The sequence below is a fragment of the Pongo abelii genome, chromosome 7, assembly GCF_028885655.2.
Source record: "Pongo abelii isolate AG06213 chromosome 7, NHGRI_mPonAbe1-v2.0_pri, whole genome shotgun sequence".
NCBI lineage: Eukaryota > Metazoa > Chordata > Mammalia > Primates > Hominidae > Pongo > Pongo abelii.
The window spans coordinates 84,363,226-84,435,314 of NC_071992.2; positions in this window are offsets into that span (position 1 = coordinate 84,363,226).

Here is a 72,089-nt window from a genome sequence, read left to right on the forward strand (position 1 = left end):
CCAAGACTGGGTAATTTATAAAAAAAAAAAAGAGGTTTAATAAACTCACAGTGCCACATAGCTGGGGAGGCCTCTCAATTATGGTGGAAGGTGAAGGAGGAGCAAAGGCATATCTTACATGGCAACAAATAAGAGGGCATGTGCAGGAGAACTGCCCTTTATAAACCCATCAGATCTTGTGAGACTTATTCACTATCACAAGAACAGCAGGGGAAAAACCCATCCCCATGATTTGATTACCTCCCAGGGGTCCCTTTGATGACATGTGAGGATTATGGGAACTACAATTCAAGATGAGATTTGGGTGGGGACACAGCCAAACCATATCAGTTACTTTCCATGTATTTGTCTACTCATTTAAGATCCGACGTCTCTTTCCCTGTTAGAATGTAAACTCCACAGGACCTTGCTGAAAATTCATAACTGTAAGCCAGGAACCTGGAACAGTGCCTGTCACCTATTAGGCCTCAATGAATATTTATTGAATGAGTAAATAGTAAATTGTTTGAATTTGAATCTGTAGAAAATGATGTGTAAAATAAATTAAATAAGGAAATAATGTAAAGCAATGATACATTAAGGGGACTATTACTATGGTTTTAGCCAGAGAAAATGAAGGCCTGAATTCAGGTTATGCAAATGAAAATGGTGAGAAAAATATAAACATATAAAAGATCTAATCCTTGTTGAGATATACAGGATTTGACAGCTTAAATACAAATAGCAAGTGGAGAGAAGGTGTTGTCTTACTGCATTTCTACTGCTATAACAAAATACCTTAGGGTAATTTATAAATGACAGAAGTTTATTGCTTATAGTTCTGGAGGCTGGAAAGTCCCAGATCAAGGCCCCGGCAGATTCAGTGTCTGGTGAGAGCTTGCTTTCTTCTAAGATGGTGTCCCTTGCTGCATCTTTATATGGAGTAAGGCACGACTGTGTTCTCACATGACAGAGGGGAGAAGGGCAAAAATGGACAAACTCTCTCCCTCAGTCTTTATAAGAGCACCAGTCCCATCCCTGAGGTCTCTGCCCTCATGGCCTCATTGTCTCCTAGAGGCTCCACCTTTTAACACCATCACTTTGGAATTTAAGTTTCAACATATGAATCTCAGAGGAACACATACTGTTAAACCGTAGCAGGTGTCAAATGTAGTGGTAATACTGTAAGCCCGGACAATGAGAAGATGGTGCTACCATTAAAAGGAACAAAAATGTTTCTCTGAAGAAAATCCTGAGGTTAGGGTCTTAAACTGAATTGGAGATGGACTAAAATATTGCCTGTAAACATGTGAATCTGTTTTTTAGGAATTCCATTTTCCTGTTGATTATTTTTTACAATATTGGTATTATTTACTCCTATAAAATGCTCTGGCCTCTAATCTTAATAAAATCATATTATTAACAGAGCCAAAATTTTATTGGTATAGGGAAAGATTAATTTTCTGATATTATTGGTGACAGTTGGAATTAGAAAAAATATAACTATAAAGAAACCTTGTCCATTTTCATATTTGACCTAATTTCACTTCCTAAGAAAGTTTGCTAGTGTCAACTACAATAAGCAAAACTCTAGAATAGAATCGGTCTATTTGATCATCTGTTAAAGCAGGATAATGTACTATTCTCTCTGAGTGCTAAGTGTTAGGAATGTTTGTTCCTAACACTTGCTGTGTGACTTACTGGCTTTGCTAAATGAACAGCTACTGAAAGAAGGTCCAAGATTCAAAATGGAGCTCCACAGGAAATATGTTTAATGAAACACTCAGCTGGGGGACCTAAAATTTTGTAAGGTAGAATTTCAAATAACACTCTTTCAATCTGTTCTCTGGTTTAAAATGTATTATTATGCAATATGCTGACAGGTACTGTTTTTTCTCCTTTTCCTGGTTGAAACCTCATCCAACCTGCAATTGGAAAAAGGAGGCAACATATAAATGTAGAACAGATAATTCTGGTTCACGAAAGCCAAATTATCTATGACTAAGTTTATAAGAGATAAAAAGCATGAAATGGGGTTTCAACAGATTTTTGTGCAACTCATTTATGAAGGAAATGTGAAGGCCGCTTGCTGCATCTAACTCTTCTTGACCCCTAATCTCACCTGTACAGGCCTCACCTGTACTCTCATGAGTACATAGAGACTTTACAAAAGAGTAACTCAAACGTGTCTTTGCCTTACAGACACTACTTCTACGTCAGACCCTTCAAATGGAAGTGGCTCCTTTTCCCGTCATATCCCAAGCCTATGAGGCTACAGGCCAGCTGTTTACATATTCTCCTAGGCCTATCTTCCTCTCCAGGCCATGATGCTTCCACCAGGATAGCAGTCCCTCTTCCTCTGAGGTGCATTTCATCTGGATACAAAGAATCTACCAAACTGTCTCTCCCATCTCCACTCCTAATGAATGTAAGACTTTGGCACTCATCTTAACAATTTTCTACTCCAGCAAAGTCCAGTTTTCATTAGGAATGACCTGAGAATTCATATGTACAGCCCATCCAACTCTGGTTACAACATTTTTTGCTTTTCTTAAAGTCAATGAATTTCATCTTCATTCCACTTCAGCAATCAATTCCCACAAACTGGGATTTCAGCCAGAATTTCAGGTTCTCTAATCACAACTTTCATCCCTCTACCTTCTCACTCCTTAATTTACGATACAGGAATATTCACAAGACGTATAGCAAAGGATCAGTACCCCACAAATCAATAAGAAAATGTCAAACCACCACTAGGAGAAAATGGGCAATTTATTTGAACAGGCAATTTAGAGAAGGAGATCCCCCCAGTCACCCTTCAGGTTCTTGATTCTTTTTCTTCATATTCATTATCCTCACCCCATAATTTAAATCCTTCCCATTCTCTTAATTACATCCTCAAAACTCTCCCTTCCATCTGCTCTACAAGTCACCACATCTTCTATTAATCCATCTATCATTTTTCCCAGGTCACCCCTTCCTGCTGATGGCCACTGGGTACAATTAGACAACCTTGCAATTTGGTGCCCTACAAACTTAAGATTTTTGACCTCAGATGGAGTGTTGGGTCCCACAGAAGCCATCCTAAGCTCTTATCACTATACTAATGATATTTATTTGCAGTCAACAGATTATAAATTTCGTGTTGTCTCATAGGAAAAACAATGCAACTATCAGGTGGGACTGCTTTCCGTTTCCTTATCATAAATCGGTATTTCTATATCCATTCAACAACATGAACAAAGCACAGTTTTTCTTAAAGAAAACTTTAAACACATTTATATTTATATTTACATTTACATTTATATTTATATTTTATGCCTCAAAGAAAACTAATATTATTATTGTTAGCATCTTGATACCCTTTTCCATGAGTTTTCAAATATATATGAGATGAATTTTTCATGTTTCTATTTTTTGTAGTGTTCTGTAGCAACCACTCTTAAATTTCCTTGTTTTTACTGACAATCTGGTTAGAGATTTTGCCATTTCAGTGTTCTGTAGCTTCTGCTTTACATATCATTGTATAAATACATCACAGCTGATTTAGCCATTCTTCTAAATATGCTCCTATAGGTTGTTTCTAATATATTAATACTGCAAACAATGGTATCATGAATATCTTTTTATCTACTTCCCACTGCATGTGTGCAATTGTTTCTCAGAAATATCTAGACGTGAAAGTGTTAGGTATAGGTTGTGTACATTTTTAAAAAAATTTTTTGTTATTGTCGGTTGCCCTCTAAAATGCTGTATAATTTACAATTCTATAATCAATGAATGAGATTAACTGTTTTTCTGAACCTTCAGAAACACTTCATATGTGGTACTTTCTTGCTAGCCCAATAGGTAAAAGATGGCATTGCATTATGTTAATTTACATTTCTTGACTACTAGTATGATAACTTGAAGTGTTAATTGGACATTAATATTTTCTTTTCTGTGAAAAGCCAGTTACATCCATTGCCCATTTTTCTTTTGAAATGTTCTTTTTCCTATTGATTTGTTATAATTATGTAATAAATACATATACTTTGAGTATTTTAAATATTACATTTTTCTTACAGTTTGTCAATTTTCTTCCACTCAGTCCAGTGACAGACTTTTAACTTTTAATTATGTTGACGCTTGCGTGAAATTTAAGATTGTTAATTTTGACTTAGGCAACTATACCAATCTTTTGCTTTAGGGCTCTGTTTCCTGTTGAAGGAAAACTTTCTCTAGCTTAAAGTAAGACGCATAGACCTGTATATTTTCTTCTAATTCTCTATATAAGCACACAGACATGCAAACATACATATATGGGGACACATTTTGGTTAGGTCTTTAGCTCAGTTGGAATTTACTTACTTAGCTCTATGTGGCAGGTATATTACTTTATTTTTACTGAATTGTCACAAAACTATTTATTAAAGAATCTATCTGCTCCACAGTGAGTGTATCATATTCTAAGCTCTATTTATACAACAGTTTATTGCTAGTGTCTCTATGCTGTTCCACTGGTTTGTTGTTTTATTTTTATATGACTACCATAATATTTGACTTACTACATCTGTAATGCAAGTTTTGAAATGTTATATTTCAAATTTTTCTGAGATAATTTTGCTCATTTTTATTTCTTCAGATAAATTTTAAAGTTTCCTTACTGTATTGGTTTTAAAAATCTTGCTGATTTTTTATTTGGACTGGATTGAATTTATAGATTTTTCTAGTGAGTACTGAAATATTTATATATTGTGTCTTCTTATCCAGGAACAAGGTATCTTTCTCCATTAATTCAGATTTGTTTTTATTCCTCTATTTTATGTTTTTCTTGTGCATCTTTTTTTTTCAAGATATATTACAGTTTTACCGGTTTGTGAATGACTTTGCCAGTTATGGCAGGTTTATAAGAATACACTTCCAGGTGTTCCTAAGTGGAGATTTATCATTTTGCTGCATCTGTGCCCTGCCCTGGGCACAGCTGCTCCTCCAAAGCAGCTCCTCTTCCTCTGGGTATAGAGACCACGACATTCTGGCCTTTTAGGTGTGTGGCTGGGCTCAGGAGCCCTCCACACTCCCCTGCGAGCAATCTCAGAAATGCAATCTTATCATGGAACTCCCTTGTGGAAATCCTCCAGGACATCTCATCACCTGCATGATTATGTTAGAAATATTGGTAGGGTATGCAAAAACTTCCGCATTCTGGCTGCTGTTTTTCTCTCTATCATTATCTCAAGCTGTGTCCCTCAGTGTCAGGTTCATTGAAAGGCACTGGCCATACCAGTTTCCTCCCTTATTCCTGATGGTGCCATGCTTTTTTAGCCCTCTTTACCTTGGCACGTGTTATTCCTTTTCTTTGAAATGCTCTTGGTTTAGGCCACCTGGCTGACTCCTGCTTATCTAGAACGTGTCTCCTCTAAGAAGCTTCCCCTCAGATCCCAAGGATTACCCTGACTTCTGCCCACCCCTCTTGCCCCAGTGTACTGATATGTATTGCTATTTCAGCACCCGTCTGAATACTTGCTGACATCTGTAGACGTATCTCTCCCATACCAGACTGTGCCTCTGTGTCTGGCATTGTTCCTCACAAATAGAGAAAACATTATTTGTTGAAAGAAGGTGTTCTAAGTTTAGCCTTTTTATAATACATTATTGTTTACAAAATGCCCTCATATATAAAACTGGTATGGTACAAACTCTTTCTACAACTTAGTGAAAATGGATTACAGTTACAATTATGCTCCCTAAATTTTAGCATTTCAAAATCCCTCACTCTCAAGTTAACATTTTTCTTGAAATCTTTCTCTTTGGTCAGCCTGTCAGTCTAAGAATCTTCCAAGGGTTCCTGAGCCACATCAGATTGTATTTCTAGGGGAGGACCTTTCCTCTATTAGGTCTCTTGGCAAGATGGGGAGAGGAGAGACATTGTCTCATGTTACCAGATTCACTGTCTAAAGTTTCGAGATCTTTCTGCTGAGTAGACTGTGTTGTTCTGCACCACATGTAGGCCTGCATCCATTCTACTTTAGAAGGTTCACATCACCAAGCCCTGCTGCTCCTCTTCTCACTGGCCAAGAAAAGATTTCCATTTTGTGACCAGCTGTTTCCTAGAGAATGCTCTCAGCAGAATTCTTTAGACTATGAATGACTTTGTCCTCTTCTTTGTAGAATAGCAATTTTCTCCCAGATCATACATGGATTCTGGGGGAGTAATTGGGTGGGAAACAGAGAGGGATATAGGTGTTATGACTGAGTATGGATGTCTTCCCATACCTCACTGCTCAGGCCTAGAGTCTGGCCCACCCAACTACATCACTTCTTCATTTTGGTGATTTTCTCTTAGGGTCTTATTTTTCCTTCTAGAGTATCTTCTAGTCTGTTGAACAAACCTGCATATATTTGAATCACAGTAATGGACAAAGCTCAAAGTATTGTCACAGAACCCCTCGATCTCATGACAATATTTTTTTAAATGCTACTGGACTTTGTGAGCAGTTTTAACTTCCCTAAACACAGCATAGGAGGAGAATAATCTGTCCAGGCTATAGGGGACTTCTAAGGAAGAGTGTTCCCCATCTCCACAAAATCACCTAACTGATCCAATTAAAATACTCTGCTACAGACGGACTTTTAAATTTGGCTCTCACTACCACTGCAGCATGTGGATAGACCTTGTTATTATTCCCACTTTACAAATGAGATAACTGATATTCACAAAGTTTAAATAATTTGCTCCAAAATAGACAGTCAGTGAGCACCAAGGCAAGATTGAGGACCATGCAGTTAAGTATTACAAGTTAAATGTGTGGGTTTTGCAATCAGAAAGGCACAGCTTTGAGTTTCAGATATGCCACTTACTACCCAGGTAGACTGGAGCAAGTCTTATTTTCCTGTCCATCAAATGAGTTGACTTCTGCCTCTAGAGTGATTGTTTTCACAAAATATATATGCAGAGAACTGAGCCCAAAGCTTAACACAAAACATGTGTCCAAGAAATGTTAAGTGTTCATATCATTCATGTTTTAAAACTCATCCTTTGATTTTATAACATCATGATCTGCATTCCCTTAAATTTAAGGAGCCAAAGAACACGCATTGACAAATAGAATTTTTAATGAAATCATTTTCAAACATTTAGCATAACTTTAGGTTCTAAAGATAGGATCGCAGAAGCACATTTCCTATAGTCAAATGGTTTACCAGCTGAGGAGTGCATTGATAAGACTGGGTCACTCAATAAAGTTAAGTATCTGCTGTAACAAGACAGTCTAATATGTACCATTGCTCTTAAGAAGTTTTTCTTCAAAAGTTATACTTGAATTTTTATTTTTTTCCTCTAAACAAGGACAGCTTTGAGAAAAGGTGCTCCCGTTCTGAATTGGGCTTTGAAAACCCTTAATAATGTAATCTAATTATCTGAAAATATGGAAATGATCTATGTGTAAATGACTGACAGTGCAAGCAATAATCATTCATTCATTCATTCAAACTAGAATTTACCTGATGCTTAATGTCACAAAGCACATATCAGTTCTAATCTGATGAGAAATTAATTCATAGAAAAAAATGTTATCTTCTAGAATATCTACTTGAAGCTATGAGCTTTATAATTCTGAAAATAATAATTACATGTCAAATCCAATATTCTGGAATTTTTTCATTTATATGAACGAAGGTTGAGACATTCAGCTTTGAAATTGGAGTTCAAATTCTCCTGATAGTGTGTTGTGTGGTTTCAGAACACATTATTGATCTTTCTAAAACTTCATTGCATTTTCAAACCTATAACATGGAAAAAGCATTCTAGTGAGACTCAGTCTCATCAGATTAAGTGAAGCTCAAGTAAGATATTGTGTATACCATGGCTGGTTGATAGTAGATAATAAATATTAGTTCCCTTGTCTGTTCTTATAGCATTGCTGTCCATAGTGAGAAGAAAAATTGAAAACAGAATAGAACATCTTCTTGAGGTCCATTTTTTAAAGTATCTCTAATTATGTTCTGATAAATAATAAAATTCCAAATTCATTGTGTCCTGGACATATTTTCAAACAAGAGGTATGCTAGTATTCAGGAATAAACTATGGGTCAGATTTTATCTGTTGTCTCCATTCTTTGGAGAGTGTACATCCAGTGATCCCTCTGCATACACGAGCCTACAAATGCGACAGTTTCAGCCTCTTCATGAAGTATGATATTGAATTGGTCAAACCAAAACTAAAAATTAAGAAAAAATTTAGTTGTGAATATAAAAGCAATTCAGTGATTTCCAATAAATTTTAAAATAGAATCTTACTGGAATATGAGATGACTATTATAAAAATTGTGTTAATTAAAAGGAAAGTGACAAGCATTAATTTAGTTTCTACTTATGGCTGGCACTTCGTGTATGATATATCATTGGAGTTTTATAACTGTTCTATGGTTTATACAGAAGCAGTACATTGCACAACTCAAGGGCTGCCATTCACATCTTAGACCATGCGTGGACATCTATGGAATCACCTAGTATACAGTCTCCTGGACAAATAGAGTATCCCCAAGTTTATAAAAGAAGACTAGTCCTGAAATACTAGTGATAAATAATATTTCAGTCATCAGATCTAATTCTACTACTGTTTTATAAAATAAAAAACCTTTTCTGTAGAAAAGTTGCTAGTCCTAGGAAATAATGTCATACTTACAAAGACAACATTTTTAAAAAATTTTACCAAGCTAAATGGTGCACCCTTAATTAAAATTGCACATGATTTGTATGGTAAAGTGACCTAAGATCTTTGGATGTCAAAAACTTTGTCATTTCTCTGGGACAACTAAACATTTATTCTTTCTCTGGTTATGATGTAGAACTTTGCAAAAAGTCGTCGTTCCCACCCCAACAATGAGAAATCACGAGATGAACTAAAAAATAATTTTTACTAAATTCCAGAGAGAAGTGAGTCTTCCCTAGGTAGGAAAAACCCATTGCTAAGGGTGTTAACATAGTCTAGGAGACAGTCAAGAAGAGGTGTGAGCCTGGTAAATGTTCAGACTTTTGCTCTGACAAAGAGACACTAAAACTCTTAGTGCTTGCATGTGCTTGCAAGGTATACTGAAATATAAAGGAGCTCACAAACTTAATGCTCACTGTCATCTATAAATCACTCTTCCACGGGATTTTTTCTGACTAAGCAGGGTAGAGCTAAAAAGCAGGAAGAGATGAATAGTCTTGGGTGCTGAGACCCAAAACCTTGCTGGAAAGAGGAACCAATTCCACCCTCCAGATATTTAAGAGTAGAGGTAAACTGGAAGTAACAAAAGTGATAACTCAGCACTACAACAGCTCAATTCCTCATTAGATTGAAAGAAATTGTCCCTCACCCTAGCTTCCTGATGGACAAAAGAGCATTTTTTCCCTCAGATAAAATTTGTGTCTATTTCAGTTTTTACTGTTTTGTATGTAATATCTGGTACACAATAAAAAATGTGATAAAGCTAAAAAGTTGATCTCATAGAAGTAGAAAGTAGGATAGTAGTTAATAGAGGCTGGGAAGGAGAGAGGGGGATGAGTTGAAAAGATACAAAATAACAGCTAGATAAGAGGAATAAGTTCTAGTGTTCTATAGCACCATAGACTGACTACAGTTAATAATGTATTATATTGTCAAATAGCTTGAAGAGATTATTTTGAATGTTTCCAACATATAGAAATGATAAATGTTGCAGGTGATCAGCATCTTCAATCTAGTTATCATCAGCATGGCCTAAATCTTACTGAATGCAACCTGTTATGACAAAGAGGGCCAAGGTGAGAACTAGCTACTCAAGAAAGCAACATTCTGTAATTCTCTCTTGCCTTTTCACCTCATCAATTCTAATATGCCAAACATTTGGCCTGATGAGAATGACTGATGAACTTGCTGACGTGCATGTCGGGGAGGGTGGGGTAAGGGGTATATTATCTCCCAACTGGCCATTCAATTTTCAGGCTGTCATTCAAACTGGGTAAGAAAAAGTTGATGAGAAAGGAATGGAGACAGCAGGATCCCTGGACTCCCCGGCTCCCAAACTCCTTGACTATCACTTGTAATTGCACATAATTTTTGTGTTTCTTGCTCCATTTCCTCATGCTATCACCCTTAATCTAAAGTCCTTGTGGAAAGGGGAAAATCACTGAAGGTCACTGAACACCATTGTATAGTTTCTTCAACCGTCCCTGCCATGTTGTACATAGATAGGTAATGCCATGTTTTATCCACAGAAATGTATATATATAAAGAAAATGATAAATATTTGAGGTGATGAATATGCTAATTACCTTGGTTTGATCATTACGTGTTGTATACATCAAAACATCACTGTGTACCCGATAAATATGTACAATTATATGTCAATTTTTAAAAATTAAAAAATATAAAGAAGCAAAAAAAAACCATAACCAATGAAAAATAATCAATAAAAGCATATTTATGGACCATCTACATGTTCAAATGAGCACACAGAGGCTTTGAAATAATTACTATGACTACGAAAGTAGTTGAGAAGAAAAAAATAGACAAAATGATTTGTTTAATGGAGAATATTAGCTGAAAAAATAGCAACTCTAAAAAAAGATATTTAGAATACAAGAGTATAATATATGAAATAAAACCAATGAATAACTGAAGTCCAAGTTTAACACCAGACTAGACACCATGAGGAAAGGATTAGTGAAACTGAAGGGAAGTCAACAAAAATTATCCAAACTGAGCCACAAAGAACAAAAATAAGAAGAATCATTTTTTAAATCAGAAAAGCGTATTGGACAATTGTAAAACACTATCTACAAATATCTGTAAGTGGAATCTGAAAAAAGAAAAGTGAGAAAGAATGTAACAATGTTTGACGAGATAAAGACCAAGAATACCTACCTCAATCTGAGAAAGGTTATCAACTCACAGATCCAAAAATTTCAGCAAAATCCAAAGATTGAATTTAAAAATTAAAAAAGAAACGTAATCATCTCAAATTCAAACTTCTAAGAATCAAAGATGAAGGGAAAGTTTTAAAAGCATGCAGAAAAAAAGCACATATAACATTTAAGAAAACAATATTAATAATAATAATGGCTGGATTCTTTTCTTTTTCTTTTTTTTTTTTTTTTTTTTTGAGACAGAGTCTCACTCTGTCACCCAGCCTGGAGTGCAATGGCGTGGTCTCGGCTCACTGCAACCTCCACCTCCCGGGTTCAAGTGATTCTCCTGCCTCAGCCTTTTGAGTAGCTGGGAATACAGGTACACACCACCACACCTAGCTAATTTTTGTACTCCAGTAGAGACGGGATTTCACTATGTTGGCCAAGCTGGTCTCGAACTCCTGACCTCGTGATCCACCCAATAATGGCTGGATTCTTATGAAAATAATAAAAACCAAAAGACAATGGAAAGCATCTTTAACACGCTAAAAACAAAAAAATTTGTCAACGCAGAATTACATAGCCAATAAAAATATCTTTCACAGAAGAGTAGAAAGGGGACATCACAGACAAATAAAAGCTGTGCAACTTAGTCACCAGCTGATCTAAAGAATAAATGGGAAAAAAAAGAAACAGATAACAAGATTATACACTCAAACGTAACCATAACAATAATTATAGTAAATGTAAATGGATTAATCATTTTTTAAGGATTGGATTTAAAAAGAAGTCCCAATCGTACGATATTATGAGAAACACATTTTAAATATAAGGACTGAGAAAGATTAAAACTTAAAGGAGAAAGGGAAATAAAATAATCTGCCAAAACTAATCGTAAGAAAGCCAGTGTAGCTATATTAATATGAGAAAAAGTCAATTTTAAGAAAAGAGTATCATCAGAGATAAAGTGAGATATTTTATAATAAAAAAAGTTAATTCATCGGAAAGACAAAACAATCATAAATCGGTACCTAGTAAAATATTTACCTAGTAAAATAACTTCAAAATATATAAGGCAAGAATTGACAAACTAAGTGAAGAAATAAAAAAATCTGCAACTATAGATATTTTAATTTAACTCTTTTAGTAATTGATAGAAAATATACAGAAGTTCATCAGTAAGAACATAGAATGTTATACAGCACTGTTTAAACTAATCAACACTTGTAGTACACTTCATCTAACAACTGAATAAACCCATATTTTAAAACTGGACATGAAACATTAACTAAAATATACTGTATATTATGCCATGAAGCTATTCTTAATTAATATTTAAAAACTGAAATAATAGTATTTATCACTTCAATGAAATTAAGCTAGAAATAAATAACAAAAAGAAAATGAAAAAATTCCAATATTAGAAATAAAAAAACATTCTTCTAAATAATCTATATCTCAATGAGGAGCTAACAATGGAAATTAGAAAACGTTTTAAACTAAATAAAAATAAAAACACAATATATTCCCATTAATGGAATCAAGCCAAAACTGTGATCAGAGGGAAATGTATAAAGGCTTATCTTAAATAAAAAGAAAAGCTTAAAATCAATAATCAAAGTTTCATACTCAGAAAATTAGAAAAAGAAGAGGAAATGAAATACAAAGAAAATAGAAGTAAGGAAATAACAAAGAGTGGAAATCAATGATAGAGAAAACAAGAACAATGAAGAAATACCAACAAAGCCAAAATAAGATGTTTGAAAATGACACAATTTTTCAGTCTAGTGAGAGAGAGAGAAAGAGAAAGAGAGAGGATGTGAATTACCAACTATCAGGAATGAAAAGAGAGACATTACTACAGACATTAAGATGAGAACAAAAAGTATTATGCATAACTTTATCAACACATTTGGCAACTTAGAAATAAGGATAAATATATTGTAAACCATAAATTTTTAAACTGACATTAGAATAATTAGAAATTTTGACTAGTTCTATATCTATAATAGTAATTAGACTCATTACTCAAAAGATGCTACAAAGAAAACTCCAGGTCCACATGGTAGAAATGATATTAAACCTATTAAAGCATTAAAAAAATTTTAAAAATAAAAATACAACTCATTTAGGAAAACCTAATGAAAATAACCATCTCCTCTCCTCACTCCTAGGCCCTCAGCTCAAGAATCATCTGTACATTCTTCTTTCTACTTCTTTATTCCTTTTCATGATCAAAGTTATCTTTTACCATTTTATGTACTAGACTCTTATTTCATATACTTACCATCTTGTTTCAAATAATTCCATTTTTCCAAGTTATAATAATGTTAATGATTTATTTACTACTTACTATATCTTACTATATCCCAGCACTGTGTTAAGTGTAATATATATATATATATATATATACATATATGTATATATGTAAAATTTTATCCTCATAAATGTGTGTATATTTTTCTAGTTTTACAAACAAGGAAACTAAGACTCAGAGTTCACTAACCTTCCCAAAGTCCCCGAAAACTCAAACCCCTCTCTGATTCTAAAACCCACACTTTTTCCAACACATCATCCTGTCACTAACAGTCAATGACATTCTCAAACAGCCTATCAAGAAGAAGTGCCATATAAGTTTTGTATTTGGTAATGTTTTAATTGTTAATTGAGCCAGAAGAAATAAGAACTTCAGAAGGAATATTTATCCAGCTGCTTTTATTCTTGTGAGCCAATCTGCCATGCTTCAAACTACAGAATTTTTCAGAGGGTAAATAAACCTTACTTACTTTATCATTGGTAAACTTCTAAGGATTGCTGAGTGAGACTTTTCTAACCCCATATGTTTTTATGTAAAATATTGGAGTAATTTAAAACAGACAGAAATGAGAAAATCTGTCTCATAAAATGGTGTAATTTTGCTAACTGCCTACTCTAAATCATCTCCCACCACCACTCTGGGCTTCATATTTTTCCTTTTATCTCCTCCTTTACCTCATAGTTATACCTTTAGAAGTATTTATAACACTGATCAAAAGCAAAGTCACTGAATACAGAAACTGGATCTTGTTTACCACTATATACACTCAACGTGCCTAATGCCCAGCACATAGTAGGCACTCAATAACTATTAGCTATATGAATTAATGAATAAGATATTTTTGTCTCTAATTATATTATTAACATCTTGTTTTGCATCCCTGGCTTTAAAATTTCCGCTTTGTCAAATTTGCTTTTTAATGTTTACTATAACATAATTTTAAAATTCCAGGCCAGTTTGGTTTAGCTAACAAATATCTTTGGAGTATCTACAGTTTTCTGGATCATTAAGAAAAAAAAATTTCAATTAAAATTTATGAAGAACAGTACTGTTCAATGGAAATATAATTATATATGTAACAGGCCGGGCGCGATGGTTCATGCCTGCAATCCCAGCACTTTGGGAAGCCAGGATGGTCTTGATCACAAGGTCAAGCGATCAAGACCATCCTGGCCAACATGGTGAAACCCCGTCTCTACTAAAAATACAAAAGTTAGCTGGGCATGGTGGCACACGCCTGCAGTACCAGCTACTCAGGAGGCTGAGGCAGGAGAATCACTTGAACCCGGGAATAGGAAGTTGCAGTGAGCAGAGGTCGTGTGCACTCCAGCCTGGTGACAGAGTGAGACTCTGTCTCGGGAGAAAAAAAATAAGAAATATAATTATATATATATAACAATGTAATTGTGACACAAATGCGAGTCACATATGCAATTTTAAATTTTCTAGTTTCCCCATTAAAAGTGAAAAACAAATGAATTTAATTTTAATAATACATTTTATTTAACCCAATATATACAGGATATTATTATTTTAGCATGTAATCATTATAAAGTTATTGAGAAGTTTTACATGTTTTTGTTCATACTAAGTCTTAGAAGTATATTTTTACATTTATAGAACATTTTAATTCAAACTAGTCACTTTTCAATTGCTCAATAGCCCCACCATGGTAGCAACTACTGTATGAAACACCACAGTTAGAAACTTATTGATAAGACAATTTTATGTGGGCAGGAATGAGATTTCTTTGAACAAATAATGTGGACATTAAAAGAGCAGTGGAAATTACTTACTTCTGATTGGAAGAACACACTGATGGTGATTCACACTGGAAGAAAAACACAGAGCATGGCTTTTTTCTCTCTTCTATCTTTTGCCAGGTAGTGTGTCAGAAAAGACTTCTAAAGAGATTGGCACAGAAATATCTCTGAAGAATCAATTCCATAATTAAAAGAGATCTGACTCTATAATTTGAGTATAGTGTGTATTCTAAGTATCTTGACTTAATCAGTAATTACCAGGAAGAGAAAGGGAGAAACAGACTTCATGCCCTCAGAAAGATACGCAGACACAAGTGTCAGTACCCGTACCACTTACATGAAGTGGAAATCAACAAGACCCTTAGTTCACGGGATCACAGTTATGCAATTGAGACTGTGAATAAATCACAGTAACTTGATGATATTATTTGGTTCACTGTCCCCACCCAAATCTCATGTCGAATTGTAATACCCAGTGTTGGGGCAGGGACCCTGTGAGAGGTAATTGGATCATGGGGGTGGATTTCCCCCTTGCAGTTCTTGTGATAATGAGTTCTCACAAGATCTCATTGTTTAAAAGTGTGTGGCACTTCCCCCTTCTCTCTCTCTCTCCTGCTCCGCCATGGTCAGTTGTGCTTGCTTCTCCTTCACCTTCTGTCATGATTATAAGCTCCTGAAGCCTCCCAGCCATGCTTCCAGTACAGCCTGTGGAACTATGAGTCAATTAAACCTCTTTTGTTCATAAATTACCCAGTCTCAGGTAGTTCTTTATAGCAATGAGAGAACGGACTAATACAGTTGTGTTTTTCTGAATTCTAAAAACTAGATTGCAGATTGTTGGGAATTTACCACATGCATGCCATGAATAAAATTGATAAAATAAAAGATCTTATTTCCTTGGAAAATTATTAACCTTTAATCCATTAGTAGCTCTCTTTTCATTAAAATTTAACATATCCTGGCACCTCAAAGATTGTCTTATTTCCTAGCCCAGCTCTGACTTAATCATGAAATCACACCATGAAATCTAAATTACCACAGATAATTCTAGTTTGAGCAAATTACCCACAATTAAAGACAGGAGGCTTTATATGCCTGCAGTAAAAACAAAGGACTTACCCGTTCTGATCACACTTAAGAGAAGAGATCTGTCAGGATCATCATAGCAAAACTGGATTTCCCAGATTCAGACAAACCGTGATTAAGTGTCCTCTTGCCAGCTTCAGTCTAGTTCCAGGTCTACGATATCTAAAGTGGTGCCCATGATCCCAACCAAACCAATGAAAAAAGATTTCCAAGAACCTTCCTGTTCGGTCCCTGAATTCTTCTAAATGTCATTATTTACTCTTGTAAGTAAATGTGAGGCTGTAATGATCATTTGAGAACTACAGCCCCCCTTCTACTGAATTAATTATAACAAATTGCTATAGAAAGTTAATATTTAGGCAAGCAGTCCTCTTTACTCGGACTAGTAATAGTCAAACCTGACCAATTCCAATATGAAGTACACCTCTATGACAACCTACCTGGAATAATAGGTTGTCTGTCAAAATGAGACACAAATAACAGTAAGATACCAAACTCCTTGCGAGACCAAGGGCATGTAAGAGAAAGATGTTGCTATCTTTGAAATAACTAAGTATTGCCATGTGAAAACGCTTAAAAGTTAAGTTTGTCCAGTAAGTTTTTGAGGCATTTCAAGAACACCAATCATTATAAAATATGGCTCTAATTTAAAAGCCAGCACCAAATAAATTTATTAATTTTCTCGAAACAAGTTAATCTACACTGTTTTCACTGATATTCCTTAAACTGGTTTAAAAATTAAGAGAGACTTTTGCTTAGCTTAAGCACATGGGCTTCCAGAAATGTGATTTTTTTTTTTTAAATGTGGTTTCTCTTCCACAGTTGTTTCCACTGCTGTAAAGGTCAGTTTGTTAACTGTGGTGACAGGCTGGCCCTCATGGCACATGTTCAGCAAATGTCAGTAAGTGAACAAAGAGAAGAGATACTGGAACACTCTTAGCCTTAATAGACTGAAAAGGTAGTAGTAAACTGTCTTAAATTCATTCAGAATAAAAAGGGCTTTAGAGTCAGTTTTTCTGGCTGAGAGATCAGAGCAAATGAATCTAAAACCTAAAATAAAGGGTGTTTTATTCTCACGGGTTCTGACATTTTAGTGGTAAGCTGCAAGTTATAAAAACTGCTACTAAAATCCGAATTGCCAGCACCATATGGAAAAACATGGCTGCAACATGTCTTTTATCTCATATATATATATGTGTGTGTGTAGAAAGTCATTGTACTTGAATTATTGCAGAATTTTTTTTAAATAAGCACAATGGCAGGCAGATCAAAATATTGGGAGGTCACACGGACTGTGGCAAGTAAAGAGGTAGCCACAGACATCATGCCTGTGTAGAATGTTTAAGTAGGCTGCCTTCATCTGATATTGAGTGAAGCTGAGGAGTTTTAGAAGGAGACTTGCTACATCTGTTAGTCAAAAATCTCAGGGTCAACTTGGGACAGGTTTCTTAAAATTTAAGGAGTCTGAGCTTTTATTTCAACCATAATCAGCTGAAACTGCAATTAAATAAATGGCTTATACCCAGATGAGCTTAGTACTTTTTCAACAACTATAAGATGTTTTGAAAACAAAGTATATTTTCTCCTTGCCTTCTTTTAGTGATAAAATAAATAACAAGTAAAATTTTGAGACGCTGAGATGCAACTGCACTTTGAAATAATCGGGAAAATGAGGCATAGAGTAGAATTTCAGAAAGCAGGAATAAGTGTGTACATTCCAGATTCCTATTTGACGCTTCCTCTCCTTCAAAAGTAACAGCATCTCATTCGTGTTTAGATGTAGTGAGTAGGGTCTTAGATACTTTGAAGTATCCCTACCTTAATATATTCTTTGGGCCATATTCTAAGCTATCGTTACTTTTTATCGTAATATAGTTTATTAAGTTTTTGCAAGCAGTAGTAGGTGACTTTCAATTTCTCGTTGATTCTCACCGGTACCATTATGCAGTATTATCCTTATTTTGTTAAGAAAATAGGTTCAGAGTTTCCAGAGAACCCCTATGGAGAGCTTTTAAAAATACCAATGTCTGTGTCTCAACTCAGAACTAAATCAGAAACTCTGGGAGAACTCAGACAGCAGTATTTTTTTAACTCTCTCAAGGTAACTACAATTTGCAGCTTAGGCTGGGTTTGGTTAGCCCACCTAAACACACTGGGTTAAACCAAGTTCATCAAACTAGTAAGTAAGCCAGTAATAAAAGGTAGGTTTATATAAATGTAAAGCCCTAACTTTGCCCCAAGGACTTTCCACCAAACCTCCCTGGGTACCCTTAGGACTAAGGCCAACATCCCTAGCACACACAGAAGACCATTATGCATCAGTCAGCTGCTGGGCCTGGGGAAAATTAGAATGGCTTGTTGCACCTCCCTGAATTTCATAGTCCATAACACAGTAAGGCAATTTCTGGGTCAGAGGTGTTTTCATGCTATATTATGTCATTGGAAAATGCTCTGTACTAAGATTCTACCATCTGGTGCACTTGATTCTTTCCTACCAAAATTTTTAACATAGTGCAGATACCGCATAGTGCAGTGTTGCTATGTGCACTGCATAGCATAGTGCAGTGGCTAAGTGTTCTTCACTCAAAATGTTATCATTCAAGAGTGGCATGTACCTACCACAGGTGCCTTTGTGTAACTAACACAAAAGTTGGCATATGATAGAAATTCAAAATCAGGCAGCCAAATCACTAGCAGCTAAAAACAGTAAATCTAATTAACTTTATTTTCTTCAAAAAGAAACAAACTATATCACTTCTGGTGGTAGTTTGGTTTTGAAATACTTTAAAGATATATTATGGCTGAATTTACCCCCAAATTCTCAACATCTATAATTTTACTGGATATTAGCATAAAAATCAGCAGACATAGAATAGCTATTTTATTCACAACACTAATGAAGAACACAAAAAAAATAGGACAAAACCACTATTTTTAAGGTTTAGCATTTATACAAAAGAAATTATAAAATTTTTCCAGAAGATATATAAGTAAGGCTGGAAGTGAAGAGCCATACCTGGATAGAAAGAATAAATATTGAGAAAATGTGAATGCTTCTCAAAGTCATTTTTAAGTTTCACATAATTCTAATCAAAATTCCATTTTGCTATTTTTAAAACTATGGAAAATTTTTCTGAAGAAAGAACAGCTGAGTATTTGTAAGAAAACCTTCAAAAAGACTAAGAGAGGGCTATTTCAGGAAAAAACAAACATATTATAAGTGGTCATTCATGAGACAGTATTGTACTGAAATTAGAAAAAGCATCCAAATTAGAAAATGAAACAAAAAGCCCAGTAATTGACTCTAATTAGAATCTAACATTATTTATCATTTAAAGAACAAAAAATCAAGAGAGAAAGAATGTAATTATTTAGTTATGGACTGGAAAACCTAATTAACTAATTTTTAAAATCAGTTTAGAACCTTGCCTTGTGCCATATAAATGGGAAAAAAGTAAATATAAAAAATAAAATTATAGGCCCCTAAAAGAAAATGTAGGTTATTATTTATCTTACTTCTAGATGGGAAAAGACTCTCCAGGCATAAAAATAATGAGAGTTTCCAGAAGGAAAAAGAATAATAGATCTGATTGCCTACTCATTTTAAACGTGCATATCAAAAACTCGATAAACAAAATTAGAAAAAAACTGGGGGAAATATCTGCCAAAAATATGGCAAAGAGTTAGTGTATAAAAACTTAATCTCATCCATAGGAAAAACATTGCTATCATAGTAGATAAGTAGAAGAAAAGGACAAATAACTCACAGAAGAGGAAAATCAAGAGAATAATAAGCAAAAACAAAGAAGCACCGCCTCATAGTAATCTTAAAAGTGCAAATTATGAGAATAAGATGATTCTTTGGGTCTACCAACAAATCAGAATTTCAGAAAACATAATATTCAGTGGTGATTAAAGTACTCTGATATTACTGCTTCTCCAGACTACTACTTTAAAAGTCACTTATCTGGAAAGCAATTTAGCAACCAGAGGAAAATCAGAAGGATCAATGTTTATTAACCATGATATTAGTCATTATATACATATATATAAAATAAATAAGAAGCTTGTGAAATATTTAATGGTTGGAGAATAGATTTAAAATATACAACCAAATAATGAAATAAAGTATTACTAAAAATCATGTTTTTGAAAAAAAAGATAATTTATAAAAATATCAGGATATAAAGTGAAGTGAAAGAATCAGGATACAATGAAAGCAACATATATAAATCAGAGCCAAATGTTTAAAAAGTGTGTCAGGTCCTGCCATGTGCAGATGTTCATGAAATGTCTTGGAAAGGAAATAGGCTAAGAAGTAGTGTTCCCTGAGAGTTAGAACTGGAGACTTTTATTTTCTTCCTTACACTTTTCTACAGTTTATAAGTTTTGCTGTGACCATAATTAGGTTCATTATAAATTGTAATAAAATTTTTTTTTTGAGATGGAGTTTCACTCTTGTCGTCCAGACTGGAGTGCAGTGGCACCATCCCAGCTTACTGCAACCTCTGCCTCCTAAGTTCAAGTGACTCTCCTGCCTCAGCCTCGCGAGTAGCTGGGATTACAGGCATGTGCCACCATGCCTGGCTAATGTTTTGTATTTTCAGTAGAGACAGGGTTTTGCCATGTTGAGCAGGCTGGTCTCAAACTCCCGACCTCAGGTGATCCGCCCACCTCAGCCTCCCAAAGTGCTGGGATTACAGGTGTGAGCCGCCATGCCCAGCCAATAAAAGGTATTCTTAAGCCATAGATATCTCAACAGATTTTTGTCCTCATGTCAACCTATTTAAGTAGTCAGAATGGAAATGACCAATCACATATTTCACCATTAGTTAAATTATGTCTTAAGAGTAACCTTCCTTTGACCCTCACTTCATACCTGATACGAACCTAAAAGAAGCATTTCTTTTGTAAAAAGTCCAGAAACCTCCACGACTACACATACCTCTCACCACACTGTCAGAAAACTCAACCACTGAGACTTCTTCCAAATACAGCAACATAACTCAATTGTACACATGTGTATGTGGTAGATTCTCCAACAGAATATCTCCTCTGATGGTTGATACCACAAGGATAGCACAGGAGTCCCCAGTGTTCTCAGAGGGACCATGAGGCCAGCACCATCACAGATGCCAATGGCAGGGGTACAATCTGATCAGCTCTCCCACTAAACAAGAGCTCTCTGCATTTGTGAAGAATGGAGAATTACCCAGAGCCAACTTGTCTTGCTGTTTATTTTGAGAAATACACAGAGTGAAAGGTAAAAAACACACTTTTTTTCTGCTTTTCTTATGTCTTAGTTTACTGACTGATAGGTTGATTCATTGATGTACTTTTTGCATTGCAATAATTTTAACTCTATGCACTTCTAGGTTTTAGTAAATAATTTCTGAAAAGAAAACACTTTGGGATTTGCTTAATAACAGCTCAGGAATATGCAGTGTTTCAATCTTTTTCCGAGTGAATGCAAGGTAGTTCACCTTTTAAAGAACTATTTTCTTAATGCTTTTAAAGCATACACGGTGGTTGCCCCCAACCTTGAAACTTGTTGCCTCTCGTTATCCAGGTGTCCCAGTGTATCTATGCTAACTTCCTAAATAGATTTCAAACTTCTCAAAGGCAGTCAGGAATTCTTCAATGTTCATTCTCCTCCCACTTTACAGGGTTAGAGCCACAGCACAGTATTACATATCCCTAAATATTTTCCTCAGATGATTACCACCTGTTAGGAAATTTCCACTACTACTTATTTATTCATTAAGCCAGTCATTTATGAAATATTTATTAAACATCATGTATGTGTCAGGCACCATGCAAGGTATTGGTGATACTGAGATAAATAAAACATGATTAAGTCTTTGTCTTTGCTTTCATGGTGTTGATTAAGTCTTTGTCTTTGCCTTCATGGTGTTTACATATGACTCACTCCTGTTTGGCAGAACCAGAAGACAGTAACAAAATACATATTTTCATTCATTCAGCAAATGTGATCGAACACCTACAAAGAGCATAGTTCAGTGTAAACCCCTCTTACACTTGCCACTCCCCAGTTCCTTCCAATGGTGTTGAACACATATACATCAATGTTCACAGACCTTGCTCCCTCTTCCTGTAGCCAATCACAGAAAGTCCCAGTACTCCAGGTTTCTATGGAGATTTTTGGATGCGTCCCATTTTCCTTGGCTTAAGATCAGCATGAAACAGTTAAGAACATACTGCTGATAATGTGTAAAACTAGAATGCTGGGTATGGCTGTGAATGCTACCCTCCACCTTGTGAAGCTTTCAAACTACCCAGGCAACAATGAGCCACAGAAAAGCCCACCAAGCCAAGGGCACGTCAGCACATGGTCTGGTATCCCTGGCCAGTCTCACCTCTTTATCTGTGATGGTATAGAAAGAACCACAGAGAGATGTTTCACAAGCATCCAGCTATTTTTATGGACCCCAAGGGCTGCGAAGACAATCTTAAAACCACTGTACTAATTCATCAGCTACTGTTTTGGCCAAGTAAAAGCAAGATTTTTGAATGGGTGGATCACTGAACTTCTTTTGCAGTGGATAGTTGACATAGTTGACCCAAAAGTGTACATACCTCCAAATTTTCTCTTGAGCTTGAATTATAAAAAATTTTTACAGAATTTGGAAAGCACGTTTTCCTAAACATGTACAATTGAATATGTCTGGTTAAATAAGAATATTTGGCCCTTTATTTTAAAAAATACTAAAATACACAGACACACACACACATACTCACGTGTCTTAAGATTTAGTTGCATGAAAATGTAATAAAGTCCTTAACTAGCTACTGTTCATCTATGCTTAAAAATATCAAAACATCACAGCTATGCTGACAGTTTTATTCTAAACCTAATTTGTTGTTAATTCACTGAAAACCGTTATCATTTTTACATATGTTTCTGATGTTGTCCCTCAATATCTGCTCTTCATTTTTTTCCATGGTTGTAATAGTAATAATACAGCTAGCACTAATGTGATACTTACTATATGCCAGGCTCTGTTCTGAGAACAGAGGCAGAATCTTGACATATGAAAAATAGACCAAATCTAAAGTGAATTTTAATCTGTAAAGGTAAATGTCCATGTTTGAAACTAAAACATAAACTCAGGGTTTTTCAACTTCAGCACCATTGACATTTGGGACCAGATAATTCTTTGTTGTTGAGGCAGTCCAGTGGATTGTAGGATGTTCAGAAGCATCCTTGGCCTCTACCCACTGGATGCCAGTATCACTCCCTCTGCCATATTAATTTGAGAACCAAAAATGTCTTCAGACATTGCCAAATGTCCCCGGGGAGGAAGGGGGTACAAAAATGTCTCTGGTTGAAAACTACTACAATAACTACAGAGTAAGGGCATATACAAGAGAAGATTTTAGGATTGCAGCTAACAGCAGCCTTGACAACATTATGCAACATCCAAAAAAGGTAGTGTGATCTTAGGCTGTATTAAAAGTACAATATGTGTTATAATAGGTGAGACTACTGCTCCCTATTGGTGAAATAATGGGCAGGCTATTATGTAAAGTAGTAGATACTACCTTTGAGAGGCTTAATGGTCATTCAATGTGCTTCAGAGAATTATTGAAATGGTAAGGGATCTAAAACCCTCAGGAAGAGAGTTGAAACAAGACAAGACTAAGAGAAATACGCAAAACCTCTCTGAAGGTAAAAATCGGATTTTTTTCTGCAGCGTCAAGAGGTAGAAAGAAAATCAATGAATGAGAACTTACAGTCAGATATGTTTATAACAGGTGTCCAAGGAGACAATGGAATTCTTCAGAGATGTAGTTCCTCATTACCCAGTTGAAATTATCATACAGCAAGAATCATGAGGAAGGGAAACGATTTTTTTAAGCAGCTGTTCTCTTTTCTATGAATCATGACTAAAAACCAGGTCCTCTACCCATAGTTATTTCCACTACTACACTAAGAGTGAAAACAATGCCTCTGCTTGTTTGGTGCTAACACATCCAATCATGGATCACAGAACAGATCATTTTGTTAAAAAGCGGATATAACAGCATAAGCAAAAGATGTCAATTTGCTTATTGATGAACATCCTCTGGCAAAAATAGTTTAACTATAATCTTCACAGGTGATGGAGGCCCATCAGTGTTTTCAGGGGTATGGCAATTTTCTCCTACAAAAGGAATTTCAAAATGACTTAAATGCTCAATAAGAAGAAATGTATTGATTTCAGCCAATGACTTAATGAATTGTTCCAGGCACTATTTTCAGCACTGAAAGTAGAGTGGTAAGCAGAGCAGGAACAAGACCTAGACTATAAAATCTGAGAGGGAAGGCAAGCATTAAACAAATAATCATACATATATATAAAAATATATAAAAATATATAAATATATGTATAAATATATATGAATATATAAATATATATATAAATATATAAATATATATGAATATATATGAATATATAAATATATATGAATATATATGAATATATAAATATATATGAATATATATGAATATATAAATATAAATATATATAAATATATATGAATATATAAATATAAATATATATAAATATATATGAATATATAAATATAAATATATATAAATATATATGAATATATAAATATAAATATATAAATATATAAATATATAAATATATAAATATATATAAATATATAAATATATAAATATATAAATATATATAAATATATAAATATATAAATATATAAATATATATAAATATATAGAAATATATAAATATATAAATATATAGAAATATATAGAAATATATAAATATATAAATATATAGAAATATATAGAAATATATATAAATATATAAATATATATAAATATATAAATATATAAATATATAAATATATATAAATATATAAATATATAAAAATATATATAAATATATAAATATATAAATATATAAATATATATAAATATATATAAATATATAAATATATATAAATATATATAAATATATATAAATATATAGAAATACATATAAATATATATAAATATATTTAAAATATATAAATATACATAAATATATTTAAAATATATAAATATATATAAATATATTTAAAATATATAAATATATATATTCATAACTCATGTGAAATGATAAAACAGGACATCTAGAGGAACTGGAAAAGTGTGAATACAAGAACCTAATTCAAATGGGAGGTAATCAGGGAAGACCACTCTGAGAAAGTGAGGCAAACAGACATCAAGAAGCGAAGAGTAAGGGGAGTAATCCCCAAGTAGTGGGAGAGCCTCGTGTTAGGAAGAATGAACACAGAGCTATTCATGTTTTAGGCGTGGGATGAGGATTGGTTATCCTACCCTAAGTACAATGGCCAGTCACCAAAGAGTGCATGATCTCACTTATATTTTTAAAATATCAGTAGGACTAATTGAATTATTCTGCCTCCATTTATTTGATCGCAGGCATTCATTCACTTACTGGATAAATACTTATCCTGCATCTACTCTGAGAATGCCAGGCTCTGCTCTAGGTGCTAAGGTACAACTGTTAACGAAGCATACAAAACTTCTTGCCCTTCTAGAGTTTACATTCTTGCATAGCAAGCAGAAAATCTAAAAAATAAAATAATTTTATAATATAGTGTCAAATGAGGAAGAAAAGCAAGTGCTGGTGTCAGACAAGAAGGGAAATGAAGGACATGGGGGTTATGAGATAAGTTGGAATTGCAATTTTTAGTAGGTGAGAGAAGGCCTGAGGAGGGTGACAATATCAGAGGAAAGACCTGAAGGAGAAAGGAGAGAGGCAGGAAAGTCTGGGGGGAAGAGAGTTTCCGGCGGGGGAAACAGCAAATGCAAAGGAACTTAGTTAGGAACAGCAAGGCATAATGTCAACAAGTGGGAGACTACGAGATGAAGTCAGAGATCTGTATTCTTCCCTTTTTAATTATGTATAGGGTAGAATGTCATCAGAAGGTTTTAGCAGGTAAGGGACATGATCTGACTTGTATTTTAAAAGAATCGCTCTTTCTGTTATCTGGGGACAAAAGCAGAAGCAGGAAGGCCAAGGAGGAGTCATGTGGAGATGTGAACAACAGTGACCAGATTCAGGCAGCCAGTCTTCAGAGGGAGCCCGGAAATGCAGAATAACAAGGCCTCCCAGAGACAAAGAAGCCAGAGAAAGCCTGGCCTTGCAGAGACTGGAGCAGGATTCACGGATCCCTGTCCTAATGCTCCACCACTAATAGTTACAACTGCTTAACTGTCCCTCAGTATTGCTGACTTAAATTCCAAGCTAATTATCATTGTCACTGTTGAGTGGTCCTCATCAGGAGTTGCCAGCCTGGATTAGCTGCCCACCTCTGTGCTAATCTCAACTGGAGCCCGCGAGGCAGGGTCAGAATAAGGCCACCCAGGTAGAAGAAACAAGCCAACATGTTTCCCAGGCGCTTCTGTGTGCTCATTTACACAGGCAAATGTGTTGCAATTTCTCCCTGTCTCTACAGCAAATATCCCTCATCAACCAAGGCATCTTCTTCATGAGCCTCAAACTACCTGCCTCAACATAGCACTCCAGACCAGTACTCAAACTTCAATGGTCAAATCCAGATTCTGATTCAGTGGCTGTGCAACCCAGGATTCTGCTTTTCTAGCAAGCTGCTGGTGATTCCAATGCTGCTGGTCCACAGACCACATTTAGAGCATCAAGGTTCCAGACAACCATTTCCATTCACGACATTTCAAGTCAAAGTTAGACGCTAAACCTCCCCAATTCTCTTTCCTTTATGATAAGGAACAAAAGCAAATGAGTCATTCAACTTTACAATCCTAATTCTTATTACGTTTTTCACACAGTAGGTTATTAGGAAATGTTTGTTGAATCAGTTAAATGTATTTGTTTCTTGCAGGGTTCTAGCTCCAAGTTTCCCTTTTTTGGTTACTTTCTCTGCCTCCTCCCACCCCACCGTGTTGTTTCTAATGACACAGGGAGGGTTTCCCATTTGGAGTAATGATCATTATCATCTACATGAAGTCAGCTCTAATCCACACTGTACATCTAATAGCCCACAGCTTCTGTGCTGACTCCATTGTGAGAAAAGGAAGAGTGGGCTAAACGGTGTAGTTAGTTCCAGGACCATTTCTTCTTAATTGCAAAATTGTCCTCTCAATGGAAGGCTTCAATTCCAATCATGTAACCATATGCAAGACACTGCCATGGCTCCACATCCATTACTGCGGTTAACTAGATAGTTTGGCTTTCTTTCTGAAAATGTCCCCCTACTTATCCTTTTGCCTCCTGGGACATCTTGTGCTTAAAATAGTTTATTGAAGCATGTGAGGCATGTGGCTGAATTGATGGGAAATGAGAGAGCTTTCCTCGGCCTGATCTGTGTCCCTTCTTGCTCTTGGTTCTCCCTTATTTAGCAGTCTTTATGCCGTTTGATTTGTACCAGGCTTCTGGCTATTCCCCTGTTTTTCCATGTGCACTGACAAATTTTACAGGGTACTAGCTACATAATTGCCTGCTGCTTTTATGAGCTCAGACATAGCGTTGTTGGGGCCAGGTGCTTTTCCCAACTAACTTTTTTTTTTTGCTGTGGGTTTCAGATGTGGTTTCAATTTCTTCCCTAAGGCTTCAGAAGCAGGGTTTTCTTCAGTGTCTTTAACTGCCTCATTATTGATCATTTTCTCTGGAATATTTAATATACTTTTCTAATGTCTATGAGCTTGAAATATTCTTTCAGTTTTTTTTCTTTTTTATGTATAAACACCCCTTTGCCTTCAGACAGAATTAAAATTTATAGCGTCTGAAACTCTGCATGTCTTAGAAAAGATGACCATCCACCCCTAGATGCTCTTTCTCTGAATCTCATCTGTAATTTGAGAAGCACATTGAATGAGGATATTGGAACAAACCTAGAAATGTCTTTTTATTGCACCTCAGTGGTTTTTTTTTTATAATTGGTATATATGAGTACAGACCTTCCACATGGACTGTGACTTGAAAAGAGGGAAAGAGGTTTTGCTTTGAATAATTACTTCTTTTGAGGATGAAATATTACAACCCCTTGACCTCTTTCAAGCCAACCATTTTAAAAATCTCCCTTGTTGGACCTTAAAGGACAAGCAAATGCTTCTAGGGATGTCAGAATTAAGAACTATTGATGGGCTAAATATGAAATTGCAGGAACACAGACACACATAGTATTTGCTCAAATATATGTTGACTTGATTTTATAATTAGTAAAACACAAAATGAAGTCAAACATGTTAATCCCATAGAAATAAAATTTACTTTATAACTTAATGAGAAGTAGCATATTTAAAACAAAAGAACTTAAGAAATTATAGATTTTCGCATCTCATCAAATGGCTATGTTTATAGTGTATATTAGGCTCAAAACCTTGTATTTTAGAATATATATGACATTTCTTTTTTTTCTACCAAATAATTGTTGGTATTTTATTCCTTTAAAGAAAAATATATGTTTTATGTGATCATATTAGCCTTTCCTAGGTTTTTGGCTGAGCTTCTCACCACCATTTTCCCTTCCCCAGATTCTTAAAGACATTAAAGTCTCCTTGGTAGGATTTTTTTCATAAGTAACAGCTAAGATCTGATTCTTCACTCTTCATATTAGCGTATTTCCTAAACAAGTTTTTTGTCTGTTTTTCTTTTTCTTCTTTTTTAAAATTTTTATTTCAATTGTTTTTGGGGTGCAATGGTTTTTGGTTACATAGGTAAGTTCTTGAGTGGTGATTTCTGGGATTTTAGTGCACCTGTCACCCAAGCAGTGTACACTGAACCCAACATGTAGTCTTTTATCCCTTACTCTCCTCCCAACCCCTCCCCCAGAGTCCCCAAAGTCTATTATAGCATTCTTGTGCCTTTGCATCCTCATAGATTAGCTCCCACTTATAAGTAAGAACATATGATATTTAGTTTTTCATTCCTGAATTACTTTGCTTAGAATAATGGCCTCCAGCTCTATCTATGTTGCCGCAAAAGACATTATGTTTTTTTTTTCCTTTTTATGGCTGAGTAGTATTTCATGGTATGACACTTTTTTACTTGACTCACTTAGTGGAAGTTGAGTATCCCTAATTCTAAAATCCAAAATCTGCAATGTTCCAAAATCCAAAGCTTTTTGAGCACTGATGTGAAGCTCAAAAGAGGTGCTCGCTGGAGCATTTCAGATTTCAGATTTTCGGGTTAGGAATGCTCAACCAGTAAGCATAATTCAAATATTCCCAAACCCAAAAAAATCAAAAAGGATGCAAGCATTTCAGATAAGGGATAGTCAACTTGTATTTTCTAATTTATCTAATTCATTTTTTCTCCAAATAATCCATTTTTAAAAGAGGATATGTTTATGCAGAAGATGGAGAGCCTGGAAATGTTTTATTTAAAATTTCATAAAGCTATTTACATAGTTGCACAGGAAAGCGTATTTTAAAGCAATTATATTTGGATCATGAAAAATTTTTATGAATAAAGATCTAGTTTAAAGACAGCAAACAAAAGATAGGTAGAAAATAGCAATTCTCTAAACGGGATCTCCTGAAGACAGATTTGGGAGCTTTCTTATTTATCTTTTTTATAAGTGATTTTTGAAAGGCAAATTTACAGTAAGACCTATAAGATTGGAGAAAACATGAAGATCTTCTAGATCAAAGCCATCTTGTTAATTTGCAGGTTCTGACTTATTGGGTCTGGGGTGGGACCCAGGATTCTGCATTTCTAACAAGCTCCTGGGTGATGCAGAGGCTTTATCCCCAGACCACACACTGAGAAGAAAGACACTGAGAGCAATTGTTCTCAACACTGACTGCACATTAGAATCATTTGAGAGACTTATAAAATTCCAGTACCCACATCATACTTCAAAAGAATTAGATCAGAATTTTGAGAGATGGAACACAGGCATAGTTTTTAAATATTCCAAAGTGATCCCAATATAAAATCAAGGCTGAGAATCACAGTTCTAGATAGTGAAGGAGGAAAAGCACTCAAAATACCTACAAAGAGGTATAAATGACCTAAATAAGTTTCAGAGTGGAAAACTGCAAAGTAATACATTTGGGGAAATATATTCCCAATCACAATTACAAGACAACAAGCTCTAGACAAACAATTTTGACTTGGGAAAGAATATGTACTTCATAGCAACAATATGCAATATACCATTTAAATATCAAAGATTATCCTATATTTATATAAAGCCATAGTATCAGAGTCTAGAATGTCATATTTATATTTTTGTACAGTTTTGGTAGTTACAAGGCAAACAAGCAAACTTTAGAATGATGAAAAAGATGGCTAAAGGATTAATGAATGAAAAAGTTTTAATGCCAAGATAAACTGAAAGAAAGTAAAGTTTTCAAGAGGATGCAATTGACATTTATATTATATATGAATAAATAAGTATAATATGAATTTATTTACCAAATCCTAGACTACTAAAACAATGATTATACCATTTATTTTAAAAAATAGCAAAACAAATACTATGAAGAAAATAAATTCACTTTGATACCTATTATCTAACATTTTGTAGATTTTAAAACGAATTTATGTTCCTAGCTAATGTAATAACACAAGAAAAGAAAAGAAAAAGATACAGATTGAGAAGAAAAAAATAAAACTTTTTGTTCACAGAGAGCATGATTATCAGGGCATAGAAAGAGGGAGAGATCAATAGGAAACTCACAGAGGATTTGGGGGGCAATGAGAATACTCTGTATGATACTATAATTATGGATACATGTCATTATACATTTGTTCAAACCCAAAGAATGTACAATACCAAGAGTGAACTCTAATGTAAACTATGGACTTAGAATGATAATGATGTCTCAATGTAGTCTAATCAGTTATAATATATGTACCACTCTTGTGGGGGATGTTGATAGTGGGGGAATTGTACATGTGTTAGGCCAGCGGGTATATGGGAAATCTCCATACTCTGCTCAATTATGCTGTGAATCTAAAACTTTTCTGTAAAATAAAGTATATTAGTTTTTTTTAATTTTATGTGATTAAATATAAGAAGATGAAGCTCTAAAAAGAAAAGTGCATATTTTCCTTCATTTTCTTCATATCAAATAAGAATTTATTTATAAAGTACTATGTGAAGCTTAAGGTAACTATTCTCCCTTGGGTTAGGGGTGGGTGAGATGTGTATGGTTTCCCTTTGGGAAGGCATTTCAAGATCACTCAGGGGGTAAGTTTCTCCTCAATATGTGTCCGCTGTGGAGATTCAGACATTCCACATTTCCCTGGTCCAGCTATGAATCATTGTTTCTGTGAGCCACTATTACTCACCGGAGTATGCCATATCCATCAAGAGGGTTTAGGTGGAAAAAATGGATCATCACTGCCTTAAGGCATTAAAAAAAGCCTACTTTGGTACCTATTTTGAAATGATCAGGGAAACATTAGCAAAATGAATTTAAATATTTTATTAGAATAGCAAAGCAATAATAGAATTGCTATGTTCTGAATTTGTATTTCATTTAAAGCTAAAATATATTTTTAAAACTCTTGCCCACCTAAACTATTTTCATAGCACAAAAGGCACAACAAAACTTGGTAAAGATTAAGTGAAATGGAAAACTTTACAGAAAAAGACATAGCATAGGGTAGTATTTCTGAAACACACACACACAACCATGGATTTGAGAGCTGTTACAGCTTGAATTGTGTCCCCAAAAAGATATGTTAAAGTCTTAACCCCAGTGCCTCAAAATGTGGCCTTATTTGAAAATAGGGTTATTACAGATGTCATTAGTTAAGATGAGGTCATCCTGGAGTAGGGTGAGCCCTTAGTCCAATATGACTTGTATCCTTATAAGAAGAGAGATACACACAGAGAAGACAGATAAGTAATGAGGGAGGCAGTGATGGAGGGGATGCATCTACAGCCAAGAAACATCAAAGATTGCTGGAAAACACTAGAAGCTAGAAGAAACATGGAAGGATTCTCCCCTGCAGGCTTCAGAGGGAGCATGGCCTTGCCAGCACCCTGATTTTGTACTTCTAGCCTCCAGAACTCTGATACGTAAGATTCCATTGTTTTAACCCACCCAGTTTGTGGTAGTTTGTTACAGCAGCTCTAGGAGACCAACACAACCCCATCTATGACCCTTACTAGCTCTGTGATCCTGAGAAGCTCCTTTACCTCTTTATGCCTTAATCTCCTCAAATGTGAAATGGATGATAGTGGTGACACTTAACAGGATTGTGGTAATGATTAAAGGAGTGAATACAGTTGTCCCTTGGTATCTGTGGGATATTGATCCCAGGCCTTACCCTGTATATCAAAATCTGTGGATATTCAAGTCCCTTCTATAAAAAGGTGTAGTATTTGCATGTAACCTACACATATGCTTCTGTATACTTTAAATCATCCCTAGATTACTTGTAATGCCTAAGACAATATAAATGCTATGTAAATAGTTGTTATACTATGTTTTTATTTTTATTTTTATGGTTATATTATTATTTTTCCTGAATATTTTTTCAATTGGAATTGGTTGAATCAGCAGATGGAGAACCCACAGATATGGAGGGCCACCTATATATGTAAAGTGTGTTAGGTGCCTAGTACAGATTAGGTAAATGTTTATTATACGTATTATAAATATGTAAAGGATCTACCATAGTACTTGATCCATAGATGGCATTCACTGAACAGTTGTTTCCTTTTTATGGTTGTAAATTACTAATCATTATTAACTTTAAGATATAGAAGCCTTTATAAAATAATAGCCAGTTCTTGACTATCTCAGATTAGTCCATCTTTGGAGGTACAATGTTTTGTCAATTTTGAATCCTGAACTTACCTGTGAAAAATGGCTCCAAGCCCACATCTTACTACTCAAATCTTCAGTGTGGGCACATAGAAGATAAACTTACATGGCTATTAAAGAAAGCATTAATTTCCTAGATTACTTTTCATTTCCTACCCCTCCAAATCATAATCATTTCACAGTTTAAGTCCTCAGAAACCTGGGAATTTGTGTTTTGAATTTTTGAGTTCTTAATCCTTTGATGCAGACATTTGGAAGATATTAGAATTCTTAATCTTTATGAATGTTGACCTGCTTTAAACCACACATTAATATTTATTAAGAGCTATATGATCTTTTTAAAAAGTTAAGTGCCTTTCAATAAATTTTTGAAAGTAATTTTATGTTACACATAATATCAGCTACTTTTACATTAGCTTTACTTATGGGCACCTACTGTTTCTTTCCCTAAAATTCATTCAACATATATTCACTCGGAAAATATCTATTGAATTATTTTGTAGAGATAACTGTAAGAGAAAGAGAAAATAGAGAAATTTAAGAAACTTAATAATACGTAAAAGAACATGATAGGAGAAAAATATATGAGACATCAATTCCTCTCGGGTCATCAATAACAGCTTTGTGGGGAATATAGCATTTGATCAAACTCTTGGAGGAAACAGATTTTAAAAACCCAAATTTTTCCTTTAACTTTTATGTTTTCATAAAAATTTCATTGCCTTGCAGAAACTATAATGAAAAACTAAAACATTAATAATCCAAAGTGGGTAAAAATATATCCATGATAAATCTCAAACATTTGTCAGAATCCTATTGAAATTGTTTGACTTTAGAGTCGCAGTGCAAAATCTGTTTTAAACTCTTAAAAGATGGAAGTTCCTGAGAGTGAAAAATGGTGGAGCAGGGGGAAAGGAGAGGGGTCCATGTCTGCAGGTGCCTGTGAAACTGAGGTGGCCACGAAGAGTCTTCTGACATCTTTTCACGTATCACCTGAAAAAAATATGAGACCCAAAAAAGTGGAGAAGCTTATGATTACTTTAATTCTGGTGGTGTTTAAAGACTTAATGCAGAAGACACCATTTTAATACACTCTTCCTTTTGGAGTTTGGCAAAACAACCCATAAGAGAGATATTGGATTTGTTTTCTTTGGCAGAGAGGAGCAGTCTGGACTTCTTTCATCTGAAACTCTTTACCGTCTTTGGAGAGAGAGCCGCTGAGATAATGGCCAACTTATGCATTCTCCAGGGGACCCAAAAGGAAGCTGGAAGCATCTCTGAAAATATTGACATTCAACAGGAAGTTCCAAGAGTCACTACAAAAAAGAGAGAAAGGAAAAAACATATATATTTATATTATATATTATTATATATATTCTGATATGTTGTTTATTGATTTTTAAAAGCCATTAGATTGCAACGTTATTCATCTAAAAATGTCTGAAGTGTCATGGGGCCACAGAGAGCCAATATCAATTAGTTGCTTAAGTTATGAATTCACAGCTAACAACAACAGCCGCTTAAGGAAAGCAGACAGTGCTTTTACAGAGCCTAAATATTATACAGGCAAATTGAATAATGAATTAAGACAATCATACAGAAAAACAAAAACCTAGCTAAAGAGTTCTGTAATCTGAAAATCCCGTTTTCTCTACCTAGATTTATCGAGATACATTGCTTGTTTTGATTTGGTTTTTGTTTGTTTTTGTTTTTTTTTTTTTTTGAGACGGAGTCTGGGTCTGTCGCCCAGGCTGGAGTGCAGTGGCGCGATCTCGGCTCCACTGCAAGCTCCGCCTCCTGGGTTCACGCCATTCTCCTGCCTCAACCTCCTGAGTAGCTGGGACTACAGGCACCCGCCACCAAGCCCAGCTAATTGTTTTTTTGTATTTTCAGTAGGACGGGGTTTCACCGTGTTAGCCAGGATGGTCTCAATCTCCTGACCTTGTGATCCACCCGCCTCGGCCTCCCAAAGTGCTGGGATTACAGGCGTGAGCCACCGCACCTGGCTCTTGATTGAATTTTAATTGCATTTTAAATTAGGGTCAGATAGAATATCTCAGAGAAACCAGGTACTAGGTGGACATTTCAGGGGGCTTCTTCACCAAGTGCTAGAAGCCATATGGCCTGGAGATGAGAACATAAGAATGCAGGCTGTGGTATCAAAGCTAGGCTCTGCTGTTTCCCAACCAGGTGAGCCTGGTTGATTTACTTGACCTCTCTGAACCTCAGTTTTCATGTCTGTAAAACAGAGTAAACAACTAACTCTTAGAGTCCTGCTGAGGGGTAAAACACGTAGCACAATATTTAATAAATGAGAGCCATTATTATCACTGCATGCTCAAGTAATTTCTTCAACTTCTTGATTTAAGCACTGCTCACTTCAAGTTGGAATTGATGTCTTTCTTTTTTTTTTTTGAACTGACTTAAATACGAAACAAAAGAACATGTTTCAGCAATTTTTCTAACAACCACCTAAAAACCTTGGAAAGGCCTCTCAATTTTAGGCTTGAGAACTGGCATGAAGAAAGACATTCTTTAAAATAATAGATATTACATGAAAGGCTATCCTCTTGCTGCAGTCTCGCAGGCTTTTGCAGACACTAATGATCCTGGGAACAAACACAAGCTAGCACCTGGACTTTTTGCATTTGGATCCAGGCACCCCCCAGCCCCCATCACTAGCCATCACAAAGGCTGGGAAGACATGTGTAAGGTGTGCCTCTTGGACGCAGTATTTCCTTTGGATGGGACATTAAACGTTGGACTTTAGTACTGTATTCATTGGAGACATTGGAATGCTTTCACAGGTGAAGATTTTAAGTAAACTTCTATACAGATTTTTAATGAGAAAGCTAGGCATATCTTTTTTTGCACCGGTTTTAATAAAATCTCCCGAAAAAGAGAAAGACTGGTTACTACTGTAGGATGACTATGGTTAACAATTATATATGATGTAGTTTCAAATAGCTAGAAGGAGAATATTGGATTATCCAACACAAAGAAATGATAAATGTTTTAGATGATGGATATACCAATTACCTTGATGCAATCACTATACATTATGCATATGGAAACATCACCATATACCCATGAATATGATCAATTATTATTTGTCAGTCTAAAAACATAACATTTTTTTAAAAGAGTAGGATAATATTTGTTGTCCCTTCCAAACATATTATCTCGTAAATGTTATTTTGTGATATGCTGCTTGGGTGTACTGTGTTGCCTTAGCCCCCTTCCAAATGTCCTCTTCCTGGATATTCACTGTGAGTGGCTAGGAGTGCCTGACCATGCAGCCCTCTATGGTGCCTCTTGGCATAAAATAATGATGGGGAAAAAAAACCCAGCAGAGTAAACTAGAATAATGCCACAAACTTCAGAGACCATTGTAAATATTGACTTATGTTGTGCTCACACCAGTCTTGCAGTAAGTGTCAGTTGTCTTTAAGATTGCATGTAATCAACGCACTGTGATGAGTTTTATGGTTATAATTATGAGCAGAAAACTAACCTGCAGACCCAGCTTATCCACTGAAAGAACAGTGAACCAAGCCTACATCCACAAGACTAGAACATGCTTTTAAGTGTAATTAGCACAGTGCTTGGCTTTAAAGGTGCAATTCTTCATGACTGTGATGAATCTAGGAGAAATGTGAAAAAATGACAGCCCTAGCTTACCCAACTCTATAAAATTCAGACCAAATTACTCGGAGTGTTTATATGGCAATGGAAAAATATTTTTAAAGCAGAACAATTTCTGATCACCATGGATTCTGATCTACGTAATCAGACAGCTCTATGTTTGGTCAAGAATAGCACAATTTTCCATTCCACTTTGAAAAATAGAAATTTTTGCTCAACATTTATCAAAAGTCTTCTTTGATCATTTTTTCTATTCTTACCTTGAAAATGTCTCAGTAAATGAAACAAATGAAAAGCAAAATTAGTGATTCCACTGGCTTTTTTCCCAGACTAAGTACACACAGCAAAATGAGATTTTTATATTTCTAAACATCTGCATTTCATTCACATCTTCTCCTAAGTAGAGAATTAGAGACAGAATGAAGAACCAGTTCTTCATCTACAGAACAAGGGTGCCCTGGATTGAATAAGCCAAATGTCTTAGAAAGTCCATCCACTGAGAGAAAAACCCTAAACCACACCTCACAGTTGTGAATAGTCTTATATGTTTCCTCCTACCCAGCAGATTGTCCTGGGTGACTGCTTACATTCTTTAGATTTGGTAATAAACAGTTGCCATTTTGACCATTTCCTTTTGCAGACTCACAAACTGCAGAATAACTAAATAACTCCTTTCCTTTGATGGCCTTGCCCAAGGACTGTTTTAGCACCTCATAAATCCTGTAATTGTATGGGATCATTTGGCAGTGTGCGGATTTTTCTGTTAAATCACAGTAAGAAGAAGATCAGGAGGAAACCTGAAAAATAAAGCATTATAGTGGCATTAGAAGATTTATAGTGAGAGTGAATAGCACTGGCAAAACCCCAGCCAGGCCTTTGTTACTGGTAAGAAGACATGGCTAAGCATTAAATATCTCTTGTATTAGCTGAGGGTAGAACTTAGAGTTAGATCCAGTTCTTTTTTTCTCCTACGCATTTCTGGTGTCAGTGAGAATAGAATAGAATTTTAAAGTAGGCACAACTGTCAAGGAGATTGATTGAGGCAGTGTTTATGCCCATTTGTATAGATGTCCTATAAATGGACTTATTACATGGTCATAGGAAAAAAATAGGCATAAGAAACAGAGAACACTTAACCTATTGTATGTGTGTTGTTTTTGTTTTGTGTATGTGTATGCTTTCCTCAGAGGGTCTCCGTTAAATAAGCATGCCTAAAAGCATTGCAGGATTTTGCAGTTTTTATAAACTGCATTTTCATGTCTCAAGAAGCAGATAGTATGAGGTTGGGAAGGTTGGGGTTTGTCAGGCCATGCCATGTCGGCTGTTGGAGAGAGGCCAGAAGTGGATTGGAAATCCAAATTGCACCCCGTTTAATAAAATCTGTGCTATTCCTTGGATAAGAAATGTTAGCTGCCGTTTATAAAATGCTTCGAGAACAGAGAAGTATAAAAACATACAAAGCATTTCCCCTAATGGTATCAAATTGAAATGTTTTCTAGCAAGTTGAAACCAGTATAAAGCTTCAGTAATTAACAGATTAAGATCTATCGACAGACTCTTCACATCAGAAATTAAAAGGAAAATTACAGGTCTCTTAAGAAGTTAAGGCTTCTCATAAAGCAATGGCAAGGAATAACTGCACACCTTTACGGAAATTTTTTTTGGCAAAATAAGCAGCACTAAATTATATGGAATGTGTAATTCTTTTGAACTCTCTGAGACTGCGAATCCTATAAAATAGAAGTTTCAGGGTTTTTTAAGTGATTGTTAATATCAAAAGAAATGTATTGGAAATAACTAATAATAAATTTTGACTGTGTTGAAACTTATCTAAGCCTTGGCCAAGGGTGCCATCTCGCCTCTATACTCTCTCCCCAGGTGATCGCAAACACTCCCAGGCCTCTGATACCATGTATGTGAAACCCAGGGAATCCCAAATTCAATATCCCACCTCTGGTATCTTACTTGAGCTCAAAACTGTTGTGCTCAGTTACCAGGCTGACAACTCTAATCTCTAATTTATCACCTATCTCAAAGTTAACTTGTCCAAAACAGAACTTTTGATTATCAATTTCACCCCACACGTGTTTACATGCACACACACACAAACACACAAAATAAAAACAAAACTGTTTGTCCTTTCCCATCCCATTAAATAGTGTCACCTTTCTCCCAGTTGCCCAGGCCGAAACCTAGGAATTTCCCATAATTATTCCCTTTCTCTCACCTCCAATAGGTAATCCTTCAACAAGATCTGTTGGCTCTACATTTATAATACATACCAAATACTTCCACTTCTCTTCCTTTCCACTGCTGCTACGCTATTCTAAAGCACCATTAATTCTCTTTGGCTCCTTAGAGGGTCTACTGCTTCTATTCTAGTACTCAGTCTAAGGAAAAGGACATAGATAGAATTCCACAAACTATAAGGAGGCAATTGAAGGTGCTTGAACAGGGATATAGAAATTAAGCCGTCAGCAAAGTGAATTAGCACAACGAGAGGATCCCATTATGATAAAGGACAATGGAAAAGGTGCAAGGAGAAGATGGCCAATTGGTAATGTGATAATTGTTAAGAAGCATTTAAATTACAGCAAAAGAAAAGTCAACCAAACTAAGAATTACAGGCATTAAGACATCCTCCCAACTCTAATCTAAACTATCATACAGCTATCAACTAGTCAGTGAAAACGATCAATTAGTAGGCATTACAAACCCCATGTGAGCACTGTATCAAAGGAACTGACATCTATGCATTTATTGGTTTAGTCCATTAAATTATCAATCAACAAACACTTGTTGAGAAGTATTCCACCCAGGTACTATGGTCTACCCTAGTAGTACTGAGATCAAATTGGTAAAGAACCCTCTAGGAGGTCACAACCGAGAGAAAGGAACGCAAGTAGAGGGGGTGGCTGGCAAGATGGCCAAATAGGAACAGCTCTGGTCTGCAGCTCCCAGCGAGATCAACGCAGAAGGCAGGTGACTTCTGCATTTCCAACTGAGGTACTCAGCTCATCTCATCGGGACTGGTTAGACAGTGGATGCAGCCCACCGAGGATGAGCAGAAGCAGGGTGGGGTGTCGCCTCACCCAGGAAGTGCAAGGAGTTAGGAAACTCCCTCCCCTAGCCAAGGGAAGCCATGAAGGACTGTGCAGAGAGGAATGGTGCATTCCAGCCCAGATACTACACTTTTCCCATGGCCTTCGCAACCTACAGACCAGGAGATTCCCTCGAGTGCCTACATTACCAGGGCCCTGGGTTTCAGGTAGAAAATGGGGCAGCTGTTTGGGCAGACATTGAGCTAGCTGCAGTTTTTTCATACCCTAGTGGTGCCTGGAACAACAGCAAGACAGAACCATTCACTCCCCTGGAAAGGGGGCTGAAGCCAGGGAGTCAAGTGGTCTAGCTCAGTGGATCCCATTTCCACGGAGCCCAGCAAGCTAAAATCCACTGGCTTGAAATTCTCGCTGCCAGCACAGCACTCTGAAGTTTACCTGGGACACTTGAGCTTGGTGGGGTGAGGGTCCACCATTACTGAGGTTTGAGTAAGTGGTTTTCCCACACAGTGTAAACAAAACCACAGAAAAGTTCAAATTGGGTACAGCCCATTGCAGCTCAGTAAAGCTGCTGTAGCCAGACTGCCTATCTAGATTCCTCCTCTCTGAGTGGGCATCTCTGAAAGAAAGGCAGCAGCCCCAGTCAGGGGCTTATAGATAAAACTCCCTTCTCACTGGGACAGAGCACAAGGGGCAAGGGGCAGCTGTGGGTGCAGCTTCAGCAGACTTAAACATTCCTACCTGCCAGCACTGAAGAAAGCAGGGGATCTCCCAACACAGCACTCAAGCTCTGCTAAGGGACAGACTGCCTCCTCAAGTGGGTCCCTGACTGCCATGCCTCCTAACTGGCAGACACATTCCAGCAGGGGTTGACAGACACCTCATACAGGAGAGCTCCAGCTGGCATCTGGTGGGTGCCCCTCTGGGATGAAGCTTCCAGAGGAAGGAACAGGCAGCAATATTTGCCGTTCTGCAGCCTCCACTGGTGATACCCAGGCCAACAAGGTCTGGAGTGGACCTCCAGCAAACCCCAGCAGATCTGCAGCAGAGAGGCCTGTTAGAAGTAAAACTAACAAATTGGAATAGCATCAACTTCAACCAAAAAGATGTCCACACAAAAACCCCATCCGAAGGTCACCAACATCAAAGACCAAAGGTAGATATATCCATGAAGATGAGGAAAAACCAGCACAAAAAGGCTGAAAATTCCAAAAACCAGAATGCCTCTTCTCCTCCAAAAGATCACAACTCCTCGCCAGCAAAGGAACAAAACTGGACGAAGAATGAGTTTGACGAATTGACAGAAGTAGGCTTCAGAAGGTGGGTAATAACAAACTCCTTCAAACTGAAGGAGTATGTTCTAACCCAATGCAAGGACGCTAAGAACCTTGATAAAAAGATTACAGGAATTTCTAACTAGAATAACCAGTTTAGAAATGAACATAAATGACCTGATGGAGATGAAAAACACAGCACAAGAACTTCATGAAGCATACACAAGTATCAATAGCTGAATCAATCAAGTGGAAGAAAGGATATCAGAGATTGAAGATCAACTTAATGAAATAAAGTGTGAAGACAACATTAGAGAAAAAAGAATGAAAAGGAACGAACAAAGCCTCCAAGAAATATGGGACTGTGTGAAAAAATCAAACCTGCATTTGATTGGTGTACCCGAAAGTGATGGGGAGAATGGAACCAAGTTGGAAAACTCTTCAGAATATTATCCAGGAGGACTTCCCCAACCTAGCAAGACATGGCAACATTCAAATTCAGGAAATACAGAGAATGCCACAAAGATACTCCTCGAGAAGATCAACCCCAAGACACATAATCATCAGACTCACCAAGGTTGAAATGAAGGAAAAAATGTTAAGGGCAGCCAGACAGAAAGGTTGGGTTACCCACAAAGGGAAGCCCATCAGACTAACAGCAGAACTCTCAGCAGAAATCCTACAAGCCAGAAGAGAGTGGGAGCCAATATTCAACATTCTTAAAGAAAAGAATTTTCAACCCAGAATTTCATATCCAGCCAAACTATGCTTCATAAGTGAAGGAGAAATAAAATCTTTTATAGACAAGCAAATGCTTGTCACCACCAGGCCTGCCTTACAAGAGCTCCTGAAGGAAGCACTAAACATGGAAAGGAACAACGGGTACCAACCCTGCAAAAACATACCAAATTGTAAAGACCATTGACACTATGAAGAAACTGCATCAACTAACATGCAAAATAACCAGCTAGCATCATAATGGCAGGATCAAATTCACACATAACAATATTAACTGTAAATGTAAACGGGCTAAATGCCCCAATTAAAAGACAGGGACTGGCAAATTGGATGAAGAGTCGAGAACCACCAGTATGCTGTATTTAGGAGACCCATCTCATGAGCAAAGAAACACACAGGCTCAAAATAAAGGGATGGAGGAATATTTATCAAGCAAATGGAAAGCAAAAAAAAAAAGCAGGGGTTGCAATCCTAGTCTCTGATAAAACAGACTTTAAACCAAAAAAGATCAAAAAAGACAAAGAAGGGCATTACATAATGGTAAAGGGGTCAATGTAACAAGAAGAGCTAACTATCCTAAATATATATGCACCCAACACAGGAGCACCCAGATTCATTAAGCAAGTTCTTAGAGACCTGCAAAGAGACTTAGACTCCCACACAATAATAGTGGGAGAATTTAACACCCCACTGTCAATATTAGACAGATCAATGAGACAGAAAATTAATAAGGATATTCAGGACTTGAACTCAGCTCTGGACCAAGCAGACCTAATAGACATCTACAGAACTCTCCACCCCAAATCAACAGAATATACGTTCTTCTCAGCACCACATCGCACTTATTCTAAAATTGACCACATAATTGAAAGCAAAACTCCTCGGCAAATGCAAAAGAACAGAAATCATAACAAACTATCTCAGACCACAATGCAATCAAATTAGAACTCAGGATTAAGAAACTCACTCAACACCGCAAAACTACAGGAAAACTGAAAAACCTGCTCCTGAATAACTACTGGGTAAATGACAAAACGAAGGCAGAAATAAATAAGTTTTTTGAAACCAACGAGAACAAAGACACAAAGTACCAGAATCTCTGGGACACAACTAAAGCAGTGTTTAGAGGGAAGTTTATAGTACTAAATGCCCAAAGGAGAAAGCAGCAGAAAAGATCTAAAATCGACACCCTAACATCACAATTAAAAGAACTAGAAAAGCAAGAGCAAACAAATTGAAAAGCTAGCAGAAGACAGGAATAACTAAGATCAGAGCAGAACTGAAGGAGATAGAGACACGAAAAACTCTTCAAAAAACAATGAATCCAGGAGCTGATTTTTTGAAAAGATTAACAAAATAGATAGACCACTAGCCAGACTAATAAAGAAGAAAACTGAGAAGAATAAAATAGACACAAGAAAAAATGATAAAAGATATATCACCACTGATCCCATAGAAATACAACCTATCATCAGAGAATACTATAAACACCTCTACACAAATAAACTAGAAAATCTAGAAGAAATGAATAAATTCCTGCACACATGCACCCTCCCAAGACTAAACTAGGAAGAAGTTGAATCCCTGAATATATCAATACAAGTTCTGAAATTGAGGCAGTAATTAATAGCCTACCAACCAATAAAAGTCCAGGACCAGATGGATTCACAGCCCAATTCTACCAGAGGCACAAAGAGGAGCTGGTACCATTCCTTCTGAAATTATCCCAAACAATAGAAAAAGAGGGACTCCTCCCTAACTCCTTTTATGATGCCAGCATCATCCTGATACCAAAACCTGGCAGAGACAGAACAAAAACAAGAAAATTTCGGGCCAATATCCCTGATGAACATCAATGAGAAAATCCTCAATAAAATACTGGCAAACTTAATCCAGCAGCACATCAAAAAGCTTATCCGCCACGATCAAGTCAGCCTCATATCTGGGATGCAAGGCTGGTTCAACATACGCAAATCAATAAATGTAATCCATCACAAAAACAGAACCAATGACAAAAACCACATGATTATCTCAATAGGTGCAGAAAAGGCCTTTGATAAAATTCAACACCCCTTCATACTGAAAACTCTCAATAAACTAGGTATTGAGGGAATGTATCTCAAAATAATAAGAGCTATTTATGACAAACCCACAGCCAATATCATAGTGAATGGGCAAAAGCTAGAAGCATTCCCTTTGAAAACTGGCACAAGACAAGGATGCCCTCTCTCACCACTCCTATTCAACATAGTATTGGAAGTTCTGGCCAGGGCAATCAGGCAAGAGAAAGAAATAAAGGGTGCTGAACTAGGAAAAGAGGAAGTCAAATTTTCTCTGTTTGCAGATGACATAATTGTATATTTAGAAAACCCCATTGTCTCAGCCCGAAATCTCCTCAAGCTGATAAGCAACTTCAGCAAAGTCTCAGGATACAAAATCAATGTGCAAAAATCACAAGCATTCCCACACACCAATAACAGACAAACGGAGAGCCAAATCATGAGTGTACTCCCATTCACAATTGCTACAAAGAGAATAAAATACCTAGGAATTCAACTTACAAGGGATGTGAAGGACCTCTTCAAGGAGAACTACAAACCACTGCTGAAGGAGATAAAAGAGGACACAAACAAATGGAAAAACATTCCGTGCTCATGGATAGGAAGAATCAACATTGTGAAAATGGCCATACTGCCCAAAGTAATTTATAGATTTAATACTATCCCCATCAAGCTACCACTGACTTTCTTCACAGAATTAGAAAAAACTACTTAAAATTTCACATGGAACCAAAAAAAGAGCTCATATAGCCAAGATAATCCTAAGCAAAAAGAACAAACCTGGAGGTATCACGCTAACTACCCGACTTCAAACTATACTACAAGTCTACAGTAACTGAAACAGCATGGTACTGGTACCAAAACAGATATATAGACCAATGGAACAGAACAGAGGTCTCAGAAATAATGCCACACATCTACAACCGTCTGATCTTTGACAAACCTGATGAAAACAAGGAATGGGAAAGGATTTTCTATTTCATAAATGATGTTGGGAAAACTGGCTAGCCATATGCAGAAAACTAAAACTGGACCGCTTCCTTACACCTTATACAAAAATTAACTCAAGATGGATTAAAGACTTAAACATAAGACCTAAAACCATAAAAACCCTAGAAGAAAACCTAAGCAATACCATTCAGGACATAGGCATGGGCAAAGACTTCATGAATAAAGAACCAAAAGCAATGGCAACAAAAACCAAAACTGACAAATAAGATCTAATTAAACTAAAGAGCTTCTGCACAGCAAAAGAAACTACCATCAAAGTGAACAGGTGACCTACAGAATAGGAGAAAATTTTTGCAATCTATCCATCTGACAAAGGGTGAATATCCAGAATCTACAAGGAACTTAAACAAATTTACAAGAAAAAAACAAACAATCCCATCAAAAAATGGGCAAAGGATATGAACAGACACTTCTCAAAAGAAGACAGCCAACAAACATATGAAAAAAAGCTCATCATCACTGTCATTAGAGAAATGCAAATCAAAACCACAATGAGATACCATCTCAAGTTAGTTAGAATGGTGATCATTAAAAAGTTGGGAAACAACAGATGCTAGAGAGGATGTGAAGAACTAGGAATGCTTTTACACTGTTGTTGGAAGTGTAAATTAGTTCAACCATTGTGGAAGACAGTGTGGCGATTCCTCCAGGATCTAGAACCAGAAATACCATTTGACCCAGCAACCCCATTACTGGGTATATACCCAAAGGATTATAAATCATTCTACCATAAAGACACATGCGCACGTATGTTTATTGCAGCACTGTTCACAATAGCAAAGACTTGGAACCAACCCAAATGCCCATCAATGATAGACTGGATAAAGAAATGTGGCACATATACACCATGAAATACTATGCAGCCACAAAAAAGGATGAGTTCATGTCCTTTGCAGGGACATGGGTGAAGCTGGAAACCATCATTCTCAGCAAACTAACACAGGAACAGAAAACCAAACACTGCATGTTCTCACTCATAAGTGGGGGTTGAACAATGAGAACACATGGACACAGGGAGGAGAACATCACACACTGGGGCCTGTCGGGGGTGGGGGGCTAGGGGAGGGATAGCATTAGGAGAAATACCTAATGTAGATGACGGGTTGATGGGTGCAGCAAACCACCACGGCATGTGTATAGCTATGTAACACACCTGCACGTTCTCCACATGTATCCCAAAACTTACAGTATAATTTTAAAAATTTTAAAAAACAAAGAAATGCGAGTAAATAATTACAGTTTTATGTGACACATGTCATGATAGTGGCAGGAACAAGAGTCAATATTAGGAGCATCCAAAAAGTCTTCATACTACATGGGATGCTGAGGTGGGAGAATTGCTTGAGCCCAGGAGTTGAAGAACAGCATGGGAAACATAATGACACCCTGTATCTAGAAATCTTTTATTTAATTTAATTATTAAAAAATTTTTATGGTGGCACATGCCTGTAATCCTAGCTATTTGGGAGACTGAGGCAACAGGATCCCCTGAGTCCACGAATTCAAGGGTACAGTAAGCTATGATTGTATCACTGCACTGGAACCCAGGCTATAGAGCACGACCCTGTTTCTAATGAAAAAAGAGGAAGAAGAATTCCTTAAGAATTGCTGTTCAACTTGGGAAGTGAAGATTGAGTGGGGGTTTTCTCAGTCTACAAGGAGATGTCCACAAGGAGGAGGAGAGCATTAAAGAAGAGAGAACAATATGCGAATGGGTAAAATCAGTGTCTTGAAGGATTGATGATGGCTATGTGGTCAAAATAGGAAATTTTTAAAACTTTCTTTTTAGTGATAGGGGACTTTCTGCCTTGGGTTTCAGAGAAAAACCAGTCCCTCATTTTTTAATGCTCTAAAACTTTTTATGTGTCTCAGCTCAGAAGCACTGCAATTCAATTGCTCCATAGCCAATCACATACTGCATACTGACTACACCTACCAGATGTAAGGCACCATGGGGTCAAAGGATGCATGAGACAGCCTCTGTCCTCAATCAAGTCACAGTTTAGATAAACCATCCAGATTAGCAACACAAATTAGAAAGAAATCACTCTTTTCTATCATAGGTAAAAAACAAACAACCCCACCAAAAAGTGGGCAAAGGATATGAACAGACACTTCTCAAAAGAAGACATTTATGCAGCCAAAAGACACGTGAAAAAATGCTCATCATCACTGGCCATCAGAGAAATGCAAATCAAAACCACAATGAGATACCATCTCACACCAGTTAGAATGGCAATCATTAAAAAGTCAGGAAACAAAAGGTGCTGGAGAGGATGTGGAGAAATAGGAACATTTTACACTGTTGGTGGGACTGTAAACTAGTTCAACCACTGTGGAAGTCAGTGTGGCGATTCCTCAGGGATCTAGAACTAGAAATACCATTTGACCCAGCCATCCCATTACTGGGTATATACCCAAAGGACTATAAATCATGCTGCTATAAAGACACATGCACACGTATGTTTATTGTGGCACTATTCACAACAGCAAAGACTTGGAACCAACCCAAATGTCCAACAATGATATAGACTGGATTAAGAAAATGTGGCATATATACACCATGGAATACTATGCAGCCATAAAAAATGATGAGTTCACGTCCTTTGTAGGGACATGGATGAAATTGGAAATCATCATTCTCAGTAAAGTATCTCAAGGACAAAAAACCAAACACCGCATGTTCTCACTCATAGATGGGAATTGAACAATGAGAACAAATGGACACAGGAAGGGGAACATCACACTCTGGGGACTGTTGTGGGGTGGGAGGAGGGGGAGGGATAGCATTAGGAGATATATCTAATGCTAAATGACGAGTTAATGGGTGCAGCACACCAGCATGGCACATGTATACATATGTAACTAACGTGCACATTGTGCACATGTACCCTAAAACTTAAAGTATAAAAAAAAAAATCACAAAGTTTTAGAAGAAGCTAGTTAATTTCTTAGTTTAAAATGTGCAATATGGTAAGTTCAAAAAACTGATAGACATTAACATCTTTTTCTCCCTGAAAAGAAAGATGAGCATTATGTTTTTATAGTAGAAAAGGAAATATGATGTCAGTTGTGTAGTTACGACCTGTTGCTTGCTCTCTCTCACTGCCAGGGAAGACCCCACCTACTCAGATCGGGAGGACTGCAGGGAATACCTAGGAAAGTTGGGTGCAAGGTAATAGGGCCCTGGAGTCCACAAGCCACACTTTCCCCAAGTTTTGCATAACAGAAGCAGAGAAGCAGTCCCTCAAAAGTCCATGTAGCCTTATCAGTAGTAATCAACATGGATTCATAACACAAGCCCTGTTGTGTATTGGGTTCTTACTATGTTGCAGTGTCATTCCAAGCACTGTATTGACTTATTTATCCTTATAACAACACTACCAGGTAAGCGCTAATATCACCATCCTCATTATAAACAGGAGGAAACTGACAGAGAACTGACTTGCCCCTGGTCACTCCACTGTATTAGTTTTCTGTGGTTGCTGTAACAAATTACCACAAACTTGGAGGCTTAAAACAATACAATTTATTCTTTCACAGTTCTGGGGAACAGAAGTACAAAATCACCATGTTGGCAGGGTCACACTCCCCCCAGAGGCACTATCGAAGAATCCTCCTCTGCCTCTCCCAGATTTTGGTGGCTCCTGGGGTTCCTTGGCTTGCGACTGTGTCATTCCTATCTCCGCCTCCATTTTCTCATGGTCTCCTGCTCTGTCTGTGTCTTCTCTCCTTCTTCTAAGGACATTTATCATTCCATTTAGGGCCAGGATGATCGAGAGTCTTAACTTACATGACTTCTGCAAATACCTTTCCTTCCAAACAAAGTCACGTTCACAGGGCTGGACTATTAGGACATGGACACATTTTGTGGGGGGTACCACCATTCAACTCACTACAGTAGCTATCAAGGAATGAAGCTAGAATTCACGACCAAGCAGTCTGACTCCAGGGTGCTTCCTCTCCAAGCCACCCCAATACACTGCTTTACAAAGACCAAGATATGGGGAAAAGGGGCAAATCAGAGAGAGCATTCCTGGATGTTCTGCATTAGGTAAGATTGCTGAAACCTTCATTTGACCCTGATCAGTGGGGAAGAGTATTCCAGAAACGACTGATATATAATTTCTTACCAGCCCATGTTTAAAGGTAAGATGGCATTTCTTTAACCCTGTATTGTGGAGTAAACTTTGTTCCTACAACTACAGAGGATTAAAGAATAACACTAGGTCATTTTTCCCCATTTGCTGGGAAATCAGGTAAATGTTTAAACATCAAAATTTATGCTATGTTTTCCAGGCAGTTCAAGGAGTTAAATGATTTAGCCAATCTCAGAAAAGTAGCTTCTCTATGATAATGGAAAAAGAGAGACTTGCATGTTGGGAAGGGGTCTCAGCTTCTAAGGAAACTAGACGCTTAAGTTAATTAACCAAAGACCTCTGGTCTTGCAGTTGAGGCCTCTAGTAATCCAGGTGTGCTTTACTCCAACAACCCTGGACAAATCCCATGGCATTTTAATGGCCTCAGTTTCCTCATCTGTAAAGTAAGATGGTTAGAATAAATAACTCTAGCAGTTTATGATTTGCTTTAAACATTTTTGCTCAGAAAGGTTTTTTTGCCTTGACAACTTCACTACTATGCAAAAAGATCTTGAAGAAAAACCATTATATTTAAATATTTATTTTTCTATTGAGTTACATCATATTCCACTTAATTTTTAGCAGAATTTTTAGCAATAAACTTCCAAAAGAAATTTTCTTTAGAAATTCTCCACAAACTTGAAGCTAATTTTGCATACATCAACTTTTACTCTGCACTAAAACTTCCCCAGAGAAGAATTTCCTCCTAAATTAATGATTTTAATATCTGCTGGGAAACTTCAACCCTAATTATCTCCTAAAAATCACAAAATAATTAGTAATGGTACAATTTATACCAATAAATCATTTTTCAGGGGTAGGAGCTCCCACTTTTGGAAAGTCTAACTATATCATTGGTAATTCTGTTGTAAGTTGCTAAATTAGTTGCATGAGAAATTGCACAGGATTTTTGGAACTATTTTAATGCATTCAAATTGCCTCAGTTTTGCAGCAGGTCACTTATAAATATCTTTTGAAGAAAGAATACACCTTGAATGGATCAGTAGGTATTAAGCGTCAACTTCTCATATTCAAAACTATCAATAATGATTTCACTGAAGCCAGGTGACTAGCTTTAGAAAATGGTTCTTTATTCTCTCCCCAAACTACTGGAAAGAGGTGTTTAATGGAATAATCATGTTTCACTCATGAACTCCACAGCCACCATCATATTGTAGGCACTCATAGCAATTCAACCAAGGTGGTTGTTAAAACAGAAAACACAAAACACGTTTAATCTGCAGGTAAGATTGAAATTTAAACTTCCCATTTTCTTTGTGTATGTTCAGAACTTTAAAACTCAGCCTGAAATAAGGAAATATATGTCAGCAAGAGCATGAAATATCTTGGCAACCACTTCTGAGCAGTCATCGTCAACTTTAATATGAGGGGTTTCACCAGCTCAGTCTGCCATCGCTCAAAGTACCCAGCAACAAACAAGGTTAGCCAAGAAAAATAACTTCTTTGAGACAGAGTCTCATTCTGTTGCCCAGGCTGGAGTACAGTGGCATTGTGTTGGCTCACTGCAACCTCCATCTCCTGGGTTCAAGCAATTCTCCTGCCTCAGCCTCCCGAGTAGCTGGGATTACAGGCGCCCACCACCATGCATGGATAATTTTTAAATATTTTTAGTAGAGATAGGGTTTCACCATGTTGGCCAGGCTGGTCTCAAACTCCTGACCTCAGGTGATTCACCTGCCTCGGCTTTCCAAAGTATTGGGATTACAGGCGTGAGCCACCGTGCCCGGCCCTTGTTTCCCAGGAACCAATTTCCCCACTTGTCTCACAGTATTTATAATTTCACCACCCTCTTTTTTTTATTTTAATGTCTTATTTTGGTGTTTCACCTGGATCATCCTGCCAACTTTCCTCATGTTAAATTAAACTCCTGTAAACACTTTACCATCCCCAACCCTTCATTACCTTCCCCAGAGGAAAGAGATGGAGTTTTCACTCCTTGTTCACTTCCTTGCCAGTTTTGCTGTCTCACTGTATGATTCCTCCCTATGCCCGGAAGAAGATTTTTTTCAAGTTATCATAATCTACAAATTGGATTCATAATAACCACTACAGACCAATTCTTTTGTTCTTACAGAATGTACAACCCTGGGGTGACATTTAGTTTTTTATATCTGAAGCAACATCACAAAAATTGGGAGTCAGAAGGTATGTTGTAATGCATAGTCTTGTATAGCTATGCTTTGAGATGTAATTCCCTGCCTAAACTCTCACTGAGAGAGATAGTGATCACTTCTTGGCCTTTTGGCTAAGATCAAGTGGAGCGATAGCGTGCCTCTTTATAAAGTAGATGTGCAGCAGTGTGTGTGCTAAAGGAAATGAGACAGGGAGAGAGCAGTTGGCAAGGTTAGGGAAGTTGGCAAGGTTAGGGAAGGTTTGTGCACAGAGGAAGCCCAGAATGGCATCTGAAATAACTGAGACTGCCAAGTTGGAGGATTTTGTCGGAAGACCATGGGCTGTCTACCCTCTGCTACTTTCTTTGTGACTTCTGTCAAGTTATCATAACTCTTTGAGTCTCTGTTTCTTCATCTACGTAGTGGGGAGGGCAGATCAATGCCATCATTTAAAAATCCAGGTAATACTCTTCATTCCTAGTATTACTTGATCTTTTTGATGTTATTAGACATAGTTCTTTCTCCCTTGGTGTTTGAGATACCACTAATTTCTTTATTTCATCCTGGTTTTAAGATAGTTTTCTTTGCCTTAAAGATTGGGGGTCTGGCCTGGGGTGGTGGCTCATGCTTATAATCCCAGCAGTCTGGGAGGCTGAAGCAGGGGTATTGCTTGAGCCTGGGAGTTCCAGCCTGGGCAACATAGGGAGACCTCATCGCTACAAAACATTTTAAAATTAGCTAGATGTGATGGCACACCTGTGGTCCCAGCTACTTGAGAGGCTAAGGTGGGAGAATGACTTGAGCCCAAGAGGCTGAGGCTTCACTGAGCCACGATAGTGCCACTACACTCCAGCCTGGGTGACAAAGTGAGACCCTGCTGCAAAAAAAAAAAAAAAAAAAGAGAGAAAAAGACAAAAGATTGAGGTTCCCCACTCCCCATGATTCTCTCTTTAACTCTCTTCTCTTCTTATTCTCAGGGTAATCTCATCTATACACACAAATTTGAATAACATCTCCATAGTTATGGTTCCCAGATTCATGGCTCTGGCTTAGTCCTTTCTCTTCCATTCCACGTTATAAATACTTCTTACCAGACATCTCCACTTGATGTTCCTCAAGCACCTCAACCCATTATGTTCAAAGTTAAACTCATCTTTTCCTCCAAATCTGACTCTCTTCACATATTCCCTAGCTCCATGGATGGCACCACCATTCACCCAACTGATTACTTGTACTTGGGGGCCTCTGAAACCATTCTCAGATTCAGTAATTCTCTAGAGAGGCTTGCAGAACACATAAAATCTCTACTACCCACTGTTACAGTTTATTGTAATGAGAAGATACAGATTAAAATAGGCAAAGGTAAAAGGCACACGGGGCAGAGAACAGATGAGACCAGGCACAAGCTTCCAATTGTCCTCTCCCTGTGGGTTCTTATAGATATCACTTAATCCTCCCAGTAACAACGTGTGTCAACACACACCAAGTACTACCGACCAGAGAGGCTCCCCAAGCCTTGATGTCCAAGATTTTCACTGGGGTTTGGTCACATAGTTGTGGCTCACTGCCCACACAGCTAGCATTCGTTATTTAGTGTCCATTCCTTCCAAAGGTCAAGTTGATACTGCATGACCTAAGGCCCCCACCATAAATTGCATTGTTTGCATAGATGACCTGGCACGACCCAAAGCCTTAGGTAAATAAAGACACTCTTAGAAAACAGGATATTCCAAAGGCTCAGGGATTATCTTTCAGGAGATGGACAGGGCCCAGTTGGTTTTTGTTTTTGTTTTTGTTTTTTTTTTGGAATTTGCAGGGTTTGAACAATTCAGATCTGCTGAGCTAATCATTTACTGCACGTGATTAAAGCCCAAAATGTACTATTTATAACAAACTCTATTTTGTAGCTTAGCACCCATATCCAACTGGTCTATAAGTCTTGTTTCTTCCATCCTCACATCTCCATATATCCACACATCCATTCTTCTCCACAGCTCTTCCTTCCCCAGCCCCAAACAAATCTGTTACCAAGACTTTTTTATTTTCTGAGTAATGGTCACCCAATCTAACCCTTTTTCACCTTTCCCAACTACTCCTGCCTTGGCTTTGACCCCCATCATGTCTAACATTGCCTCCTTCTGCCTCCTACCAGTCATCCTCCATACTGCTTTCAGAATGATTCCTATAAAACAGAAATTTGGCCACATCCTTCTGCTTCATAAAGTCTAGGAAGCAAGTATGAGTACCTCTGTTTTGTTCATGCTCCTTGGCATATCCTTGAATAATATGGCTGCCAACTACCTTCCCAGCCTCCTCACTCATCGTGCTCCAGACTGTCCAAAATGCTTATCTCCATGTCTTTGCATATGTTGTTTCTTCTACCTGAATGTCCTTTCCCTCCTACAGTCTACCCGTCCAGCCAACAATTTCCTGGGCTAACTTCTACTCACTGCATGAGTCAACTCAGACAATAGTTCCCTTAGAATGTCTTACCTGCCTTCAAAGTTGTGTCATGTGTCCATTCTCTGTACTTTGGAAACATTCTACTCATGTTCGTTATTTTACATCTCACCTTATTCCACTCACTCTATATCTTTCTTCATCTCCTTCACTGGACTAAGGGGCCCCCCAATGACAATGATTGCATGTTTCAAGTTGCCATCCCTGAAACCCAGTGGATGGCAGTCACAGTGCATGAAAGGGATGTACTTCTGAAGACTTGACATAACTCAAAACTGGCATAATTGCAAATCCAATTTTAAGAAAGAATAGCAGGTATTAGTATTTCTGGTTAAAATGAGGCAACAATATGGCAATGGCATAAACACATTTTACCAATTCCTCATGCCTGCCATCTTTGTAAATATTCAGTATTTTGATGAATTTTTAACTTGGGAAGGTTTGCATAGTTTCAATGTTTTGCATAGAGTGAAACTGTAATATGCAATTCATATTATTTCAAATTCATATAATTTAAATTCACAACAAATGTAATGCCCATGTCCAGTACCTTATTTATAGTAAGTCCTTAATGTCAATTTCATTTCCAACCCATCATCCCCATGCCTATTCCTATATCTTGTTTACTTTCTTCATCATTTTCATTTTCATGACCATAGTCATCATCAGAATTATTTCCTAAAATCTTAGAAAAATGAAAGCTATATGTTTTCTGTCCTCTCTTACAAGTCATTACAATTTTTTCCAAAAATTATGAGTGCAGAAGTGTAAGCAAATACACTCTATATTTCTCATTTTTAAGAAACAAACTTCTTGTCTCTCATTTATACTCTGTAGCAGAGTTTGGAATAATCATCAGAGACCTTGCTTTTAAATCTGCAATGATCCTGGCATATCTGATACCAGATGCAATATGAAATATTATCTCAGTTAGTGAGATCGCATCTTTAAGTAATCTAATCCAGATAAAGCCATATCTAAAAAGTGTATTTAAAAAGTTTTCAAATTCTTAACTACTCTACTGGCATTTTTTTAATGGTTGTTGGGCCTAGAGTTGTTGCAATGTGTGGTAATAATATTAGTAATTTTAAAAATAATAATAAACTTTTATTATCCTGAAACTAAAAATGTATAGATTTCTTTAGTCTAGGCACAAAATTTTTTTCTGTGCATTATAGGCTTTTTAAAAAAAACAAAGCATTCTGTTTTAGCTTTATTGGCTGTCTGGCAGAGAAGCAGTATAAAAATTGGAACAAAGAAAACAGGTTTTTTTTTTTATTTTTTAGCATATAGATTAGTATTAATTACCATGTAATGAGCTGAAAATTCCTGCCAAGAAGCTGAAGTTTGTGGATCTTTTAATGAGTATTTTCTTCCCACCGGGTGAAATAAAATTTTAAAAGTGTTAGGGATTTGCACTTGGAAAACATCTCTAAGCTATTTATACAAGCAAGTCAATAGGAAAAGCACATTTTCCATTTATAGCCTTTGTAGTGCGTTTATGGACCTGACGTTCCTGGCAGTGTACTGCTGCCAGTGGCAGCTCTGAGTGGCGGCAATGGGCAGACTTCGGTGCAGCAGGAGGGAGACCAACATCCTCCACATCCAGACGGGCTTCTCAGGCCAGCCTTGGGCTGGCAGTCACCTAATCTATGTTAAGAGTTTTCAGTCCCCATTTAACTTTCCAAACTGGGAGAAACCACAAAAGTGTGCTTTCTTACTCGCACCTTCAAAATGGATTCAGCCCATGACAGACACTCTGACCATTGAGGGACACCAGTAACAAGAGGCCACCAGTGTCATCGTTTTTGGCCTTGTCCCAGTTGAAATGTTTTTGGCCAGTTTGCCACCGCTGCCATCTCTAAGAATATTTTTGAGGAGAAGGAGTCTAAGCACAAACGGATACAAACAAAACCAGGCTGCTCTGGAGGCCATGCAAATGCACCATGAAAATGCACTGCCCCCTGCTCTCTTGCTGCGAGAAATATGACTAACGAATGGCCCTGATTTCTGTGCTCTGAATCCACCACCATGATCACTGCTCTCAGTCAAAGACCAGGACACATGGCAAGCCCGTGCGTGCCACAGCTACTAGGCAAGACCCAGGTCTGAGAGTTGCAGGTCTCCTCAGATGGGCAGCTTTGGAGTGAGGACCTCCATCAGCCTGGCCAAAACCTTTGCAGAACTGCACTACAGACTGAGACTCTCCCTGTCACTCTCCTTCCTTCCCACTCTCCTTTGCAGAACTCTCCTCACTACCTCTGGCTACCTCCCCTTTTCTCGCCACAGATTTTTTCTCCGATACGTCTTTTACATGTCAAATCCTGTCCTCATGTCTGTTCCTATGACAATTCAGACTAAACCAACTATTGTATCTGTTAGGATTATGTTACCTTACATATATTAGAAAATTCAAAATAACACTGTCTCAGTGATCATTGAATTCCATTTTTCTCTCAAGTCCAGAAGCAAGTTCAGTGCTGGTGTAACTGAAGAGGTTTGTTTTGTTTTGTTTTCTCCACCATCCTAATACTGGTTTTCATCCTCAAGGTCACCTCATGGTACAAAATAGCCGCTAAACTCCAACAATTCCATCTGCTTCAGGCAGTAAGAGAAAGTAATGGCAGAGGACCAAGTGGTGTTCCTCCTAATCAAGCTGTCTTTAAAGAGCCTTCTTGAAAGTTTCACACAACTTCCCCTCTAGTTATATAGAACATAACTATATTGGCATATCTAACTGGGATGGAGGCTGCAAAAGTAGCATTTTAGTGAACACTGACATCCAGAATAGCACTGGTGTTCTATTACTCAAGAAAATTGAAAGTATAGATATTGTGTGGCAACTTTCAATCCACCCTCGTCCTGTCCACCCCACCACCTCCACCCTCATTCCCTGCTTTCTTTGTCCATTTCTTGTAGATATTGAGAAACAGGATGAAGTCTGGCTCCTGAGAGAAGGAGTCCTGCTCATGAACCCATTCATCTTTGTCCAGTGAGGCATCAGCATGACCCTGTGATTTCTTATTTAGCTTTCCAGAGGCCCAGTCTCAAGATTTCAGGGTGTAAGTGAAAGTCTTTAATTATCCTGACTAGACAGACACAAGTATAAATTCTACATGTCTTCAAAATTACAGTGTAGTAGTTAAAAATGAATGGGCTTAGATGTCAAAAAGAATTAGACCCAAATCCCAGTTCTTTTTTTCACTAGTGACGTGAACTAATGACCAAGAAATCAAGCCCTTCTGCCACATAGTAAATGCTCAATAAATGTTAGTTAGCTAGTGGTTTAATATTTTTATGTGCGGTGAAAAGCGAACCCTTAAAAAATGTGGGGAGCACAAAAAAGAATCCTAAAAGCTCTTTGGCTTTTAACTTAGCTCATCCTAAATGCTGTACTCCAAAACACCAAACCTGCCCTTTTTTATGATGTTTTCAGGTATCTTTGTAATAGCTCTGTTTTGAATACTTCCTATCTTCTTTCTTTTCTCTAGCCCTGTGCTATCACCCTTTCCCTGTATTTCTGGTTCTGCCTTTTACTCTTTTTCCTTTTCTAGGCTTCCTGGCCTTCTAGGATGTTCACCAGGTCCCCTTTCTAACCTCCAGTAATACAGCCATGTCTTTTTAGGTTTCTCCCAGCACTGCACACCTAGCACCCTCATGTAGCAGCACAGACTCACCTGAGCTCTGGGCTTCCTGCTATCTACAGGTTGAGGATCACCAGCAAATGGTATTTAGTAAGCATCTGCTCCCTGCATATTTTTAATCATTTCAGTACTCTGAGACCAGAATACATATTTCCAGCCAATTCATTCAGATTACATAAACATATAACAGTGCTTAGCTAAGTTGGACTTAATTCTAGATCAGCTAATGAAGAGACTAGAAGAATCTCCTTATCTAAAGGCTTCTTGTAAAATCACATAAGAAAATCTTAACAATCTCTAAGCTCGCAGATGGAATGTTAACTACATTGCATACTATAACAAAATATAATTACTCAAAATACTATGTTTATTTGGATATCATGGCTAATTTTTTTAATTTCTTGTTTATAAGCACATATTAATATCTCATCTTTCTGTGCTACTAAACTCTGCTAATAATCACTTGCCCATATGCCACAGTTGATCAATTTGAAGAAGTTTTTGTTTTTTAAGTCTTTTTTAGAGTCTTCATAAAAAAGTTATATTGAGGCCAGGTGCGGTGGCTCACACCTGTAATCCCAGCACTTTGAGAGGTCAAGGCGGGCAGATCACTTGCGGTCAGGAGTTCAAGACCAGCCTGACCAACATGGAGAAACCCTGCCTCTACTAAAAAAATACAAAAATTAGCCAGGCGTGGTAGTGGGTGCCTGTAATTTCAGCTACTTGAGAGGCTGAGGCAGGGAGAATTGCTTGAACCCGGGAAGCGGAGGTTACAGTGAGCCAAAATCACACCACTACACTCTAGCCTGGGCAACAGAGTGAGAAAAAAAAGAGAAGAGAAGAGAAGAGAAGAGAAGAGAAGAGAAGAGAAGAGAAGAGAAGAGAGGGGAAGGGGAAGGGGAAGGGGAAGGGGAAGGGGAAGGGGAAGGGGAAGGGGAAGGGGAAGGGGAAGGGGGAAAGAAGAAACAATACTGAATATAAACAACAGCCTATTATAGCTTTTGCCTGCCTACAAAGTTGAAATAATTTTTCAACCAGAGATAGCTCCCTAGGATCCTATACTTCTTATGTCCATGGCCTATGAAAACTTGCTTGCCTTTCCAGGACTCAGTTATCTCAGTTATCATTTATCAAGAGGAGTTCATAATAGCTACCTGGTGGGATTGTGGTAAAGGTCAGAGACAGAGGCAAAGAAGCACTAAGCCCAGTGCCTCCTACTTGATAGGCACTCAATAAAAAAGGGCCATGGTGGTGGTGATGATGATTATGATGAAAATGGTGATGACAGTTATAGGAGGATGTGAAACTGGAGGAGATGAAGGGAATGGAGAAGGAGGGTGCATTTGTTTTCTATTGCTACAGTAAAAATTTGCCACAAACTTGGAGGTCAGAAGTTCATGGGCTCAGTGGGTTTCTGCACTTTGAGTCTCACAAGGCCTAAAGCCAGGTGTCAGCAGGGTTGTGTTCCTTCTGGGGACTCTAGAGAGACGTTTCCTGGGCATTTCCAGCTTCTAGAGGCTGCCTGCATCTCTTGGCTCATGGATTCCTTCCTCCAACTTAAAAGCCAGCAATGGTGTGTCAAGTCCTTCTGGGGCTTCGAAAGGGAACGTCTTTCATCTTATCTTTCTGACTTGCTGCTCTGCCCTTCTCTTCCACTTTTAAAGGCCCACACGTTCACATTGAGCCCACCCAATAATCTCCATATATTAATGTCAATAATTTTAACACCACCTCTAAAGTTCCTTTTGCCATGTAAGACAACATATCCACAAGTTCCAAAGACTAGGGTGTGGCCATCTTTGGTGACCATTCTTCTACCTACACAGAGGGAAAGGAAAATGTCAGTCATCATAGGAATAATTTATAAATTGAGATATTCTATTCTAAAGGATTCAGCCTTCCTCAATGTTCAAAGGGGAACACAAGCTTACATGATAAAGTCAATTTGGTGCAGTGGAAAGAACACTGACCTCAGTTCCATCTCTATAACCCTGGGTCAGACTTTAAGCATTATTATCTGACTGCTCATCTGTAAAACAAGAATGTCAGTTTCACGATATAAAAAGTTGTTTCCAGTTACAAAATTCTATTATTTAGTTAGAATAAATGCAATAGCCAAGGAAGAGCCTCCTGAATCCTTCCATGAATTAGAATAACATTATTTTACCAAAACTAAAGACAAATTTAAGATTATGATATGGTCCGTGACCCATGTAAAGAATTATAATGAGGATGAAGCCCTGGTTTATTTTTTAATTGATTAGTCACATTAAAAGATAAACACAAGTTGTCAGTTTCTCAGCATGGAAATTCTCCTGCTGCAAGCAGTCTCCTCTGTGAAAGAACAGAAAAGCCAAGCAAAGCATGATACAGAGCTCAGCCTGAGCAGACAAGAGCTATTATGTGCACACATCTATTACTTCTAGGTATCACAGAAACGCATTAACATCTGTAAAAATATGATTGCTGTTCCTCTCAAGCAGTTTCTAAGTATAAAAGTGTCCCAGGTGGAGGACAGATTTTTAGATTGTGTCCACTCTTCTATAATTTTCCATTCTCTTAGGTATTTCCCATAGCTAGATTTTTGGATGGGGGTTTCCATTAGTAAATGCAGCAGAAAGATGTTGGCTTATTTGTAACAGTGCAACCTGTTTCTCAATCAACTAGGCTTCTTAATGGTGTTTTACAAATAATATTTATCATCAACTAATTCAGAGTGATTTCTTCTCATCTCTGTACCTCTTGCAGTCATGAGAATTAACCCATCTTTAAAACTTCCATGTAATAGAAAATGGTTTTATTCAGCATCTTTAACTAAACACCCCCTTATGATTTCATTAACATTTACAGATCGTCTTATCTATACTCTGCATAAGTCTAGACATTGAAATACAAAGATGACTGGTATGTAGATTTTCATTTCAAGAATTTCAAAGTCTGTTAGGAAGAAAGACACATTAAATTAAAGAAGTAAAATAATAATAATTGTTATTATAATGCAAGAGGTAGCTGCCATTATAATAACATATACACAGCGCAGAGACGCCACAATGAATATTGTCAGAGAAGTGTAAAGATGTCAGAGAAGCTTCAAAGAAGTAGTCAAATATAAGCTGGCTTTTTATTTTTCCAGGTGCACCAAGTAGGAAACGGAATTTTATGCAAAATTAACAAAATGTACACAAAGGAAAGAGAGAGCGTGCATTTGTTTAAAAACCCTTTTTCTGTCAAATACCAGTGTACATTAATTTATTTCCTTACATTTTTTGACATGGACAAGAAGCTCTGCATATGCAATTTGCCAAAATTGAACATTACTTCCATTGGTAAGAATTCCAAAAAGACCAAGTTTTGAAAAGTGAAAAATTATGTAATAGAGGAGTAGAAATTTTACATGAAGATCTCAGGATATATATAAGAAAATTTTAAAACACATTGATACTTAATTCCAGTAACTTATGAGGCAAGGAGACAGCTGTGTAAAGCAAGCTGACAGAGGCAAAACCCAAGGAGGTTGAAAGTAAAATAGGAATGAAGGATGGGAGAGATGTATGAACAACTCCAGAATCGTAACATCTGAAAACTCTTCACTATCTAGAGACAGGACTAGGCTCAGGGGAAAAGGTCTTAATATGTGTATTATTTGCAAAAGAAAAGTTTCTAATCATCTCTATTAAAGATGTTAAGAAACATTTTAAAGAGTTTCTAATCAGGAAAGGATGGCATATGGAATAGTTGCCATCATTAATAATTTGTTATATCATTGATGCTATTTTTATTTAGCCTTTTGTCTTTAGTAGTTAATATTATTGGAGTTAATATGTGGAAGGTTTATGTACTATTTTTGTTTATTAACAATTGGAGAGTTTACATACTACTTTTATTTATTAATAATTTTATTGTTTTAGAGGAAGCTGCCAGCTTCTTTTTGCTTGAGTGGATAGAAAAACTTTCCTTGGAGAAGATTTTCTTTGTCTCTTCCCTAACACTTGAATGTCTCTTCCTGGCTATGATGATTAGAATAAAGTAAAATAGGATCATCTGTGGCCTAATAGAAACTACTTCTTCCAATAGCTTTAGATTTACAGGCCTGATAATGGCAGGGGTTAGGGAGAGGAAAGAGCAAATCTTAATAAAACCTAAGGTAAATTCTGGAAAAAGGAGATTAATACCTGAAACACCTATTCTTTGGTGATCTCATATAACTAGACTCTCTTTAATTGGTTCTCATCATCTTAACTAAGGTTTTCTGGCAAAAAAGGAAACTAACAGCCCCCAAGTAAAATTCACCATAAGGTTGGATCAACACATGTGACTGAAGTTTGGAGTAGAAGAGCTAGTTTTGCACAGCCTGTATTGATTGACTAGAGCCCTTCTAATAGAACAGCCACACTGTGGCAGCAGTGACTGTACACGAGTGTACTCGTGTACACTTTCTGAGGCAGAGTCTCCCCTTGTCGCCCAGACTGGAGTGCAGTGGCGCAATCTTGGCTCACTGCAACCTCCGCCTCCCAGGTTCAAGTGATTCTCCTGCCTCAGCCTCCCGAGTAGCTGGGACTACAGGCACACGCCACCATGCCCAGCTAATTTTTGTATTTTTAGTAGAGACGGGGTTTCTCCATCTTGGCCAGGATGGTCTCGATCTCTTGACCTCGTGATCTGTCCGCCTCAGACTCCCAAAGTGCTAGGATTACGGGCGTGAGCCCCCGTGCCCGGCTGAGTGTACATTGTTTAAAGAGCTGTAATGTTAGGAGCTCACAGGTTAAGGCCCACTGTGAGGGTGGCTAGGCCTGTAAGGGCAGCCCTGGTGAACAAGAATGCACCAGACTGTGTTAGACCGAGTTCTCATCAGCAATATCACAAAGGAATCAGACTCTGGAACACAGATTGGGGTGTAAGTGGTTTATTGAGATCACCATCTGTGGAGGGAGGGCGGGAAGTTAGGATAAGCCAGAGTGAGGAATTTAAATGTGAGACACTCTCAATAAAAGCTTCCACCAAATCCACAAGGAGCTTTGGAGCTAAAATGGCTTTTCAGAGTTGTCCCATGGAAGCAAGGAGGCTGGACTTACCTTTATTGGCTATGGGCTGCTTGGCAGGAGGGTATATAGTGGGGAGGTTAGTGTGAGTTCTTGGGTGAGGTGAATTTCATTGGCCTCAGTCAATCCTCGCAGAGAGACTTAGATGAGAACCTCCAATGCTCTCTGCAGCCAAAGTAATGAGGGCCTTGGTCCCAGTGGGGTGATCTGGCAGTGCTTCCACAATGGCCAGCACAAATAGCTACCAAAGACCTGGGCTTAGTGAGAAGATCCTCCAGCTCTCAGTTATGTGGAATATGTTAGGAGATAAAAATCAGTAAATTATGCAATCAGAAAGAACACTTTTTAACATTTTATTTCTGAAAAATGCATGGGAGTGTAGATAAATAAGAAGTTGTGCTCTATGAGATGGCCCACTGATTTGCTTTCTATAGTTCCATGAAGGCCTACATTTAAAGAATTTTTTTATAATTTTAAATGATGCCTCTCCAGATCATGAAATACTGACTATGAACCATGACTTTTTTAAAGTTCTGTTTTTGTGATTTTTTTAATCCACTAGCCCTGTGCTTTCACTCCACTGCCCCCCTCCTTTTTAATTCCAACTGAGATGGCTGCCCCTCCTCCCTTCTCTATGTCAGCCCTGTTATAAAATTAGGGCTAAAAATTCTCGCAATGAAATTTTGTCAATGAATTGCAAAAGCAGAGTGGTGAGCAGTGTAATCATCAAACCATCACTCCCTGCACCTGACACTCCTTATCCAAGTTCTCTCCAGTGTCCTGTCCTCTGTTTTAGAAAAGCTAGCTGGTATGGGCCCTGCACACTGGCCATCTCAAGCCTCAGGTGTTGATTTGCACTAAGCCATATCATAACACCATGCAACAGACAGAGCAGGCAAAGAGGTGGAAATGCTTCCAGTGAGTCAAACAGAGCCACGTGGAGAGCTCTGATTAGAGGTCATTGCCATGTAGCCCATGGCTAAGTCCTTCCCTATACCCTCAGTCACTAGCCCAAGTAATTTACAGAAATAATGGCTGAAATAATAGACGGAAGATTCAGGAAATAGGCATTGGAAAGAATGTATTAAATACAGCTAAATAACTCCTTGCTTTCTCTTGCTTTGGAAACCATGGAATAAATGAGTGTTCTCTTGCATTCCTTAGCATCTGTACTTCTTCACAGAACAATAGCTTTCTGCTAAACTAAGAAAACAAATCCTCAATTCGAAGCTAAGAAAAAACTCACTTCAAATTCATTTGTTTGAATAAAGCATAGTTTTGGCCAAGCTTATTTTTATAAACAAAAATATGCATAAAAAGTATTCTGAACTAAATGAATTCATAATTGTAAATCCTACAATATATTAAATTTATTTAATCAACTCAGTTGAGTTCATTCTCAGAGGAAAAGTTACAGTACCCGGCTTTGAGAGTCAACATATGTTCAAACATTTTTATGATACTATTTTCATAAAGCCCAAGTATGAATTACTAATCTAGTTGCCTTGGAGGGAAATGGATGAATAGCTAAGTATATTATAAGAATTGACAAGGCTCTGGACTAAGCAAACTTATCATACAAAGAACAAGATGGGAATAATTTTACATTGGAAGATCTGCTTTGTGTTGAGTAGTTACATGAATTCCTTCTCTGCTGTATAAATCAGTTTCTTAATTACCATGCTTAACTCCTGGCAACTCGAGCTATTTTGTCTTCTTTGGATTATCTAGAATGGGAATTAAATGGTGAACTTTTCATTTTTTAATGTTCTACATTAGTGTAATTTAATGAAGTTAATCTAACTAGCCCTATTTTTCCTAGAATATTTCATCTTCTTATTGATATCTTTCTTTTTACTAATCAAGAATCTTTTCAAGTTTGAAATTCATGTTTCTAAAAGTTAAGCAATTAATGCTATTTTAGTAACACACACACACACACACACACACACACACACATGACTTCTCTAGATATTTTTATTCAGAAACATTTCATTTTCCTAATTGGATCAACGCTCAGTAACGTAAAATCTGCTCTAGTAACCATGAAAAAAAGGAAACAGGTTAAGAACATTATATCAATTTAGACTAAGAAAACGGATATTTATTTCCATTTACGGTGGCCAACATATAACTGTATAACTTTATTTAATTACAGGATAAATGTCAAATGGATAAAATGTAGAGACACCTGAAAAGAAAAAAAAATCTCTCTAAAATTATTATAACCATTTCAAAAATAACAATCTGATGAAATCGGTGCTGCCTTAAGGCCTTTGTGAAAAGTTCAAGGGTATTTTCAGGGGCTCCGCATATCACAAGCCCATGCACATAATAAATATATTCAAGTGTACATGAATATCTTGGTCAATTCAGAATTCAACATGCAGTGCGACCCACAACCATTGGTGTTCTGATGTTTAAGAACCTGCTCAACTGGTTGAGGGGACCCAATTTATAATGTGTGCAGATTCCCAAGGTGTAAATACTCTCCCTATGGCCAATTTCAAGCTCCCAATGTGACATTACAACCTCAGAGTCAGAAAAGATGCTCTCAGTGGATTCTTTAAAGCCCATGTGAGTCAGTTCCAATGTACCAGTGCCTGTGACTCTAACCATCTCCTCGTGTGACTAACAGCCAGGTCGTCTCCACATCTTTTGCCATATGTCTATGTATTAGTTTGTTCTCACGCTGCTAATAAAGACATACCCTAGACTGGGTAATTTATAAAGAAAAGAGGTTTAATGGACTCACCGTTCCACATGGCTGGGGAGGTCTCACAATCATAGTGGAAGGCAAAGGAGAAGCAAAGGCATGTCTTACATGGCAGCAGTCAAGACAGCTTGTACAGGGCAACTCCCATTTATAAAACTATGAGATCTCACGAGACTTATTCACTACCATGAGAACAGTATGGGGGAACCACCCCCATCTTTCAATTATCTCCACCTGGCCCCACCCTCGACACATGGGATTATTACAATTCATAGTAAGATTTAGGTGGGGACACAGCCAAACCCTATCAGTCTACTAAACTAAAGGTGACTACCAAATGTTATGAAGTTTTCAGTGTTGGATTTCTGACAGTGTCAGAGACAGATTATGCTTTGGAGTGTGGGGAAGATTTGAGAGGTGGAAATTTTTAAGTAAGAAAAAAAATAAATTAACTTGTCAAATCTTTTTTTCTGGCCACTTGAATGCAATAGCTTCTTGCATAAGAACATTTAATAATTTGAGCAAAAATAACATAAATTAGTGATTCTGCTCAAAATAATAAGCTTTGTAGAATAGATTCATAACTTATAAATTATGTATGTTTTATTTGATTACTCATGCAGATATCATTAGCCCATCAACAGAACATTCAGGCAAGCACAAGACTAACTTCAGCCATCTTTGATGTTTTGACAAATTTCAGTCATATTAATAATGTAATTTTGCACATTTATTTTGTCATATTAAGTCCCATTTGTCAAGATAGAAAGCTAAAATATATTTTATTTAACAGGTTAATTGATTTGTAAACTTAAATATTTGAACATTACTAATTAATTGGCTATGTTATTTATAAAATTGCTTTTCAGTATTATATTTATTATGCAAAGGGACCACCAGTTATTCTTTTCAAATTTTTAAAAAATTGTCAAGTATAGTAAAAAATATGTAATTAGAAATTTAAATTTGAATTTTTCAAGCAAGTTGTATTTTTCTCTCAAAATTGAATAAAGCCTGGTTATTGGCTGTACATGCTGTCATTTAAGTATTTTTATTGGAAACCAGATTAATGACTGGAACCAGATTAAGGACTTTGAAGACAGGAAGCAATACTTTTACTTTCTTCAAGGCTTTCTGAATTCCCAACTCGTCTCTCTTAAAAATCTTTGCTTAAAGACTATGTATTCTCTTAATTGAGCCTAAGTTTAAATCATGGTTCTACAACATACCTCAAATCAAATAAATAAACTTCCCTGAGTCTTAAATATCGTATATGAAAAATGGGAAATAAGGATAGTAGATATGCAGTATCTGCACTGTGGCTTGGTGTTTCAAGAGATAATATGTTGCAGCATCTAGCATGAGCTGGACCTGCACTAAATGTTTGCTGCCTTCTCATCTCTGGAATATGGTTTCTACTGCAATCATTTAGCAGGTGTTCATAGTCCAATGTTACTGTTTAATTAGATTTTGATCCATGGAAGACAGGGACTATGCCTCATTCAGTTCTAAATCTCTTGCCCGAAAGCTTGGTGTCTGGTATGCTTTCCAATGTTGGACAATGTCTACACCTTAAGCATAAATCTGTTATGCCATATGTTTGCGTTGTGGAAACTCAAAAGATCAATCTATGTGTAGGCAATGTAAGTGCTTACTAGGTGATGTGATTCGAAGCAGTCCAGGAAGTACTGTTTAAAAAAAAAAATCCAATTCCACATCTCACATTCTGTTATTGGAATTTAATTGCTTTCAGATTTTCTTGCTTTGGTCTTCTTTTAATATGTAAATAATCTTAAGAAGTTAAACAAATTATTCTGTTTGAGGATACAAGGACAATAGAACCAGAGGCTGGTAGAGAAGTAAACCCAAGGCAAAGAAGAGATTTTTGCAACATTTTGCCAAAACGAACTGTAGGTGCTTGCATTTGATGACTGTAAATGACCTACCATACAGACCTTTCACAGTTGGTAACACTGAGATTTAAAAAAATAGATATTACACTTTGGAAGTCATAGTATTTTCTAGCATTTCAAACAAAAATGAGTCGTTTGTACTCTGTATTTTTGTTCCCACACTGCAATTATTATATGCTGCTCCATCCTTCCAGAGCCATAAAAAGAAGTTAAAAGAAATAACTTTTCATCCTCACTCATCACTCTCACTTTCATCCTATATAGAAATGCAAATCAAATAAGAAGATGAAAAATTTAAGACATAGACTATCTGCCAAGATCTGGACAATCACAAAAGTTAAGTGGAAAATGATAGAATAAATGAAGTGAATGCAAAAGTTCTTTGTCTTGGTGAGGAAGAGATGGATAGAGAGAAAAACAGGGGAGTGATGGGGTGGGAGAGGGGCCATATGTAACACATATGTTACAGAAAAAGTCAAACATGTTTAAAATCAGTTCATTTAAACCCATATATTAAATTGCGTTTGATCTTGCTTTATTAAAGTTGTTGATGTTGTTTCTTGAGTTATTTAAGGCAAAGTCATTAAAGACCATCCTTGGTATACTCCACACAATGGGCAACCAAGTTTTGGCAAGGAATGGAACCATTAATGTCACTGGGAGTGGAAGTATCTTACAGCAGGACTATGCTGATTCCTCAAGAATGGAGTGGTCCTCTGGTGTAGAAACACGGTCAGCCATCTAGAATGTGCTGTTTTGTACACGAAGCCTATTCGTCAGTTTAGTGTCTACATACGAAACCATTATCTTTGTTTTGCTTCCCTGATATAATCTAGTTTTAAGAGATTGTTTCAAGCCCGTCAGCATAAAAAAAAAAATCTAAAAAGTTCCTGTGTGGGGTTGCTATGATTTGAAGGTGTCGCCCATAAAAGTTCATATGTTAGAAACTTGATCCCCAAGCAGCATTGATGATGGATAGAACATAAGAAGAGGTGACTGGGCCATAAAGGTGGAGCCCCTGTGTAATCACTGTTGTTATTGCCAGAATGGAATAATTATCGTGACAGTTGGTTGTCATAAAGTGAGCCTGACCCCTGGTCTTTCTGTCTCTCTCTCTCTCTCTCTCTCGTGCTTACTTCTGGCTTCTGCCTTTCTGCCATGGGATGACCCTCACCAGATGTGGGCCCCTTATCCTTGGACTTTCCAGTCTCCAGGACTGTAAGAAATACATTTTTCTTTGTAAAACACCCTCAGTCCGTGGTATTCTGTCATAGCAACACAAAACAAAGACAGGGGATAACCAAGAACAGGAATGTAGAACTTGGTCTGGTACTTAACTCTCAATTTCTTTGCTTATTTCATCAAAGTAGATAATCTAGAAGAGTGGCTAGGGAATCTAAAGGTGGTATATGTTGTCTATTGTAAAATTCTAGGTAAAATAACAACACTGATATAGCCTCTTTATGATTTTCAATGCACTTCCACAGACATTGCCTCATTCAGTCCTCACAACAACCCTGCGTGGTATCAAGAAATGTTTTCTTTTGCAGATAAGACAATGGAGATTTAACTCCTTAAGCTGATAAGCAACTTCAGCAAAGTCTCAGGATACAAAATCAATGTACAAAAATCACAAGCATTCTTATACATCAATAACAGACAAACAGAGAGCCAAATCATGAGTGAACTCCCATTCACAATTGCTTCAAAGAGAATAAAATACCTAGGAATCCAACTTACAATGGATGTGAAGGACCTCTTCAAGGAGAACTACAAACCACTGCTCAAGGAAATAAAAGAGGATACAAACAAATGGAAGAACATTCCACGCTCATGGGTAGGAAGAATCAATATCATGAAAATGGCCATACTGCCCAAGGTAATTTACAGATTCAATGCCATCCCCATCAAGTTACCAATGACTTTCTTCACAGAATTGGAAAAAACTACTTTAAAGTTCATATGGAACAAAAAAAGAGCCCGCATCGCCAAGTCAATCCTAAGCCAAAAGAGCAAAGCTGGAGGCATCACACTACCTGACTTCAAATTATACTACAAGGCTACAGTAACCAAAACAGCATGGTACTGGTACCAAAACAGAGATATAGATCAAAGGAACAGAACAGAGCCGTCAGAAATAATGCCACATATCTACAACTATCTGATCTTCGACAAACCTGAGAAAAACAAGCAATGGGGAAAGGATTCCCTATTTAATAAATGGTGCTGGGAAAACTGGCTAGCCATATGTAGAAAGCTGACACTGGATCCCTTCCTTATACCTTATACAAAAATCAATTCAAGATGGACTAAAGACTTAAATGTTAGACCTAAAACCATAAAAACCCTAGAAGAAAACCTAGGCATTACCATTCAGGACATAGGCATGGGCAAGGACTTCATGTCTAAAACACCAAAAGCAATGGCAACAAAAACCAAAATTGACAAATGGGATCTAATTAAACTAAAGAGCTTCTGCACAGCAAAGGAAACTACCATCAGAGTGAACAGGCAACCTACAAAATGGGAGAAAATTTTCGCAACCTACTCATCTGACAAAGGGCTAATATCCAGAATCTACAATGAACTCCAACAAATTTACAAGAAAAAAACAAACAACCCCATCAAAAAGTGGGCGAAGGACATGAACAGACACTTCTCAAAAGAAGACATTTATGCAGCCAAAAAAACACATGAAAAAATGCTCACCATCACTGGCCAGCAGAGAAATGCAAATCAAAACCACAATGAGATACCATCTCACACCAGTTAGAATGGCAATCAGTAAAAAGTCAGGAAACAACAGGTGCTGGAGAGGATGTGGAGAAATAGGAACACTTTTACACTGTTGGTGGGACTGTAAACTAGTTCAACCCTTGTGGAAGTCAGTGTGGCGATTCCTCAGGGATCTAGAACTAGAAATTCCATTCGACCCAGCCATCCCATTACTGGGTATATACCCAAAGGACTATAAATCATGCTGCTATAAAGACACATGCACACGTATGTTTATTGCAGCATTATTCACAATAGCAAAGACTTGGAACCAACCCAAATGTCCAACAATGATAGACTGGATTAAGAAAATGTGGCACATCTACACCATGGAATACTATGCAGCCATAAAAAATGATGAGTTCATGTCCTTTGTAGGGACATGGATGAAATTGGAAATCATCATTCTCAGTAAACTATCACAAGAACAAAAAACCAAACACCGCATATTCTCATTCATAGGTGGGAATTGAACAATGAGAACACATGGACACAGGAAGGGGAACATCACACTTCCGGGACTGTTGTGGGGTGGGGGGAGGGGGGAGGGATAGCATTGGGAGATACACCTAATGCTAGATGACAAGTTGGTGGGTGCAGCGCACCAGCATGGCACATGTATACATATGTAACTTACCTGCACATTGCGCACATGTACCATAGAGCCTAAAGTATAATAATAATAATAATAATAATAATAAAAAGGAAAATAAAAAAAAGAAAATGGAGATTTAAAAAAATGATTTGACCATAGCCATATGATAAACAGGAGTCAAGGAATGAAGTAGTCAAGCCCAATTTGTTTCTTTTCTTTTCTTTCTTTTTTTTTTTTTTGACAGTGCCTTGTTCTATCTCCCAGGCTGGAGTGCAGTGGCACAATCTTGGCTCACTGCAACGTCTGCCTGCCTCAGCCTCACAAGTAGCTGGGACCACAGGCGCACACCACCAGAAGGAAGAGCAAATTCGCTCTTTTCTTGGCCTGGGACATCCATCTTTGCCTGCCTTCAGACATTGGGAATCTTGGTTTTGAGAATTACACCATCAGTTTTTCTGGTTCTCTAGCTTGCAGATGACATATGTGGACTTCTCACCCTCCATAATGATATCTGCCAATTCCCATAATAAATTTTCTCTTAGATAGATATATAGAGGTAGATTTTTTTTCATTTTATGTTTATTTTTTTATGGCCTGAGGGGACCAGGAGAACAAAAGTCATCTCACCTTCCCCACACAGGCCCGCGTGGTCAGGCATGCACAAAGGACATATAGCCATGCTTTCCAGTTTGCAAAGGCCAGTTCTGGTTCTATACACTTAGGAATAGTGAACCTTTCACTCTCAAACTGTCCTGAATTAAACAATAAATTGTTCCCTTGGGACCAATCAAGGCAAATCCACTTCTGCATATGCTGAGGATAAGTGAAGGCATTTTCCTCCCTTTGCAAATCCACCAAAGGACCTTCCTTTACAAGGTTCTATCAGCCTCCCATCATAAAGATGTTTGCTCATTATTCTGAAGCTGGTGCACTGATAAACTGGAATATGTGTTTTGTTTTTTTAAGACAGTATCTCCCTCAGTCGCCCAGGCTGGAGTGCAGTGGTGTGATCATGGTTCACTGTAGTCTTGACATTTTGGGCTCAAGCAATCCTCCCACGTCAGACTCTTAAGTAACTGGAACCACAGGTGTGCACCACCATGCCTGGCTAATTTTTTATTTATTGTAGAGACAGGGTTTCGCTATGTTGCCCAGGCTGGAATTGTATATGTTTATAGCAATTTGATTAACCTTGATCATGAAGGGAAAGGGGTGCCTATAATCTAAAATGGCATGCTTTTCAAAAGTCATTCATATTTGACTTTGAAATTCATCTTTTAATCCTGTTGTAGTGCAGCTATTTTCACATTATGTTGTACTTTGGTAAGAGTATCCCAGATGCCAATCCACAAGAGTTCAGAGTCCCATAACATAGTAATAGCTGTTCTTTGAAAGCTATTTGTTTATTACGTTTGAGAAAACCCATGGCAAATAAGATTCTAAAATAAATAAGTATAAAAGCATTTAATATTCTTATGTGGCCCGTGCATCTTTGGGAATGAAGAGATAGGTGATATGAAATGTTTACCAAATTGACTTGACCATGGTACAGAGCTGGAAAACAGTGGCTTAGGCTCAGGTTTATGCTATTATAAAATAATTTTAATAGTGTTTTATATATTAGTTAGCAAACTTTTTAATTGATTTTAATTTCCCAAATACACACTAGCTTAGTGATGATGTTGTTAACAACAAATCATTAGGTTGGGTGACAAGAGTGTTTTGAACTAAAGTGGAAAACCTGCCCTATGAAATTCACCTAGGAAATTCTGGGAAATCTTAGCAGGAAGAGATGTAATCTGTAATCTGCAATCTGTAATCCATAGTCACTGCATGAAGAATTAATTGTTTAGCTTTCTACTCAAAAGATGTCCCTTACAAATTATTCTGCTAATATTAAGTGCTATATGGAGGACAGCAATTGACTGAAAGCATTGAGAGGCAAATTACTACTGTCTTACCTTCAAATTTGAAAATGAAGTCAGAAGCAATATAATTTATTTGTACTAATGTGCGTGCCTGCATACATTTGTGTGTGTGTGTGTGTGTGTGGCAGGGGCAGCACCTTGTACAAACCTCAGTTTTGTAGTA